The sequence below is a fragment of the Eumetopias jubatus genome, unplaced genomic scaffold, assembly GCF_037043125.1.
Source record: "Eumetopias jubatus isolate StellerSeaLion01/CBP00866 unplaced genomic scaffold, mEumJub1_p1.0 scaffold_9, whole genome shotgun sequence".
Lineage (NCBI taxonomy): Eukaryota > Metazoa > Chordata > Mammalia > Carnivora > Otariidae > Eumetopias > Eumetopias jubatus.
Genome location: NW_028274815.1, coordinates 124,280,494 through 124,345,271, shown reverse-complemented (window position 1 = coordinate 124,345,271; position 64,778 = coordinate 124,280,494). Strand labels below are relative to the sequence as shown.

Sequence of the window (64,778 nt, the reverse complement as noted above, 5' to 3'; positions counted from 1 at the left end):
ACCCCGGGATCCTGACCTGAGCCGAAGGCAGACACTTACCAACTGAGCCATCCAGGTGCCCCGGGAATTGCTTTCTTGCTTTCCTTTTTGGATTGTTTGTTGCAGGTGTTATAGAAACACAAGTGACTTGATTTTTGTGTGTTAATCTTATACTCTGCAACTTTACTTAAATTATTAGCTTTAGCAGATTGCTTGTGGATTTTTTTGTATATAAGATCATGTCATCCATGAATAGAAATAGTTTTACTTATTCTATTCGAACTTAGGTGCCCTTTACTTATTTCTCTTTTTTAAAAAAATTTAAAGATTATTTATTAATTTATTTGAGGCGGGGGGAAGGGGCAGAGGGAGAGAGAGAGGGGGAGAGCAGGGAGCCTGACCTGGTGCTTGATCCTAGGACCCGGAGACCTTGTCCTGAGCTGAAGGCAGACGCTTAACCCACTGAGCCACCCAGGTGCTCCTCACTGCCTTTATCTAATTGCTCTGGTGAGAACTTCCAGGACAATACTGAGAAGCAGTGGTGGAAGTGGGTTTCCATGTCTTGTTCTAATCTCAGAAAGAAAGTCTTTTACCATTGAGTATGATATTAGCTGTGGGTTTTTTGTAGATGCCTTTTATCATGTTGAGAAAGTTCCCCTCTATTCCCCAGTTTTCTGTTCTTACTGTGAAACGGTGTTGGATTTTCATAAATACCTTTTCTGCATCAATTGAGATGATCATTTTTTTCCCCTTTCATTCTAGTAATGTGGTGTATTATATAGACTGACTTTCTTATTTTGAACTACCTTGCATTTTTGGAATCTTCCTCTTTTTTGACTTATTCTCATTTTTTAAAAAAGATTTTATTTTTTCGAGAGAGAGAGTGTGAGCACGAACGGGGCGGCAGGAGGCGAGGGGGAGGAGCAGAGGGAGAAGCGGACTCCCTCCCCACGGAGCAGGGAGCCCTATGTGAGACTCGATCCCAGGACCTTAGCATCATGACCTGAGCTGAAGGCAGACGCTTAACCATTTAACTGACTGAGCCACCCAGGTGTCCCTTATTCTCTCACTTTGATGGAGCACATCATCCAATGGTTTTCTGAAGAAAGGTTCGTAGGAGATAAAAGTTTGAAACTTTGTATGTCTGAAAACGTTCTGCCTTCACATTTGACAGACAGCTTGGCTGGGTACAGAACTCTAGGGGGGAAATAATTTTACTTTGGAATTGTGAAGACATTGTGCCACTCTCTCGCTTCCAGCACTGCCATTGAGTTCAATGCTATTGATTCATGTTCCTTCCGATGAGACCTGTCTTATTCCCTTTGGAAGCTTTTTAAATCTTCTCTTTGTTCTCATGATTCTGATATTTCACAATAATGTAGCTTAGCGTCATTCCTTTTACATCCATTGTGTTGGGCATTGCATTCAGTGTAACCTTTTAGTTTTAGAGACTAGCTATCTTTCAACTCTGAAATTTACTTTTTTAAAAAAGTTTTAAAAAATTTATAATTTCTCTGTTCTCTCTTATTGGCATTTCTGTTAGTTGTGTATTGGACCTCTAACTAGTCCTCTAATTTTTTTATTCTTTCCCATTTTTCGTCTCCTTGTCTTTTTCTTCTACTTTCTGGGCAGTATCAACTTTATCTTTCAACCTGTGTGTTGAATTACCTCTGCAATCAATTTTAAATTTCCAAAAGTCCTGTCTTGCCTCTCAATGTTTCTTTTCCTTTTATAGCAGCCATGGCTGGTAGAGGAATGGCTTCCACAAGTGGAAGGACCAATTCTTCTACTGAGATGGGTAGGACAGAAGGAGGGGTGGGTATGGGTGGGAGGAGACTGACAGATGAGGTGGCAGGAAGGTGGGGGTATTCCTTCCGATGACTTCCGTTTTCTCTGTGATATAGATGATGAACACATATATTGAGATAACAGGGAAGGTTCACGGGGCAGGAGGTTTGAGGAGCATGAAAAGGGAAATCAGAGGTAACCCCTTCAAAACCCAGCTGCAGGGCGCCTGGGTGGCTCAGTCGGTTAAGCATCCACGTTTGGCTCAGGTCATGATCCCAGGATGGGGTTTTCTGCGGGGAAACTGCTTCTCCCTCTGTCTGCCCCTCCCCCTGCTTGTGTGCTCTCTCTCTCTCTGTCAAATAAATAAAATCTTTAAAAAAAACCAAGGAAAACAAAAACCCAGCTGCTTCCTGAGCAGCCCTGAGAGTCCATACTGAAGCCAGAGACCATCAGGCAACAATGGCACCAATCGGCTTAGTCAGATAACCTCCTGGTAAAGGTTGGAGAAGATGGGCTTGGACAGCCCTGTGGTTGGTACTCTAACTGAGTAGTCTGGAAGAGCAGTAGGGCAAAGAAATGAAGGATATTGGCAAGAAAGGGGTTGATGTCATTGGACAGGGCATTTCTGCCACTTTTCCGTTTGTTCACAGCCTCTGGGAAACTTAACGAAGTCTAACTGTTCAGCTTGACATTTCCTACCTGAAAGTTTGATGTTATTTTAAAAACTGGAGGAGGGGCGCCTGGGTGGCTCAGTCGTTAAGCGTCTGCCTTCAGCTCAGGTCATGATCCCAGGGTCCTGGGATGGAGCCCCCGCATCAGGCTCCCTGCTCAGCAGGGAGCCTGCTTCTCCCTCTCCCACTACCCCTTGCTTGTGTTCCTGCTCTCCCTATCTCTCTCTGTCAAATAAATAAAATCTTTAAAAAAAAAATAAAAAATAAAAACTGGAGGACTTCATTGAATTTTCTGCCCCTGTCCATTTATAAACTGTCAAGGATCAGGTCTTATTCATACTGTTTTCTGGGGGTTCCCATTGTTTATATTTCTCAGTGTAGACAAGTATACCCATTTATCTTTATCCTTCGTTTCTTATCTTTAAAACAGAATAAGGACCCCCTAACAACAAAGAGAATGCTTTATTCTCTTAAGGGGTGCCTGGGTCGCTCAGTTGTTAAGCGTCTGCCTTTGGCTCAGGTCATGAGCCCAGCGTCCTGGGATCGAGCCCCACATCTGGCTCCTTCCTCGGCGGGAAGCTTGCTTCTCCCTCTCCCACTCCCCCTGCTTGTGTTCCTGCTCTCGCTGTCTCTCTCTGTCAAATAAATAAATAAAATCTTAAAAAAAAATAGTGGCACTATTGATACTCATTTTGTGTTTTCTGGATGTTTTATCATGAAAATAGAAACAGACCCTGACTGCATATCATCCAGATGTTCAAAGTTTATTTATGTTGTTTCAATACACTGACAAAACACGACAGTTTGTAAATTTTTCTCCTTCAAGAGTCAAGAGTCACTTTATCTTAAACCAGAGAATTCTCTTAAAGCACGCGCACGCGCACGCGCGCACACACACGGAAAGTACAAAAACAATTCCACCAAAGTGCATGTGAATGAAAGTGCAAACGGGCTTCATTTTCAAACTCTGGACTCATTCTCTCTGCTTCAGAAATTAAACAGAAAGGTCCTCACTGACCTCAGCCAGGGCTGGGCGGGGGGCGGGGGGCTGGGCGCGGCTGCTGCTGAGAGCAGGGCCCTGGCCCCGACTCCCTCCCTTCACCTGCACCCTGGTCAGCGGTCCGCGTGTGAAGCTCTCCTCTGGGGACAGGATTGGGGGTAAGGGGCAGGAGGGCACACTGCTTTCCCCCTTTTTTCCGGTTTCTTTCCCAGGAGTTTGACGTGGGTGCAGAAAGTGCTGAGGCCTCCTTCTGGCGAGGCCCTGCGTGGATCCAGCCTGCCTTTCCCGCAGGCAGGCCTTCGTGGGTGGCCGGCAGGTCCGCCGCCCAGCCCTGCTCCTCGGGAGCGCGGAGGTCCCGCGGCACAGCCGGCACAGCCGCGCAGCCTCGCTGCCTTCTCCTCACACCACGAAGCCCGTTTCTCCTCAGTTTCAAAGAGGAGCAGACCCGGCCAAGGAGCTGGGGAGTTTCGCCACCACCCAAGGGAACCAAAGGACAGACGCCCAGACGGGCTCCTCCTGACTCTTGGCCAAGGGGACACCAAAGCGACCTCTGTAAAGCTGAGCCTCAGCCAGAGGCAGGGCCTGCCCGCTTTCTTCCCAGGAAGGGTGTGCTCAGAGCTGCCTTTAAGGGCCACAAGGGCAGGAACATCCGAAGTCCTGTGGGAGTTCAGCGGGGCGGCTGACTGGCTGCCCTGCAGAGCCGTGGGGGCCCATGTGACAGAGGGTCCCGTACCGGGCTGCGGCAGGACATCAACAGAGCTTTGGGTGTCCCACTTCTGTGGGAAAGCTAAAGCTTCATATTTTAACAGTAATAGCCCTTGACGTTTTCCCAGCGCTGAGCCTCACAGATGCACCTGTCCGGCACTTCTGAGGGTGCCCTATGGGCACACACATCACAGGACTGAGGGAATGGGCCTGGCTCTGCACCCTGCAGGCCCCTCGCAGCACCCGGGGCCACGGGAGGGAGCCTGGCGGTTGTCCCTAACCCCCCATGGCGGGGGGGGGGCAGCTGCTGCCGCGCCCTCTGCCTCTGCCCCACCCTGGCTGGTTTGGCAGTGGATCAGGGGAGGCTAGGCCCCCACCTGGACAGAAAGGTTGAAGTCCCAAAGGCCCGGCAGGCCACCTGGCTGGCAGTTGCAAAGGGAGAGTGGTAAGAAAGGCTCACAGCTCACGGACACAGAGGATTCAGACAGAAGAATTCACCTTCCCAACTTCCAGCTTCAAGGGGACTTTGTAAGACTCCTCAAGAGCAAGACATTTACGGGACAGGCCGAATGTGATGTTGTGAGGTATGTGTGCTAGACCACGGCAGCAGGCCTGGCAGGCAGGGGGTCCTCAGCCCGGGGGCAATACCTTGGCTGAGGTCCATGGCTGCAGGTGAGGATGCTGTGCCCAGCTTCGGGGACCATTGTGCCTGCTGGAGCTGCCCCTCTGGCCAAAGACCCGAGATTGTCTGACATACCCTTGGGCCGCCTCTTCCCCACACCTGACACAGGAAGGGCATATGGGGAACAGATGTGGAGCCTTAACCTGTTCTGCACAGGTAAAAAAGGCTCTAACCACCCACTCTGCTGGAAGCGGGCCTTGGCGTGGGCCACCAAGACGCCAGCTGTCCAGCACAGGGCATGCTCAGGAAGGCATCTTGGCTTGGAATCCCCCGCTTCCGGGCGAAAGGGGGAAAAGCAGCCAGAGACTCCCAGTGGATCCTTTGACAACCTATTTCCAAAGCTTACCCATCTAAGGGGGAAGGGCCAGTGGGGTCTGGGAGGGCCATGGCTGGGGGCCTGGCCCAGAAAACCCGACAGCGGAATGAGTACATATGTTTGTGGCTGGGTCACTTCTTGGTCGGAGCCAAGAAAAGAAAAGCATGGAGAGAGGCCCAAGAGAAATGAGCCTCTGACCGGAGGACTCCCGTTCAACCAGACTGTCCTTAACCGCTAAGAAGAAGACCCTTTGGTGATCACACAAGTCAGCTGGAGATGTGGGGTGGCTAGAGGCAGGGCCCCTCCAATCCACTCCCCCGATAATGTTCCCCCCAGCCCAGTCACACCCTCACTGGTGTGCCTGGTGGCAGATGAGCCCCAGGACTCAGGGGCTAGGGCTCCCAAGTACCTTGCAGGAAGCAGCCCCGGAGAGAAGGAGGGCCACCTCTGGTAAGACGTAGAGGGTGGTGGGGGTATGGGTGGGGTATGAGGAACTCAAGTCGGGAAGGAAGCATCAGCTGCAGAGGGAGGCCCGGCTTGGGCTGGAGGTGAGCCCAGCCCTGAGCCACTCACTTTAAGGTGTCATCGGCGTTTTTGAACATGAGAATGGCGTTATAGATCTTCAAGGCTGGACCCAGCTTGACGCTCATGATCTTCACAATGTCCGCCTGTGTCAGCAAAAGGAAGGCCTCGCCGTCAATCATCTGAGGGGTCGGGAGAGGGAGGCGGAAGGCAGAGAAGGTGGAGAGGGCCGTGGGAAGGAGTGACGGAGAGGTGGGGTATGCGTGGGGAGCGGGCGGGGGAGAAAGAGAATCGGAGTCAAGGATGCATGGGGGGCGGGGAGGACAGAGACGGGAAGAGGAAGGAAAAGGAGAAAGGAGGGAGGGAGAAAGGAAAAAAGGAAGTAGCAATGGGGACAGAGAAGGACAGAGATCTCCACTGGCTCCCCCATGTTCACACACACTCTTTTTTTCTGCTGCCTGGTCTGATGTCAGTGTGTATGTGCTTAACGTCTTCTGAGTCCCCACAGACAGCGGCCTCAAAACACCTGCTGTTGTGCTTCCCCCACAAAGCCCCGGGTCAGTGTCTGCGCTGCTGGCAGGTCAACAGGCAGACACCGGGGACACGCGCAGGGGATGCGGTGTGATGTACACAGTGTCACCTACGAGCTGTTCTTGCCGGGGGGGGGGTGCTGGGGGGAGAGAGGACGGGAGAGTGATTTAGTCCGAATCTGGGCACACTTTCCTGAGCACCATCAGGGCCAACTGCCAGACTGGACAGACTGACTACCCATGAGACCATCCATCTGCTTTGCCCTAATGTCTCACTCATGACACATCCCTCGAATGACTGTTCTGTGTCCCAGCTGGAGAGAATCTTGATGTGTGTGTCCGAATGTATCATTTCAGCCCGACAAAGGCCACTCCCTGGAGCATGGACCAGATCCTGGGAAGGGTCATCCTCAGCTCTCACGGAGGTCCTGCTCCCCACTGAGACTCCATTTGATGCTGGCAGTCCACCCTGTGCCCCTGCTGGCCACTGCTTTTGTACCCCAGACCATGCTGAACCCCAGACCATGGTGAACTGAGATACGCAGCAGGTGCCCTGGGGGGGAGAGAGCCCTTCTTCTGACAAGGGGAGGATGCTGGAGCACCTAACTCTCGCGTGGCTCTGTGGCTAGCTGACGACTGCACTCAGGGAGCACTGATTTATGACTGTTGTCACGGAGGGAAGACCTCTAACGGGTGCCACATGGCTCCATCTCGTGAAACAGGTGTGGTGAAGGTGTGCCTTAGTTATCAAATGGTAAGTTGTATGAGACTGGAAAGGCTTACTAATATCAGAGATGACAGAATCAAGATTTAAAACAATGAGACTATGAAACCAACAAAATAACATTTAATAGGGATAAAAGTAAAGTTTTACATTAGGTTAATTAAAAAAAAAAATCCAGTGGTACAAGTAACAAACTGGAAAATGTGGTTAGACTATAATGGATAATTGATATAAAAGGCACTTGGGGACTTTCGTGACCTCCAAACTGGTCTGATGTGGCTATAATGAAGCTAGTGCAAACTTAATTTTTGATTAAAAAAAAAGATATATATATATATAGGGTTTGTATCTAGGGGAAGAGAAAACAACTCAAATATTCATTAACAGGAGAACTGTGGGCTATTCATAAAATGGAGCACTACTCAGCAATACAAATGAACAAACTACTGGTATGCACAATAACATGGATGAACTTCAAAAACATTACAGAGTGAAAAGAGACAGACACCAAGAATAAAAGCTATACCCCCATTTATGTGAAGTTCAAGAACAGGTATAACTAACTTACGGTGCTAGAAATTTGAACAGTGGCTGCTGATGAGGGCGGGGACTGACAAAGGGGCCAAGAAAGAACCCTCCACTTTGATGGGAATGTTTTATATCTTGGTTGAAGTACTGGGTTCAGGGTACATACATCTCACAAAACTCGTGGAACTGTACTTTTAGGATGCGTGGATTTTGCTCCAGGTACATTTTTATCTCCATTAAGAAACATCTGGGTGTCGGTTCAACAATTCTAACAAGAGTGCCACTGTGCTGAGTGCAGCTGATAAGGGGGGGGAGGCCGTGTCTGTGTCAGGGTGGGGGGTTGAGGGGGATTCTCTGTACCTTCCTCTCAATTTTGCTGTCAATCTAAAACTGCTCTATAAAAATAAAGTCCTTTTAAAAACAAAGCCAAAAAGCAGGTACTGGAGAACCCCACCAGCATGTTCTGTGCTGGTCAGAAGGCATCTGAAACCGGTATACGGCTCTGAACACATACGTTACAGTACGATCACCAGCCTAGGAGGCAAGCACCCAGAGCGGGTGGAGTTATCCTCCACCACGCAAGGATACTATGAAGAACTGGCTGTGTTGGGTCTGGATAAAGAGATTCTTCTCAGGGGAGAGGAGCAGACTTCTTTATTATGGGCGCCTGACCTGTAGGGGGCCTCTACCGGGAGTTGAGGCTATGATTTCCTGGGTGATGGGGGACGGATGTGTGTATTCTTTGGAAGGAAGATCTAAACAAACTCCAAGGTCCCTTCCAGTTTCAAACTGTGTAAATTGGGAGAGTCACGACAAAGTTCTTTACTTAAGGATGACTATTAAGGGCCAGAACCACCACTGAGCCCCCACTGTACCAGGCGTTCTTATAGAGTGATAGGATTTGTGTATTATTCTATAGCAGGCTAGTGATATAATTATACTAGACATTCTGGTACAATGATCCATTCATCATTTCCAACGCTCACGACGGCCCTGCAAGGTTGTCATCAACTTAGCCCTCATTATCTCTTTTTATCTTTTCATAGATAAGAAGATGCCAACTCAGACACAGTAAAGAGCTCAAACTGCCAGAACTGGGATTCACACCCACACTGTCTGTGAAGCTAGGGTTCTTTTATGTACAACTCACTGCTTCTTATCCTCAGTAAGCTTTTGGGTCTTGGAATTAAGTATATGTTAGGATCCTTGCAGTAAAAGGCAGACGTACGCCATTCAAGACCCACTTTAACTCACTGTCCCTAGTGAGCTAGGTCTGGAAGACAGGCTGGGTGCAGAGCAGAGGAGTGAATGGAGCCCTGTCTCCAAGAGGCATTTTCCTTCCTGCCGTGATCTGAACACAGGGTTCAGGCAAGCTGGGCCACAGTCCATACCGGGTTTTTCCCAGAGACGTGGGTCACTGTGACCAGTCTCCCGCAGGCAGGACAACAGAGGGCCCTCCCTAGCAGGGGGCAGCGCTGGCGAGGGCATCCGCTCCCTGGTCGCCTCAGTGGCTGACCCTTCTGTCCCCACTCTGCACTTGCACCTCACCTCATCTTTGAAGAGTCGTGCCTGGTCCTCACAGCCGGTCAGGGTGTGAACGAAGCTGAAGACCTTGGAAACCAGAGAAGCACGTGTTGCCAAGGGGACGGGGGCTTGGGAGTGCAGGGGGAGGCGGGCCCACGTGCACTTGGTGCTCTCTGGGCTTGGACAGCATCGCTTTTTCTTATTAGCCTAAGAGGACCCGTGCGTCTCTGCCGCCGGGTGAGCAAGGTGGGGTCCAGGTGAAGCGTCTCTCCCGCCAGACTTGCATGGGAACTAGCAGCACGTCCCTCCCCCACCCACCAGGGGAGGCCTACAGACCCATCTCGCAGCCCCTGCCGGGCACCAAGAGGGACGGCGGACAGGCTGGAGGGGCAGCAGATGCTGTGAGGAGCAGCGTCCGCCTCTGCCTCACCAGGGCCCTTCCTGAGCCCTCCTGCCAGGCTGTGGTGAGAGGGCAAAGTGGGGGACAGGAACGGGGACGGGTCCTCGCTCTCACCTCGTCAATGGTCCACTTGGCAACCGTCGAGGCCGAGATGCCCGCCACTCCCGGCAGGAGCTTGCAGTGCTGCTCCCAGCACATGGACAGCGAGCGGTCTGGGTGGGCCGACAGGGCCGACATGAAGAGGGACTGGTGCATGGCGTCGGCGGCTAGCGCTAGAGGCAGAGGCCGAGGCTGCAGGCCGATGCTGAGGACTCAGCTGCTCCCCGAGGCCCGCTCGTACCCATGCCCCTCGGGAGGACAACGGCCCCCTTCTGAGTGAGAGTCTCGCAGAGCCAAGAGGGAGGGCGACGGGACCCCTCATGCACTGCTCGCTCCCCCTGGTTAAGTGAGTCTCTCGCTTTGCAGACTCTCGGGAGTCAGCCGTGAGGAAGGACCCGGCCCCATCTCTCTCAGGCTGTATCACCCTGGGCCCCACAAGATGCTGAGGCATTCCCAACAGTTCTCCAGATGCTCCACACCAGAATGGCCTCTAACAGCCAAGACTCTCAGCCTGGGCAGCAGAAGCCCGTTCGGTTTGCCCTCCTTTTCCTGAGGCCTTTGGGGCCCTGACCAACTGAAGCAGAGTCAGGGGGTCTCCGTGTGGGAACCCCCCGCCCCCGTAAGCTGCGGCCACTGTGTCCGGCTCCGCTCCTCTCCCCTACCCCACCCCAGCCTGCTCCGCTCCACCCCCTGCCTACGCTGCCCGCCGCTCTGCCTGGGGCCTGCCTCCCAGCCTCCAGCCTCGGCTGCTGCTAGGGGGTCTCAGGAGTGATGCTGCTCCGCGGGGCCTCCTCCTTGGCCAGGCCCGGCGCTCACCTGCCTGGACTTCAACTCCCTTTGGCCTCTCTGACGAGCCTGGCCCCTGCCTACCTTGCCAGCCTCAGCAGGCCCTGAGCCATGTGGCCTCTGCCCCACGGGGCCTGCCCTGCCTCTCTCTGCCCACAGCCCAAGAGAGCTGCCTCTTTGCTGTTCACTGGGCGTCAGTTCTGGACCCGAGGCTGCCCCTCGCCACCGCCCCCTTCTCGTCACAGACGGTCCCTGCCCTGATCCTTTGGGCCCCTTAGCTTTGGCCTTTTGCCCCGACCCTGCCCCTCGCAACCACCCGCCGAGCCTCCAGGATCCTATTAGGATCTCCCCCCACCTCCCCGCGCCGCCCTCTGTAGCTCCTCCTGCCTGCTGCCATCCCTGCTCATCGGACCCCAGGAGCCGGCCTCCAGCCCCACGAGGGAGCCGCTCCCGGGCGCCGCTCAGCCAGCTCTCGGTGCCCGCCGGCGGCACCAGGAGCCTCTCCCTGGGCAGCCTCTGCCCAGCGCTTCGTCTCCTGGCCATCTCCTGGCCAGAGGAGGTTTGGCCTCCTGCCTCTGAGGCTGTTTCTGGTTCTCCACGTACCAGCGGAGGGGTCTTGGGGGACAAGGCCAAGAGGCTGTAGGGAGCCCTGCTCCTTCTCTTTCTTCCCCAGAGCACGGGATGGGGGCTCTCGCGGGCAGCAGGTGTCTTATCGAACTGCGAGCCAACTAGGGACAAGTCAGAAGCTGCTGGGTTTTTGGTTTCTTTGGCCTTACAAACAACAGAAATGTATTCCTCACGGTCACGGAGGCTGGGAAATCCAAGATCAAGGCAGCAGCAGATTTGGTATATGGTGAAGGCCCACTTCCTGGCTAACAGCCAACTTCCCTTGCTGGGTCTCATATGGTGGAAGGAGCAAGGGAGCTCTTGGGGGTCTCTTTTATAAGGGCACTGATCCCATTTGTGAGGGCTCCACCCTTATGACCTAACCACCTCCCCAAAGCCCCACCTCCTAATACCATTCGGTTTCACATATGAATTTGTGGGGGGACACAAACATTCAACCTATAGCATTATTATTATTATTATTGGGTAAGCCCTTCCTCACCCTCTCCCGCCATAGCCTCAGTCTCTGGAAAGACAACTTCCCAAGTTCTCAGGATGCTTCTGGAATGAACACACAGGCATGCGCCTCCTGGTGGTCAGAACCTGGCCCTGGACGGGAAGCTGGCCAGGTGTCCCACAGTCAGGTAGAGAAGATGCCCACTATAGTCCCGTCCCCAGAAGTCCTCACTCTGAGGGCAGGGAGGCTGGCCAAGCCCCTCCTCACTCAAGCCTGAAGCCTCAGGAAGTGCCTTCTGCTTCCACCAAGAGAAGTATGGAACGGCAGCACGAGGAGGTCAGCCACACACACAGGGCTAATAATACCAGTAGGTACTGGTGCTAAGCCCTTTACTTGACCTTTTTATTTAAGCCCCCTACTACCTTCTGAGGTGGGCATATCATCAGCATTGCACAGATGAGCAAGCTGAGGCTCAGAGGGGGGTCACCTGCCCAAGGTCTCCCAGCCCGTAAAAGGCCGTCTGACTCCAGCACTGTGCTTTTAACGACCATGCCATATAGTCCAGGTTGCAGAGACTGTTCCTGAAGAACTGGAAGAGCTTAAGTCCTGTCCACAAACTGAGCACTGAACCAGGTGATCTCCCATGGTCTCTTCTAGCCTTAAGACCATGGGCATTCAACTCAACTAAGGCAAGAGCCCTAGCGCTCCTGCTATCTATCAGGCCCTGTGCCGGTGGCTGAAGACATGAGGTGAATCTGTCACCCAAAGGAAGGCTCAGTCACCTTGTCCCTCCCTTTGGAGCATGCTATGGGCTTCACTGTATTCCCCCCAAATTCATATGTTGAAGCCTTACCCCCAGTACCTCTGAATGGGACTATACATTTAATCCTTGACCAATGTGGGGGTGAGGGGCACCAACACCCCATGCAGTCAAAGTCCATGTATAACTTTGACTTCCCCAAAAACTTCACTGCTAATACCCCACTGTTGACTGGGAGCCTTACCAATATAAACAGTCAATTAACATAGATTTTGTATGTTATATGGGTTATATACTGTATTCCTACAATAAAGGAAGCTAGAAAAGAAAATGTTATTAAGAAAATCATAAAGAAAACACATTTATAGTACTGTGCTATAAAAAATCCGCACATAAGTGGAGACACGCAGTTCAAACCCCTGTTGTTCAAGGGTCAGCTGTATTGGGAGACGGGTCTTTCAACAGGTGATTAAGTTCAAATGAGGCCGTTAGGGTGGGCTCTCATCCAGTCTGGTGTCCTGACAAGAAAAGCAATTTTGGACATGCGCAGAGAGACACCGGGAGCACACAGGCACAGCGGGCAGACCACGGGAGGGCACGGCGAGGAAGCGGCCACCTGTGAGCCAGGTGTGAGGTCTCAGAAGAAACCAACCCTGCGGATACCTTGATCTTGGACTTTTAGCCTCTGTACGTGTGAGAAAATAAACTTCTCTGTGGGTTAGCCACGGAGTCTGTGGTACTTGGTTGTGGCACCCAAGCTAAGACAAAGGAGATGGAGGGGTGAGCTGACATTTGGACTAGGTGCGTTCAGCCTGTTATACCAGCACATAGAGCAGATGTCAGACCCGAGTCTGAATCCCAGCTCTGCCCCTTACAAGGCGAGTGACTTCACCTCTGAGCCTCCCATTCCTCTTCTCTCAGCAAAAGAGAATGGTGTCCACGTTCCAGGATGCCTGTGAGGGTCAGCGACCATGTCCATAAGGCACCTGTGACAGTGCTCGGCCCTCAGTAGGTGCTCAGTATGTTATTGCTAAGTACTATTCCTAAGTACTATTATTTCAGGTACTCGATGCCTGAAAGAAGTATTATTCGTGTCCTCAAATGAGACTGAGACTCGGAAATATTAAGTGACTTGCTTAAGGTCACACAGCTAGACAGTGAGAGCCAGGCCTCCCTCCCAGGAGGCCTAGAGGCTAGAGGAGCAGGGCTAGGGGGCATCCTCCTGCCACACAGTGGGGAACCCAAGGCCCAGAGAGAGGCTCTGTGTCTCCTGCAGACTCACAACAAGGTCTTGGGTGAAGTGGGACTGGAACCCGAGGGGACTCCTGTGCTCTCACCACTGCAAGGACGTAAAAGCAAGAGGCGGCCACCCCACCCGCTGCCCCCTCCGGGTCCCCCTCGTGACTTCTCCCCCCAGTTACCACGCACTCACTGTGAACATTTTGTGCAGGGCATGCGGTAGAGGAGTCAGGACTTACTCGAGAAATCTTCTTGCGGGATCTTCCGGTACTTTGGAGGACGGCCAATCCTGGAGAGAGAGGGACCGGGTCCGTGGCAGGGAATCAGTGCCTGGCCTGGCCCCAGAGGACACGAGTTCCTGCACCCTTGCCCTCCGCACCGGCCGTGATGGCGAGGCTTCTTCCTTAGGGAGAAGCCCGTGAGGTTCCTCTTACGGGCCGAGGCCTCTGTGTCGGAGAACTCCGCCTTCAGCCGACTCTGGTTCCTCTCAGCCAGGGGGCAGCCCGAGAGGCAGTGGTGAGCTGTAAACTTGCCTGTGACGTGGCCGGAACCATCACAACCAGGAGTGGGGCACTTCCTGGGCAAGAGGAAGAAGAAGAAGGCTTAAGTTGGGCTGAATCCCCACTTGTTCCCACTGAGCCCTTCCCAGTGCTGGCCCCATTCGGAGAGTGTTTTGGGGAGCCGTGATGGGCCGTGCACTGGAGGTGTAGGAGGGCCCCTCCCTGAACAATGCCTGAGGGTCTCTTAGCAGGAGCCCCTCACTCACCGGTGGTGGAAGCTGTACTTGGAGGTCCTAGTGTGTGGCAGGCTCCGACAGCTGAGAGGGGGACAGCCCCCAGGGGAGGCAGAGCTGGGCTCTCTGGGTCCTGGGGGAGCAGGAAGAAAAGTTAGCATAGGGTCCTGGGTTGGGGGTGGGATGGGGGGATGGAGGGCAGGGAGGGCAGGAACAGTTTCTATGGGGAAGCTCAGCACTAGGAGCTAGCTCCCCAGCTGCGGGGCCCTAACCTAGACCGTGACATCATTTCCTGCTACTGAGGATCTGCCCCTCTTTGGGGTATGGGGGCTTGGCTCTCATTTCATGCTGAAACCCCAGGCGCCCTGTCTCTGAGAGGAGAACCCTAGGGGAGAAGATCAACTCAGAGCTGGAGTGGGCGAGACAGCTGAGAAGCCACACCAGGCACAATTATGTTACCCTGTCTGCTTCCCTGTTTCATTCTCAAGGCTCTGGTAACTTGCTTTAGGCCCTACTCATGCTTGGAGAATAATCGAGAAGGATCAATACCCCATGTGTCTTGGAGCTGGGAGGTCTGATGACCTGACCTCCCACCCCACCTACAGGGACCAGGATTGTAGTTAAGGTAACCTGGTTTCCTTAGCAAACATAATGTCTGCTCTGTGAGGCTCTGCTGGATGCTGAGGGAACTCCCCGGGTGCATAACTCTCTCCGAGGCTCATGATCCCAAGTGAGCTTGCCCCTGGACAGCTCAGTACCCTAAACCCAATAGCTGGGGAAGCCAGAAGCGTGGCTCAGTGTAGCAGAGACCACTGAGGCAGGGAGGATGGGGGAATCCCACAGCTCACTGTGGGCACTAGAGCCCAGCTGTGCATGTCGGTCAGAATCCCTTGGGCAAGCTATAGGAGAGGGACTGTCAGAGCTCACGGGGTTGGGTTGGACATCAGTAGGAAAGGGTCAGAGTGTCCTAAGGGTACACACGGAGAGGAGGCTGCAGGGGATGCCCTGTCTTGGAGCACCAGCCCGCGGGGTGGATGTCCGGGTGGTCGGCGTCAATCCAGAAGTCATAGGCATGACTCCAGCCATCAAAGTGGAGCTGGGGAGGAAAGGCCGTTGGAGGTCAGGTGTTCCTCGTGGAACCCAGCTCAGCCAGGAGGTCCTCCAGGCTCCTGGCGGCTCTCCCTGTCCCCAGGGCCTGTCAGAAGCGACATCCCGGATGGAAGAACCAAGGGGCCAACCTCACAATAACCCACCTCCGCCACCACATTTTCCAAGGGCCTCACTCATTTAAGTTACTGGCATCTTCCATCAATCCAGGCACAGGACAAGGGTCATCAGGCCCACTTGATAGGCTCAGAGAGGGGAAATGACTGGTCCCAGCCCACAAAGGTAAGTCACAGATGAGGCTAGAGCTAGACCAAGTTCTTCAACCTCGAGTGTAGAGCTCTCTTCCTAGACCTGCAGCCTCCCTTATGTCTGGCTCATGCCATGCCCTTGACCTCTAGCCAGTGTACAGAATTCCTGCCCAAACAGCCTGTCCACTCCCTTAGCCCGAGGTGCCCGGGGCCACCTTTATCCGATGGTCCTCCACATCTTCCACGCTGGCTACGCGCACCAGGGCTGGGTTCCTGCGGTCCACGGCTTCCAGTTTCATGTTGACCAGGAAGCTGTGTGGGGGCCGCTGCAGGGGACAGCAGCTTTCAGGCCAAGGCCCAGCTCAGCGGAGCCGAGGTCCCAAGGAGGGGGAGCCCAAGTGCCGTGCCTTGGAAATTATGGCCTGCCAAAGTGGGGATCACTCCATTTGGCTGGCCGAGTGCTCCATGCCTTCCCAGAGGTCAACTCTGGGATCAGAGAGAGCTGACTCACCACCTTGAAGGCCCAGGTGGGCACAGCAGAGGCCCCGGTTTCTTCCAGATATTTCTCCCAACAGAAGCCATCAGGGTCTGGATAGTCTGGAGGAGAGGATGAGAACAACGTCTCGGGACCAGGAGCATGGAAGGGGTACAGCACCCCACCCCCCACCACCAGAGCCAGCTCCCGGCAGAGGCTCCTGAGGCAGAGGGGTGCTGGCCAGAACCAAGCACATCACCACCCCACAGTTCACAGGGCTGTCTGGGAAGCCTGGCTCCCATTCCCCCTCCTTGGCCCTGCTGCTCCAGCCCCAGCCCCAGCCCCATTGGAAACTTTCTTTGCTTTGGAACCCCACTCCTGTGCTGAGGGGGTCATTTAACTTTCTTCCTTAAACCTCAGCAGAGCCGGGGGCTAACGGGTCTCTCCTAACATCAAAGACTTCTCAACTCCCAAGCAAAGAAGATGAGGCTCCAGGACACTTCCATCCCCTCACTGAGATCCTAAAGACCCAGCTAAGGAGGCACTGCTAAGGGATCGGAGGAGAGGGCTGTGGGGCCAGGCCCAGGAAAGGGCATTTTCTCAGGCTGCAGGGTCACCTTGTGGAGGAGTGAGGGGCTTTCCTTGCTTCTGGCACCAGCCCACCGGGTGGATGTAGGGACTGCTGGGGTCACACCTGAAACCAAGAATACTTCACTGTCCCGAGTGACACTCTGAGGATGATGGCAGCACGGCTTTAGTGCCCTCCCTCACTCTGCTGCTTAGGGACAGCTACACCGATGGCTGATAAAAAAGTCTGAACACTGCAGCATTAACTACAAACGCTAGGACTCCCGTAATGTCGAAGGGAAAATCATGAAACACAGCAGCTTGCTCAACCTAACCTTGGTATTTTTAGATGAAACAACTAATATTACATTGTGTTTCTTAGGATGCAGATCAAAGCCAGTGATAGCCCAGAGCCAAAATCAATGTCAGGCCCAGGCAGGGGCCACGTGGCGCCTGAGGTCTGAAAGTACTGCCTCCGGCCCCGGCCACCCCGCCACCCCCAGGCCAAGTCTGGGCCCTCCCACTACCAGTAGTCGTAAGTATCGTCCCAGTTGTCAAAGTGCACGAGGAAGCGGCTGTCCACCACGTCGGTCACGCTGGCCACACAGACGAGGGACGGGTTCATGCGATCCACCGCCTCCAGCTTCATGCCCACCTGGAAGCCCAGGGGTGGGGGGCTCTGGGGGCAAGAAGAGGGGCTGCCATGGCCAGGCCCAGGCTGGCTAGCACGAACCCAGAACCCCCTGGCACAGGGAGGAGTAGGTTCTCTAGGAGTCATGCCTGGGGTGGGGCGGGGCGGGGTAGGGGAGAAATCAGCTGAGAAAGAGGGTCCCTCCAGGGCAGAATCTTAACCCCCAGCCCTGAGCCACTCGGGAGCTTCCAGTCTCCAAGGTATGCTCACAGGCAGCCTCACTGTGGTGGAAGCTGAGCGACAGGCAGGAAGCTACCCATTCACCCCAAGGAGTCGGCCAGGGTGAGCACAAGCCTCTCCTCCCCAGATGAGCCTGGCCTAGCCTGCACTGAGGCAGCTGGGGCAGCAGTGGGGTGTTGGGGAGAGGGGAGGAAGGGCATCTGTCAGGCATTAGCTTTAAAAGCTGTCATCTCCCCCTTGACCTTTACTACAACCCTATGGAGATGGGTACAATCATCCCCATTTTGTAAGTTAAATAACATGCCCAGGACCGCAGTGCCAGTCAATGGTGGGGCCAGGAATTAAACAGCTTGACTTACAAGACTGCATTCCCTGTCCTAATAGTGGGTAGAACGCCCCCAATCACCTGGGAACCTGGGGTCAGACTGCGGTGGGGGAGGAAGTGTCCCTGTCTGTGTGGCACGGGGACACTCTGACCCATGGGGATCCTGCACTTTTGATATGGTGACAACTTTAATGGGGGTTCCCTCAGTCTCTCAAACCTGTGGCTGGGGATCAGGAGCTACTTTAACTGCTGGATAAAGCTGTCAGCTGCCTTGAACAGAGAAGGGGACAAGGAATGAGTGTTGGGACTAAGTGGGAGAGCTGCAGTGTTGGTCAAAGGGAAGGAAAAAGCAGCTCCCAGAACAGAGGCTTGGACCTTCAATCAAGATCTGCAGAGCAAACCAGAGCAAGAAATGAGAATAGGGATATCCCAGTGCCCGGGCTGAGCTGGTGGGCCAGGGACTCGCAGCGGGTGCTCAGAGGAGAGGGTTTGTGCAGTAGGGCGGAGGGGGAAACTGGGCGGAACCTAGAACCAGCTCCCCCTCTGGCCCTCGGCCGGCCTTTCAGTGGGAGAGGCCAGAACAAAGCTGAGGGCACTGGTAGGTGCGCTCTCTCCTGATGAGTCAGGACAGCCTGGCTGGCCGCAGGGATTCTGTCCCAGAGGGTGGGGGTCCACTCTCGCTCAGGGACACTCACGTGGCTCTGGCTCGCAAACAGGTGCTTGGGGGCGGCCTGAGCTCGGGTGCTGCGCAGGTACTGGCTCCAGCTGAACTCCTCCTCCTTGTAACCTGGGCCCCTCAGGGGGGAAGAAGAGAGTGCCGTGCAGACAGGGGCTGGGCCGTAGCAAGGGCGCCCCACACTGAAGCCCCAGAATCGGGAAGGCCCAAGGACCTCCCAACCCTCAAGCGCCTGCCCAAGGAAACCCTGCTGAGGTGGGACATGACCTGGGTAGAAACCCAAAGCGAAAGGGCAAAGCAGAAGCCCTGGGGCCTAGTCACAGCAGGATTCGATGAAGAGAGGCTAGCGGTGGAACAGGGAATAAGGAAGGGGGACCCACGGGGAAGAAGGGAAGGTCGCTGTGAGTAATTCAGCTAGGCCTTACCTTTGGGGGGCTGCAGCTTGTGCCCAGTCTTCTCAAACCAGCCAGCGGGGTGAATGTCAGGGGAGTTGGCATTGATCCAGAAGTCATGGCACTCGGAATACCCATCAAAGTGCAGACGTAGGCGGTAGCCACACACCTAGCCCCATGACGGAGAATCACAGGGACTCGGGCGCCGGCAGGCACCCCCTCCCTCTCCCTCACCTCTCCTGGCCCAGCCTGGTGGTTTCGAGGGTCTCGAATGCTAGCAGGATCCCCAGCCCACCACTCTTCCCCCGTCCTGAACCTGGCCCCGTGCTCTCCCATCCCTCGTTGAGGACAGAGCGTGTACTCGCGAGCCCTGAGTTCTGGGTGAGACAGGTGGAATCTATGACATCTTCCTGCCCTTTTGAGCCCTCGACAGAACCCCAAGGGCACCTACCAAGGCTCAGGCTTGTTCAGGGCCCCTGATGGCCTTTCCTTCTGCCACCATCTCTCACTGCTTTCCACTCACACACTGCTCTGACTTCACCAAGCTGATGGCAGCTCTCAGAACTTGGCACCCTGTTCCATGCCCCAGTACTTTTGCTCGTTTTGCTTCTTCTGCCTGGAACACCCGACTTGTTCACAACTTATCCCTCAAGGCTCGGCAGGAGGACTTTCTGTGAAGCTCCTTCTGCCCCCTCGGTGCTGCCCTCCTCAACACCTGTTGGCCACCCCCTGCCCCCCTCCGTGGCATGTCGCTGATGTGTTCATCTCACTGATTCCCATGCTGTGAGCTCCTAGAGGACAAGACCTTGGTTGGACGCACACCAACATCCCTGCCCTCAGGATCTCTCCTCCTCGGGCTCCCCCAGCACTGAGGGATACACCATTCAGTAATGTCACCACACCCAGTACTTTGGTGTTTGTTCCATTTTTTAGCTTTCTGTGTGTTCCACCATAAGCCCCTACAGACTGTGTGCTTTCTGAGGGCAGGGCAGCGTCTCCCTCATCTAAACCAGGCCCTCCATGCCCCCAGCAGTCCCCGTCAGTCTACCGAAAGAGACATCGCCAGAATGTGGGTGCAAGCCTCAGCTCACCTCGGCCACGGTGAGGATGAAGTACATGGACGGGTGTTGAGGGTCGATGCCTTCCAACTTCATGCCCGGTCTGAAGCCATTCTTATTATGAGTGACTGCCTGGTACTGTCAACGCACAGATTGGGGAGGACCCAGCCTCCATCCAGTCTTATCCTTGCCTAGTGGGCTTGGGGTGAAGGAGCTGCCTTTAGGCCCCACCCGCCTCGTATTACCAAAAGGGTAACTTATTTGGGGATCTTCAGTGCAGGGATTCAGAGCAGGACAGACTAGTTCCCAGGTCCTCTGAAAAATGTGGGCTAAGTCAGGGCTGGACTTAAGGGCTCCCCCTTATCCAGGCCATGGGAAGATCAGCGTACAGAACCGAGTAGAAGGTACCGGGATTCAAAAGTCCACAGGTGCAGTGATGGGTGAGCCTGGGTCCCACCTCTCTACTTCCTCCTACCCTGAAAGCCTCTCAAGGTGAGCCCTTTCCTACTCTGGGACCCTAACCAGCCTCTCCCCCTTCCATTCTGCCAGTGTTTTGAGGGCTATCAGACACACAATACACCAGAAGGCCTGAGTTTGGTGGTGAGTTCCTGGACTGGGCATACAAGCTCTTCCCAGGTAGAAATTATCTGACTCACGTCCTGGAAGAGGCTGACAGGGGCAGTCACAGCCTTCTGCTCCTCGAGGTAGGACTCCCATGACCAGCCTTCCTTCTTCTCCCCTGATGCTGTGGACAGGAGACAGACAGACTGACCCCTGGGCTGCTCCCGACAGACTATTCTTCTCAGTTTCCCCCAACTCAACTCTACTTTACCTGCAAAACAAACCCTTGTCTATGATTGCGTGCCGCCCTCCGGGCCCTCCCAGCCATGATGGCACCAGACACAGGGGCTCAGACCTCAGGCGAGCCTCGTTCTCCGGCGGGGCTACGCCAAATTCCATCCGCCCTCATCCCCAGGCCAACCGGCAAAAGTACTCTGGACTGCAGAGTATGTAAGTGAGGTTACAAAGTCTCAGCCACAGAGGGACCCTGTTCTCTGACAAAGCTGAGTAACAAGCTCTGAGCCAGAGGACTTCATCACAGTGCCACCTAAGCTCACGGAAAAGAAAGGAAAGAGAAAATGTAGAAGGAGGAAGAAAGAAAGGAGCGAGATCACAAAGAAATAAGAAACTCTCGTTTTTCAATTCTTCCACTGAACACACAGAGGTACACACAGAGACACAAATACATATATGTGTGCTTGGTGTGCCCACAGAATAGAGACAGATTCTATGGCCCTCCCAGACATACACATGCCACGTGACACGCGCACACACGCGCGTGCACACACACACACGCACTGTGGTCAGGGCCTGCCTACAGCCCTCGGAGTCTCCAGGTCCTGGGGAGGGGGAGACAAATTCCCCTGCAGGAACTTCAGGTTAGCCTGCAATGGAGACCCGGCCTCCAGCACAGACGAGAAACATCATTTAAAGACCAGAATAGGTGGCAACGTATAAGGTAGGCTCACAAAGTCAGCCTGGGCTGCCTTCAACTGATGGCCACAGACAATGAAAGAGGCAACTACTTGCAAAAATCAATTCCTATCCCTTGGGTAAATAGCTCCAGCTTCTTCTAGTAACTTCTATGCCCCCATTTTTGTCATCTGCAATATGCAGACAACTTCATCTACCACAGGGAGTCGTTTGGAGGAGCAAATGAGATGCTATGAGTAAAAGATCCTCATGAAATGCAAAGTGGTGGTCTTGAGTAAGTCTGTCTTTTTTTAAAAATTTTTTATTGTTATGTTAATCACCATACAGTACATCATTAGTTTTTGATGTAGTGTTCCATGATTCATTGTTTGTGCATAACACCCAGTGCTCCACGCAGAAAGTGCCCTCTTTAATACCCATCACCAGGCTAACCCATCCCCCCACCCCCCCTCCCCTCTAGAACCCTCAGTTTGTTTTTCAGAGTTGAGTAAGTCTGTCTTATCTGGATTCTAGCTCTGCCATGCTCTGGTTCACTTGGCTACTGCCCTGGGTCATTCAGATGTGGAGTGCTTTGTCACTCATGAAGAAGCTTTTTTCTTTAGTTGGAACCTAAGTGGCTAGAAGCACCTCCCTAGGAGCTGCCTAAGTTCCCTGGTCACTGTACTGAGCCTGACCCAGCTGGGCCAAAGCAAGGATTTTCTTCATCAACTGATCCACCAAGCCATCAGACTCTCTCAGAGACCTACACGGACAAACCAGCCTAGAGCACATCCTCTGTCCTGAGTGAAATCTGGATTGTCCCTAGAACATATCACCTACAGTGTTCCCTCAAGAAACCCTCGGTTCTCCCATTCGGCCTTCCTCCAGACTTACTGAGCACGCCAGGGGAGAGAGTAGGCTTCGGGACGCCAGGCCTGGCATTGTCTCTCTGTCTGTTGCCACTGCAGTTGCACATCATCCTGTGTAATACCTCTTCACTTTTTCCAAATCACCACTACTATCACCAGCCCTTCAAAACACCCATCCCTTTCTCTCTAGATGACATTCTTCTCTCCTCACTCTTCCTGAACAATAACATGAGCCACTTGTCAGTTTCTCACTAAAGGCACCTCTGCCCCTCCTTGGTCCTAACTACCAAGTTCACCTCCCATCGGCCCTACCCCGAAGTGACCACGTCCTAAGACCCCCGTGCCACAGCAGAGACCTCTGACTTCATCTTCTGTCCCTTACCCTCCCAACCCCCAACGTTGCTACTTGCCTCCCTGAGCCTTTAATTATCTGGATTCTCTCACTAGCCATGATGCATAACAAGTATATAGACTTCACAGTTTGTCATCACACACCACTTCCATTTACCTTAACTGTTCCTTTACCATTGAGTGGTACTTTCTGTGTGCCAAGGCTGGTGCCAGAAACTGGGGGTACAGGGATGCCTCAGAGACTTCACATACATGGTCCCCTTTAATCCTCACATAATGTCTTGAGGAGACAGGCAGGATTCACAGTAATCCTTTTCACAGATGAGAAAAGAGGTTAAACGGAATCCACTGGAAAGGGGCTTAACTATGCAACCTTTCAGTCATGATTAGACCTTCCCTCCCTGACCAAGCCCCCAGCCTTCTCCAGTTTCCTGCATCCATTTTCCACGGTGAACAGTGGGCTGAACTGTTAGGTACATCCTCCAGACCAAATAAGTCCCAAAGCCCCTGGGGATGGTTTTACTATTTGTGTGCTGTACACAGATGCCCAGCCGAGAGGGTGAATGTGGGCTGAAATCCAGCCGGGGCTCCTTGCTGCGCCATGTGGCTGAGTCTATTCAGGTTGCCTTTTTCTAACTGGGTCTGCTCAGAAAGGGCGCCTTTTTTACAATGTGTCCCAAGGTATGGTAGAGACTCGCTATGGTACTGATCCTCTCTTGACTTCCAGAAATGCTCCTTTGCCTATTCCTGCTTCCTTAAACTTCACGCTCTTGGCTAGCACCTTCTTCAGCTAGCTCAGGTTGTCCGAAACCAAACTCGTAACTTCTCTGCCGAAGCTTGGGGCCTTCCCGGTGTAGTCTAGTTCAGTCCATGGTACCAGCACCCATTCAACCAGCCACATAAGCCAGGAACTTGGGAGGGATCCTTTCGGTCTCTTTTTCACCCCCAGGGTCCTTCAGGCCCTGAGTCCTGCCAACTCCAACTCCTAGCTGGCTCTTGAATCTATCCCCACCCCTCCATGCTCACTCTTCGTCTTGCTTTGAGCCTGGTCCAAGAGCCTCTGGATTGATCTCTCTGCCTCAGATTCAGTCTATCAGCAGAATACCTCCAAAATAAAACTGGTTTATTTCTTTGCTTTAAAGTCCACAATGGCTTCTGCTTTACAACCAAAAAGTCCAAAACTCCAAACACCTTTCTGCAGCACACAAAGCTCTCCGTGAATTAGCCTGATTGTGCCTTTCCACGCCCGTGTGCTTCTGCGCCTGTGCACATCCTAATCCCTCTGCCTCATCGGTCCTGCCCCACCCTGTTCCATCCTCCTATCTTCTCATCCTTCAAGATCCAGCCATAGCTCTGGCACCTAGCACAGGGTTTTACACAGAAAGATGATCACCAAATGTTTACTAAATGAATGATGAGAAGGATGGATATATGCATACATGGATGTATGGATGATTGAATATATGGATGCGTGGATATATGGGTATATAGATGTATGGATGCATGGATGCTTGGATGCATGGATGTATGAATGCATAAATGTATGAATGTATGGATGCATGGATGCTTGGATGCATGGATGTATGAATGCATAAATGTATGAATGTATGGATGCATGGATGCATGGATGTATGGATGATTGAATATATGGATGCATGGATATATGGATACATAGATGTATGGATGCATGGATGCTTGGATGCATGGATGTATGAATGCATGAACGTATGGATGCATGAATGTATGGATGCATGGATGCTTGGATGCATGGATGTATGAATGCATGAACGTATGGATGCATGGATGCTTGGATGCATGGACGTATGAATGCATGAACGTATGGATGCATGGATATATGGATGCATGGATGTATGGATGCTTGGATGCATGGATGTATGGATGCATGGATACTTGGATGCATGGATGTATGGATGCTTGGATGCATGGATATATGGATGCATGGATGCTTGGATGCATGAATATATGATGCATGAATACATGGATACTTGGATGCATAGATGTGTGGATGCATAGATGCTTGGATGCAGGAATGTATGGATGCGTGGATGCTTGGATGTATGGATGTATGGAAGCATGGATGCTTGGATGCATGGATGTATGGATGCATTGATGGAACGTCACCCCATCTACCCCATGAAGTTTTCCTTGACTACATGAGGCAGTTTGTTCTGTGACGGTCCTTCCTACCTACATACCTCAAACACAACACTTACTCTACCATTGCATTATAACTACTTGTTCATAAATCTTTCCCTAACATTGGACTATAAGCTCTCTAAGGGCTAATATTGTGTTTTCCTTAGTCCGAACTCTTATATCTCAATAAGGCTGGGAAAAAAAGAAACAGAGAAGGCATACGTAGTAATAAGAGAAATAAAAAAGGGGATATCACCCCATATTCTGCAGACTTTAAAAGATAAGGGGGTATTATGAACAACTTTACATGCTTCTGACACATTTCCTTCTGAATCACCCAGTCTCAAGCCTATCTCTGTGCACTAGTGAAGTTGTTCTTGAGTCACCAGGGCCACAGTCCAATGACCTTTCCCATTCCTCAACTCTCTTGATCTCCACGTGCTACCAACCCTTCTTCCATCTGAGCATTTCCTTCTTGCTGTGCTCTCTTAGATGTATCTTCCTCCTCTTCTCTTGCCATCAGAGGTTCTTCTTTCTCCCACCCCAACCCTGCTCCTCAATGGTGGACCCCTAGAAATACAGTAATTCCCTTCCATTTTCTCTCTTTCTGTTCACTCTCTTAGGAAGCTTCTTCAGCACTGCTTCAGTCGTTTAAGTAGAGAGAATTTGTTGGGGCGCCTGAGTGGCTCAGTTGGTTGAGCGACTGCCTTCGGCTCAGGTCATGATCCTGGAGTCCTGGGATCGAGTCCTACATCGGGCTCCCGGCTCAGTGGGCAGTCTGCTTCTCCCTCTGACCCTACCCCCTCTCATGCTCTCTCTCTCTCTCTCAAATAAATAAATAAAATCTTAAAAAAAAAAAGTAGAGAGAATTTGGAAATTAATGGTTCTAGCCAGACTTTTCACTGGGAACACAAAACTGAAGAGGCTGGGCTCCATAACGCTATGGTCTACTCTTTACCTGGCTTTTGGTTTCTAGTAAGTATAAATGGACCTTTTTGAAAACCTAATGAAAACCATGGACCATCTCCCCAGAAAAATAAATAATTCACAGAATTTTGCATGTAAATTTAGACTAGGGACCTCAGTTAAGAAGGCATTGCTAAGACTGTTGAATCACAGATCTGTACTTCTGAAACAAATAACGCAACATATTTTAAGAAAAAAGAAAAAGAAGAAGATAGCAGGAGAGGAAGAATGAAGGGGAGTAAGTCAGAGGGGGAGACGAACCAGGAGAGATGATGGACTCTGAAAAACAAACTGAGGTTTCTGGAGGGAAGGAGGGTGGGGGGATGGGGTTAGCCTGGTGATGGGTATTGAGGAGGGCACATTCTGCATGGAGCACTGGGTGTTATGAACAAACAATGAATCATGGAACACTACACCAAAACAAATTATGTAATATATGGTGATTAACATAACAATAAAAAATTAATAAATTAAAAAAAACTAATGATGTAATGTATGGTGATTAACATAACAATAAAAAATTAAAATAAAAAGAAGGCATTGCTAGAAGAGTCATACTGATTAATGACTTGTACTGAATCACATGCTCATTCTCAATTTGTTCCCCAACTCCACATAGCATTCCTTGTATGTTGATGTAAAATATGTTTCTTATATGTCATTAAGAAATGACACGGCTCTGAATAAATATTTCTCCAAAGAAAATATAAAAATGGCCAATAAGCACATGAAAAGATGCTCACCATCATTAGCCATCAGGGAAATGCAAATCAAAACTACAATGTGCTACCACTTCACACCCACTAGGATGGCTATAATAAAAAAAGACAACAGCAAGCATTGATGAGGATGTGAATAAACTGGAACCCTCATATGCTGCTGGGGGAAGAGAAAATGGTACAGTCCCTTTGGAAAACAGCCTAGCAGTTCCTTAAAAGGCTAAACATAGAGTTACCATATGACCCAGCAATTCACTCCTGGGTACACACCCAAGAAAAATGAAAACATATCCACACAAAAACTTGTATACAGATATTCATATCAGCATTACTCATGATAGCCCTGAAATGGAAGCAACCCATATACCCATCGATTGATAAAGTGTGATACATTCACACAATGGGCTCATTCAGCAGTAAAAAGGAATGAGATACTGATGCATGCTACAAAGTGGATAAACCTTTAAAACACTGTGCTAAGTGAAAGAAGCCAGTCACACAGGGCCATGTATTATATGATCCCATTTATGTGAAATAACCAGAATAGGCAAATCCATATCCAGAGAAAATAAACTTGGGGTTGCCTAGGACTACAGGAGGTGGGTGGTTTGGGGGGAATGACAGCTCATGGGTACAGGGCTTCTTTTTGGAATGATGAAAATGCTTTAAAATTGATTGTGGTGATGGTTGCACAAATCCGTGAATACACTAAAAACCACTGAATTGTACAAGTCAATGGGTGAATAACATGGTATGTGAATTCCATCTCAATAAAGCTGTTAAACACTACTTCGTAAAAATATGTATGAGGCACTAACTGCAAAAAATGGATAAAGTGGACACCATCAAAATGAAAACATTCTACTACTCAAAAAACATCACTTAGAAAGGAAAAAGCAAGCCACAGACTGGGAGAAAATATTTGTAACATATACATCTGACAAAGGACTTATATTCAGAATATATAAAAAATTAATAGTAAGAAGATAAACAACCTAATTAAGAATGGGTAAAAATGTGGGGCGCCTGGGTGGCTCAGTCAGGTAAGCAACCAACTCTTGATTTCAGCTCAGGTCATGACCTCAGGGTGGTGAGATCGAGCCCAGCATTGGGCTCTGTGCTCAGCAGGGAGTCTGCCTGAGATTCTCTCTTGCCCTCTCCCTCTGTCCCTCCCACTCTCTAAAATAAATCAATAAATCTTAAAAAAAAAAAAAAGGGCAAAAACGTCTGTCTATGGTAACTATAGGGAGACAGAACAGCATGCTTGGAGGACTGCTGCTCTGAATCTGAAAAGGCTGTCACAAGCTGACCCTGAGGAACGCCACCAGAGATACCTAGTCTGGGTGTGGGCAGACGGACAGGTGACATGAGAATATCAGAATAGCTACTAACGATTACACATATTGTGAAGACTTTTACCACGGTGTTTTAAAAAAGATTCCTCACACGAAGCGGCTGTGGAAAAGGTAAAGTGGATACATGAAAGAGAGAGAGTGCCTGAGTACATACACGAGTTACACGGCTCTAACTCATAAACTACTGGAACATTCTGTCAGGACCAGACACGTCAGGCCTGTACAACATGAACCCAATAGCTGGCCATCCAACTGCCAGAGTGTAAACATAATACGGATTCTCCATACCACAGGACACTCAAAAAACCCTGCCAAGCCCACCCCTCATGCCAGATTCTTCTGCCAAAAGACCCCAAAAACAAGTGGAAAAAAACTTAGCCATAAATGCAAACTTCTGCCAACCGAGACAGTATCTTCCCTTGAAAAAAGGAGAAAAAGCACAAGGAGGAAAATATCCAGAAATCAATGCCACACCAATGTTTACCGTTGAGAGGGCAAGAGGTATAAATCAAAAGATAATTCTGTACTGCTCAACAGGACCCAGCTAGAAGAATGCTGATCCATGAATCTATTTCCCTAAGTAAGACAGAGCAGTTGAGCCACTGTCTTGGGTGGTTGGACACTGTCTCCTTCCTCTATGCAAGATTTAAGAGGCCATAAATCAATGAGAGCTATGCTTTTGGCTTCTGATGTGAGAGACAGCAGTGAAAATCTGGTTTGGTTGCAATGGGCAGAATTTCGAACGGGCACTACAGAGTTTGGAGCCCAGGACACAGACTGGGTTCCTCTGGCCGGCACCGGATCCATCAAGGCAGAATGTCCTAAGAACTCACTTCACCCTCTGGCTCTCTCTGAGACAGAGAAGACAATAACTCAGGCAACTGAGCCATGGTCTGAGAGGACTCACCAACACACAACTCATGCATTCACGTACAGAGCAAACATTGATTGAGAGTCTACTCAATACCAGTCGCTGAGATGAGCACCAGCAATACAATGATTAATAAAATAAATTCAGTTCTGAGGGAGGAAGATAGAATTCAACAAGCTGTTATGCAGGACCTAGGTGATTACAAGTGTGATAAATGTTACTCAGCTCCTGCTGACTGTTGTCACATGGGAGTGGAGATGGCCCGAGGGCCAGAGCTGACTCTGAATGGCCTTTGTTCCCTTTTTTTTTAAGAACCAAAAGGCCAGAATGGGAGCTCCAATAGCAAGGTCAGACCAATGGCCCCTACAAACTTGCACACACCACCAAAGGGAAGCAATGCCACGTGATGCCATTAAAAGCTGTTTAAGTCTTTGGATTCCGAGCCTGGCAGTGAGGCCTATTCACGCTGGATAATAGAGGATAAAACAAACACACGATATAATCCCTCTCCAAACACACGTACACTAATGCATGAGCCAGAAACGTTGTCTCTCTCGCACTTTCTCTCTCCCTCACACATGCACTACTTTATACTCATCTATGTACGTACCACACACCATCACATGCGTGACACATACTCCCAGCCTCACACCTCCAGAGGTGTGTACACACATCACATCAACACACCCACAGACACACACACACAGAGGCCCCCATACCAGGCTGGCTGTTCCACTCCTCACTTTCTGGGGTGCGAGCAGTGGGTTGGCCCTCTGGATCCTTTCCTTCTTCTTGCTTCTCCTGTGGAAGGCAAGCCTGATTCCTGTCCTCATGGGTTGGGGTGAAGCCCCAGCCTCTATTCCAGGCCCCTGCCTGGCTCTCTGGTCACACGGTATTCTGCCCCAAACAAGGGGAATTTCTTCTAGGCTACCGGCAGGCACAAAGCTCCAGCGGGGCAACCCCCGATCACGTGGACACAAACTCCCGTGAGCATACAGCCCCTAGTTTCACAGTCTGACTACAATCCTCCTCATTCCTCAGATCTGCTGTGTGTTGATTTTACTTGCCCACTGGAGCTTTCATGCTGTCTCTTCCAGCTTCTCTGCCTTCGGCCTCCTGACGGGGCTCCGGTGATGGAGCTTTTCATCTGCTACTCATCTACTTGGGTGCTGGTGTATGTGAATGTGACTTAGCCCTGACACTAGACTGAGATGGAAGCCCCAGAAAAGCAGGAGGGTGACTTAATCATTTTCTTCTAACTCAGTACAGGACCTGAGTCAAAATGGGACCCCAAAATACGATGAGTGAGTTATCATGTGTCTTCTCTGGCCCAGCCCCACAGCCTGGATTAATGGAGAGGATAGTGGTTATTGACAGGTAGCCTCTAGCCTCCCCTTCCCCTCCCCACTGCCCTCTTCCTACCAAGGCCTCAGGCTCTGACTCCTCCTCCGACGGGCTGTGGTATTCCCTGCGCTTCCTCTTCTTCATGGGTTTGAGAAGCTCAGAAGTGCTGGTGCAGGAGTTCTGGCCTGAGGAGTTCTCCACTATGACTGACCTGAGGGACAGATGGCCTGAGAGAAAGAACCACCCACCCTACACCACCCAGTCCCTCTCCTAAGCCCTGAGCAGGAATGGAGAATGGGGGCCCCCAAGGCAGAGCAAGTGGGGCTACAATCCCCTCCCCCTTACCGCTCTTGGAACAGTGGCGGGCAGTCATCATTGGAGGAACCAGCAGCATCTGGACCCGCGCTTTGCTGAGGTCCACACTCCTGGCACTGACAAGTGCCATCATCTTCTGGGGGATCCTGGGGGGGATCTTCTGGAGGATCCTGGGGGAGGTCCGCTGTGGGGGCCAGAGGGGCCTCAGGCCTCCCATCCATCACAGCGACACTCAGGCTCCGCCCGCCTCAGAGCCCACGCCCCCTCTGGCTCCCCGGGACAGGCCCCCAACAGTCTTCTCTATCTCAGGACCAACCCCCGGGCGCACCCGCAGAACCCAGGCCACCCACTCCATCCTCCTCCACCCCCCACAATGGAGATTCCTCAGGGAGCTCGGGCCTCGACCCGCCCGGGCAGAGCCCCAGCCTGGGGACTGGGGGGTCCTACCCGGCTGCTGGGTGCCCGCATCGCCACCTCCCGCCGGGGCCTCGCCATCTTCATATTCGGCCACACCTTCGGGCCGTAGCTCGGGGCTCGGGGGCTGCTCCGCTCCTACCATGTTCAGCGGTGCGTACTCGCTTATCCGGAACTGGAGCGTGGGAGGGTCTGAGGACTGGACTCCTGTACCCCCTCGACCCGCCTCTGATCGGCAAGGTCCCCTCCCGCCGCCTTACTCCGCAAGGCTCCGCTCTGGGTGCCTCCCTCCAAGCCACGCCCCTAGCAGCCCGCCAGACCCCGAGCGCCTCCACCCAAGCCATGCCCCTGGAGTCCCTCACTCAAAGCCGCACGCCAGAACCCTCCATCCCGAGCCCCTTCCCCCTCCTTCGCCTCGGGCCCCTCCTCCGGCCCGCTGGCCCCGCCCCACAGGTGGGGCTCGTAGGGCCCCCGCCAATGCCCACAGACACTGACCCGCAGGCCGCTCCCAGGAGGCGGGGCCGCAGCCTCGGTCCACTCCAGGAGCCCCACGGTGGTGGCGCTGGAGCTGGCCGCAGGCCCCGCGCTTAACTGCGGCAGAACGGTGGCCGTGACGGGGACGCTGCCAGCCACTCGCTCCGGAGCGCCCACATGGATCGTCTCCCGCGGAAAACAGGAAACATCCAGGGCACTGCTGGGCAGGCCAAGGGTGGCCGAGCCGGCTGCGAACAAATACACAGACATGACACAGGTGAGCCTGGTGGCCCTGCCCCATGCATGTGTAGGCAGGTGAAAGTATGTCCTTTCCGGGATCCACAACTCCCCCCAGGCCCCTGGCTTGGCCCACCTGGGATGATGAAGGCAGTAGCGGGCAGGTGAGAGCTGGAACCTGGACTGTCTCTGGCCACCAGGTGCACGTTGACCTCTCCCGTGGAGGGCCCCTTCAGTGTCCTCAGCATCTCCATTTCGGCATTCCCCTCCATCCTGGTAGGCCTGCAAGCTGAACACGACCCCCAGGAAGATTAGGGAGGGAGCAGGCTTCTTTGAGGAGGAGCTCCTCACCCTCAGGCTGGCAACCTGCAGAGAAAAGCCTCAGTCCTGAGGAGAGCAGGGTGTCTTAGGAGACCAACATTAAGTCTGGCTCCTGGCTCTAACCAGGTCACCCAGGTGAGGGCTCTGGCCAGGCCCTGCATCTCCCCCAGACTCTGGAAGATGGGCATGCGTGAGGGTGCTTTGTAAACTGTGATGTATAGGTACACAACTGACTCTGGGGAGTAGGTCTCAGGTCAAGGTTCTGTCTGGCCAGCTGTCAGTGACAGAGCCCAGGCTATGTCCAAACTCCCCTCTTCTCAACCCCCACCTCCAGCCCCAGTAGAATCAATCTCTTCTTCCTGGGGGGATTTAGAGCCCTCAAGTACCCGGTTCGATCTCACTCATAAGGTCCATTTTCCTAGGAGGTGATCTTTCCCAATCACATTCTTATATTCTTATATGCCCCCTGCCCACAACCCTTCCAACCCCAAGCACAGACTAAGCACTATAACATCCGTTGAACAAATGCATACATGTGAAAAGCAAAGAGGTGTTGTTTGAGAACCCAGGCAGTGAATGACTTTTCTATATAATAAAGCAAGGGCAAAAAAGGTATTTAACAAAGAGGTGGTTGAACAAGTAAATATATGCGGGATGAAAAAGACCTAACGACATAACTATACTTAGGATCTATCATTTACTTAACTCCTAAAACGTACTGGCCACTGTTCTAGCGCCGGTCTTACCATCACTGTCCAGAATTTTCTGTGATGATGTAAATGTCTTATGCCTACATTGTCCAACACACTAGTAGCCACTAGCCACACGTGGTTACTGAACAACTGAAATGTGCCTAGTGTGAATGAAGAACTGAATTTTTAAATTTTATTATTATTATTATTATTTAGAATTATTCACTTTGCAGTTTGTTCAGGTTTTTTTTTCTTCAAGATTTTATTTATTTATTTGACCGAGAGAGACACAGCGAGAGAAGGAACACAAGCAGGGGGAGTGGGAGAGGGAGAAGCAGGCCTCCCGCGGAGCAGGGAGCCCGACGACAAAGGGCTTGATCTCAGGACTCTGGGATCATAACCTGAGGTGAAGGCAGACGCTTAACGACTGAGCCACCCGAGCACCCTAGAACTAAATTTTTTTAATCTTAAATTAAATTTAAATAGTCACAGTGGCCATAGTTACTGTGTTGGACAGCAAAACTTTACACATATTATAATTGGCCTGTCGGCTCTACTTGCAAAACACATCTCACAGTCTGACTTCTCTCCATCTCCTTGCTTCCCCGCGAGTCCCAACTGCCATCAGCTCTCCTTGGACTTCAGCAGCTGCCTCCTACCTCATCCCCCTTCCTCCTCTCTTGCCCCCTACAGTCTATTCTCCGGTAAGAGAAAGCTTTAAAAATGTAAGCCAAATCACATAATTTCCCTACCTAAAATCCTTCCCTTAGAATAAAATCAAAGTGCTTCCCCCTATAGAATGTGACCCGTCTTCCTCTCTGACATCCCCCACCACTCTTCGCCTGTTCCCCACCCCTACAAATACTGGTTTCCTTCTACCCACTGACAAACGTTCCCACCTTGGAGCCCTTGATCCTTGTTCTCCTCTCTGCTGAGAATGCACCTCCCTAAGCTCTCTGCTTGGCTGCCTGCTTCCCAGCCTCCAGGCCTCGGCTCAGTGGTCACCTCCTCAGAAGACGTCTTTCATGGCCACTCGGTTTAAGCAGCAAACCCCTCACCCACACCACGAGCGCTCATCCCATTACTGTGTTTATTTCCTTTGCATCGTTCGTTATAATCAATAATGATCTTCATTTACTTATTTGTGTGTGATCAGTCATCCCCATAGAAATATAAGTTCCACGAAGGCAAAGACTTGTGTCTGTCTTGTTCACTGCTATATAGCCAGCCCCTGGGGTAGTGCCTGCACACAGTAGCTGCTAAATAAATATGTGTTGAATTTCAGTAATTTCAACTTGTTAATAAAAAGCCCTGGATGTGTGATTGATACCTGGTTGCTCTAAGGAGTTGGCAGTCCTTGACAATGGCTTCTGGCATACAAGTTAAAGGAAAACATGGCCTCGGCTCAAGATAGACTTAAGACAGTGTGAATCTCAGCTCCAGCACTTAAAACCCGTGACTCTGAGTAAGTAACTTACCTGACTTGAGCCTCAGTTTCCTCGTGTGTAAAATAAATGCAGTAATGATATCTACCTCAAAAGGGTGCTGGTGAAGATCACATGCGAAAAACGTGTGAAGTCTCAGTAGCAGCAGGCCTTCAACAAACACCAATCCACTCCCTTTTAACAGAAATTCCAGGGAGCTTGGTAGCTTCTGGCCAGGAACATGGAAGGTGCTTGCTAGCAAAGTCAGCTTGGAGGGGTTGCTGTCTCTCCCACCCTCCTCCTACCTGCTGTTCTTGTGCGCTCATTTATTTTCCAACTTTTCCTCCCTAAAACAGAGAGTCCATCCTCTCTATTATATAATCAGGGGTAGGTGAAGGCTAGATATATAATCTGATTAATGAAGGCAACGTTCAAACCAAGGTGTGTTTCCCTTTGTTAAAATTATAAAATAGAATTTCCTGAATTTCAACTCTCATTATTTTGCTTTGCACAGCTGATGTACTTGTACCACTTTAAGTTCTTTTAGATACAGTCAATCTTTTAATTCAAAACCTTGGCAGTCACTAAGAGTGAGTGGTTACTCCTGGAAGAACCCGTTCCTGTTTCGAAACCTCTCACAAGTTTCGGTGTCCAGGAAGGGTGGCCAAGGGGACTGCCCTTCTGCTCAGGTTTGTTGCCCTTGTTTGCAAACACTGGAGGGCCAACTAGGTGTCAGCTCTGTTCTGTGCTCTGGGAATACAGTCTCCAAAAAGACAAAGTGCTCTCAGGAAGCATATATTGTAGAAATAAGGGCTAAGGTTGGGTTGGAAATGTAAACTGGAAAGCTGTCGTGTGTAGGGGCATTGAAAACCACAGAACTGAGTATAAGAAAAAGGTAGGAGCTTTGGAGCTCACCAAGATCTACAGGCTGAGAAAAGGATGATCTGGTAAAAGAGCCTGCCTTCAGGTCAGAGGGAATCCAGAAGAGTCTGAGCTTCTGGAGGACACAGGAGGAATGTTTTGAGTACAGTGGGACTGCTCAGTGGTGTGAAATGCCACTGATGGATCAAGTCAGGGGAGAGCTGAGAGTGACCACTGGGGCAATAAGGAGGTCTTTAGAAACCTCGACAAGAGCCACTTCTGAGGAGCTGTGGACACAAAAACCAGACTGGAGTGGATTCTAGAGAGAGATCATGGATTAGTTCAATATTTACTGAGCACCTACTATGCGCCAGGTACTGTACTAGGCAATGCAGATTTGTCAGTGGACAAAACAGACAAAAACCTCTGCCACAGACTCTACATTCTAGTGGGGGAAGCCGACACTAAGGTTTGCTCCTCAGGAGAACGGGAGAAAGGGAAGCGAGAACAATGGGACTGACAGCTCTCTCAAGGAGCTGTGATGTGAAGGAGAGCGCATGGAATTCGGGGATGGTGTTTGAAGAGTGATGTGGTCTCAAGGAAGGGGCGTGGGGGATTTGATTTGTTGGTTTGTTTTTAAATAGGAGATGTTAGAGCATGTTTGTACCTGATGAAAATGAACCTATGGAGAGGAAAAAATGGGCAGTGCAGGGGAAAAAGAATCATTCTAGAAGACAAGTCTTTGAATATGCAGGAGGAAAGAGGATCCAGTGCACCTGTGATGTTGGGACCCATCACATGTACTTGTGGGCTCCTGGCTCGCAGCACCTACTGCTTCTGTGTCCTTCCTCCCCAGCTAGACCATGAGTTTTTCTGAGGCCTGTAACTGCTTTCTCTGTGATTTGAATTCACTCTTCCTCTCCTGCTGCCACCCCTTATGTTTGCAGCTCACGCAGCATTTTCATAAACACTGTCTCGCTTGGTACACACAGCAGCACAACCAGTCTGAAATGGCTCCCAGGCCCAAGCCATGTGCCAGGAACCCATCCACTCCTACCCTTATGGCCTGATCACACCCTCAGAACCCCGCTCCTGTGTCCTCTGCACATATTGTTCCTTCTGCTTGGTACCTTTCCACATCCCATAGGTCTGGAGAAATCTTAATCATCCTCTAAGATCCAGCTTGAGTGACACCTCTTCTTTGAAGCCTTCCCAGAATCCACCCCCAAACAAAGTTAATCATCCCCTGGGCTGTGTTCCACTCCACCACAGTCTAACTATGCATTAACTTGTCTGTCTCCCCCAGAGATGGAACAAAGCAGCTGACGTGCAAAAAAGCCTGACAGAGAGGCCGCACTCAAATTGTCACTGAATGAATGAATCAGAGAGCTGGGAGTAAAAAGTGGTCAACATTATAAGAAGCAGTGGTACTGAAATCCATAAAAGGTTTAGCCATTCTTGCCCTCGGGGCTAGAATTAGATTTCCCCGGGCTGTGCTGCTCAGGGGCTAGGGTTAAGGTGGGAGGTCCCAGCTGCCCTGAAGGTTGTCATGGGCAGCCCTCAGCTGTCAGCTTCTCTGGGAACTGCCCTCAGCCAGGGGAGCTGCCTCGCCCAAGTGCCCTCTCCTGGAAGCAGCCATCCTGTTAGACCAGCTGATAAGGGGAGGAAAGGCCTCGCCCCCCTGCCTCAATTTGGGATATCTCAGCAGGGCCCTGTCTGCTCCAGAGCTTCCCCTGGGACAGGCTGAGGCCTCTGTTCAGACTACCTTGGCTGTTCAACTTCTGCCCAGCACCTTGCTGTCTTCCCTGTCCTACAGGTGATATTTGCAAGGGCACTCCAGCACACCTGCACTCACATCTCCCTCCCAGAGTCTGGTTCCAGGGAACCTGACCTAAAATAGCCATTTGGGTCCCTGGGCCAGAGCGGTGTCTGGCACATAACATATGCTCAATAAATATTTATTGAATGAGTATGTCCCTGTTTATTTTCTCGTCGTCTCTCTGCTAAGGTTCCTCCCAACTGCTTGCCCTTCAGGGCCTCGTATACAACCGACGCTCAATAAAAGCCCTGGCTCTAGGTGTGGGGGTGGGGAGCAACACACACTCAGAGCCCCCGCGAGACTGAGAGCCACAAACTTGGGGCCAGCCCCCCGCAGCTGCGGCCGGGACGGGGGGCGGGGGGGGGGGCAAGCCAGCTCCCGGGTCGGGACCGCAGCCTGCGGGCCCTCGGAGGACCAGCACAGGGCGGCGGGCGGGGCGGCCACTGACCCGTCGACTCCGTGCAACGGTTACTTTTTAAGACGCCAAAATGGCGGAATTCTTTTTATTCTTTCTCTTTATGGCAAAATAATAACCCCATTTCCCGTTATAAAAAATCGGAAATCAATGGTAGGAAAAAGAAAGTTTGCCAAATGACCCATTTCCTCAGAAACCCCAAAGCCCGCCCTCTACACCTTCCGTGGTATTAATGAAAACTCTTAATTGACTGCATTTCGCTAAAATCGGAGCCGCCGCCTCCCCGGCTCGCGGTCGCGGCCCCCAGCCCCGCAACCGCCAGCCCCCGCCCCGCAGCGCTCCACCCGGACCCCTTCCGCTCCGCTCCCCCGCTCTCCTCCCCAGCCCGCGCCCCCCGCCGGCGGCGTTCGCTACGGGCCGCGCGCCGGGGCCGCGCGCCGGGCACTGGCGGCAGGGCGGGCGGCAGGGCGGGCGGCGCCCCGCACCCCGGGGCCGAGCCCCCGCCGCGGGCTCCCTACCTGCGAGGCCCGCCCGTGGCCGCCCGGCGCCGAGCTGCCGTCCAAGCCCCGCGCCGCGCGCGCCTGCGCGCACAGGGGGCGGGCCCGCCTCCCTGCAGGACGCGGGGTGCGGAGCGCGAGCCGAGCGGGATCAGGGGGCGCGGGCCCGGCCGCGTGGGCCTGGTGGCCTCTACCCCCCGCCCGCGACCCGACGGCTGCGCGGGCGAGGCGGGTCGAGATTCATTCTGCCCCCCGCCCCTTCCGCGTCACGGCCAGCAGCGCGCAGCGGGGCGCGGGCCCCAGCTCAGTGGTCAGTGACAAAAGACGGGGTTGTGCTCCCGCACGAACCCCGGCTGGGTCGCTGCGGTGTCCAACGCCTTCCCACCGTGCCTGCCTCTCCCCCCCGCCCTGGAGGAGGGGAGCCAAGGAGCTTCCGAAAACGGCCTCCGAAGGGGTGAAGGGCCGCGCGACCGGAGGAGAGGAGCCCCAGGGCGGCGTGGGTTCTGATTCCGACCCTGCCAGGCATAAAGGGCGTTATGGGCCGCGCCTGCGTTTAGATGACCCTATTGCCATGGCTGCTGGTGTGACCTGGAAGACATCACCTTATCCTCCTGGTACTCCATTTCTCCATTTGTAAAGACTCGCTACATGGCATATGGTTCCCGTTGTGGTGTTACCTTGAGCAAGTCACTGCTTCTCTGTGCTTCAGTATCCTTGATCTAACTAGTCACATCTCTGTTGTTGGTTCTTATAGCACAAAATACCTCTATTTACACATATCACAGCTGTAGTTTCACATAGATTTGTGTAACTGGAGAGGTTAAGAGACTGCAAGCTTCAAGAGAGACAGTTTTTGTATCCTTAGTTCTCAGCTGGACACTGAGTGTGGGTGCTCAATAAATATTTGCTAATATACTGCATGCGGATGAAAACAGGGAAACTCTTGATACAGTCTAGAGCCGGGGGCCTCTCTCCCACACGAAAAGATTTAACCTAATCCCTTATTTTACAGAAAAGGACACTGAGGTCCATTTGGCCTAAGGTCATGGCCACAGGTCAGACCTCCAGGCTCCTGACTTCCAGTCGAGAGAAGGATTCCTAATTAATTGTAGGCAAATTCCCCAAAACTGTGACCATTGGGTTTAAATTTATGCAGACTTTATTCTGGTTGCCACGCCGACACATTACATGTGTTCTTCTTTGCTGCGATGTCAATTTTTAATCACATCTCATATTATTGGGAACAGAACTGCATCAGTTGAGGACGCTGGTTGCCATAACAATGGAGGTCTCTTTATGCACACCGATACACACACAACCATCCGCTTTTTCTCATCTCTACCCAGACTGCTTGTTCTAGATTTTCCAAAAGGTTTATTTTAGGTATTCAGATTACAAGAAAGTGATGAAACTACACAAACACATGACTTCTCAATTACAAATGCGTCTTGCAGACAGTGATTCAGACAGACGAGTGAATCTGAGCTAGCAGGATGTAGGAACCAACATGAGTTGCTGAGACATTATTGTTCTGCCCATTAACAGTCTTAACAGGTGGTCCTGATACTTTCGGTGGTCTTGCTTGCCTGAGCACCTTCAGGGATGGAGAGCTCCTCAAGGTGATGTAATTTGGGGAAGGTTGTTTCTCACACAGCCAGTGTTTCTTCTGCTGCTCCAGAAGGCCCTCAGGAGCAAGGGAGCAAGTCTAGTCCTTCCCTCAAGTGACAGACCCCTCTTCTACAAGTCAATAGCCCCCAGTGTCTTCTCCAAGTTAACCTTCTACCCAAGAGTGGACCCAAATTTGTTTGAAATGTTAATAAAAACACTGGGAAAACTGCTGTAAGCAGCCCACACCTGTTTCTACAGAATGTAATTCACCATAGAGGCAGCCTATGTATTTTAGGAAAATCATCAAAATGTGCCCTTTATAGTTCAGTGTGAAAATACTTGTGGTTCCAACATGACAGACTTTACTAATAGGGAGGGAGCCCTTTCTAGCATAAACACCCCAGAATCCTGGGTAAAGTATTACAAGAAAAAAGCAAGCAAAGGAGGAAGAAGAGTAAATTCATGGCTGAAAGGGTAGACAGCAGGAGTCAGAAACAAAAGAGGGAAACAGAGCAACGGGGATGGGGGGGTAAGGGTGGCCTGGTGTCTCTCTTGTCCTCGAGGTGGTTATTGATGAGTGACAGGGACCAGCTGCTAGGGATTTGGGTTTCATCACACACTTAATGGCAGGGGATGGGATCTTAAGTCCAGGTGATACTGGGAGTCTGAACTTAAACCAGTGTAAAGACTGGACACCCAGACTATGTATTTGTGGGTCCATAGTGGGAAAGGCAAGGGAGACCCAAGTTTCCAAATATGATGAACTTCAGGTCCTGCTCTCCCCCAGGCCATGGGTTTATGTTACCCAGAACATCAGACACTGATGACATTTTATTTGGCTTTGGGAATGGAAGCTTATGTTTGTAACCGCTAGAACTTGTTTCAATGAGGGCCAGAGCCTCAGCTATTTCCCTTACCCCCACCCTGCTAAATATCTGAACCTTGTTCTTAACATACTGATAGAATTCTTGTCTTAGGACACTGAGGTACCCAACAAAAAAGAATCAATCAAGGCATATTCATTTTCTGTTGTGGAACACATTAGTTAGTGGCTTAAAAAAAGCATAAATTTATTACCTTGTCGTTCGGGAGGTCAGAAGTCCAAACTGGGTCTCGAGGCGTTCTATTTCCCAGTACCTAGGACTTTTTTCCCAAAGAACTAGCTTGTCAGCGGGGACAAACACCACTTAGGAGAGGTGGTTCAAGAACCTGAAGTCTCTGGATAAGACATTGTGTTGCTTTGCTCTGGCTGTATGTGCTCCAGAGCATCTTCTGATTTCATTTTTCAGATACCTTCCGTCCTAGTGCTCTTGGGCTGCTAGGACACAACATCGTCAACTGGACTAGGTGGCTTACGACCACAGAAACTTCCTTCTCACAGTTCTGGAGGCTGGAAAATCCACGATCGAGGTGCTGCAGATTTCATGTCTAGTGAAGTCTTCCTGGCTTCACAAATAGCCGCCTCCTTGCTGTGTCCTCACATGGCACAAGGAGCAAGCAACTTTCTGGGGTCTTTTTATAAGGGTGCTAATTCCATTCATGCAGGCTCCACCTTCATGACCTAATTACCTCCCAGAATCCCCACCTCCAAATACCATCACATCAGGGATTAGGCTTCAGCATGAATTTTGGGGACATACAAACATTCAGTCCATAGCACTTCATAACCCGTAATCGGCTATTTGGAATGAGGTTGCTAGGGATTTAGCTTCCAATCTCCTTTCTTCCACTCAAGGAACACATTGGCTTTCCAGTACAAGCCAGGTACTTGGACAAGGTTAGCCAGATATGGGGGTGCCAGAGTGGGTGGGTATCTCCCTCAGAAAAGCTTATCTACTGAGAGGCAAGAATAAAGTTCCTTGGTGTACTTGTTAACTCAAGAAACTCTTCCTGGCTTCGGATAGCAAATGAAAAAAGCCAACTTCACCAAGTAAGTGTAATGTTTTATACTTTATTGAAATAGGAAATATCTACTTGTTATCTGTTAGGGTCATGACAGGAAACATGGCACACACTCCAACTGAGTAAATTTGAAGAGAATTTAATAAAGGGTCTGTTTTTAAAGGTGTGGGCAGGTTGTTGGCAAATCACAATTGTTAGCTAAAGATCACTGGGACTAGGAAAAGGGGACGGCGGTTACCAGGGCTTGAACGAGACGGCTGTGCATAGAAGACACTATGTCCTTCCGATGAGGGCCACCTCCAGCCTGAACTCTACAGGGAGGGAGCTGTTGGAAGTACTCCAATCTTAATCTTTCCCATATCCTATTGCTGCTTCCTAATGGCTGAGCCTGATCAGAAATCAGAGGGCAAAGGTGTATGTGGATGCAGCCAATGGAGGTTAGCTTCCTGGGGCTCAGAATAGGCAGAGGATTGAGGGGTGATCGTGTGGGAGGGCCAAATGTCAAGTATCTGTTTAGGCAAAATGGAATAACTGCCTAAGTTTTTCCTTTTCATACATCTGCAGGTTGGTGGATTTAGGCTGGGCTGTTTCAAGCTGTAAGTGGTGGAGGCTAACAGACAGCGTGGCCCCACCTGTCTCATCTCCTACCAGCAGGCCGACAAAGGGATATTATTCTCATGGTGATGACTGAGATGCCAAAGACCAAGCCCATTTGTGCAAGTGCTTCTTAAGCCTTTAGCCATGCTGTATGTTTCCTATAGCTGCAGTAACTAATTACCACAAATTTGGTGGCTTAAAATAAAAATGTATTACCCCACAGTTGTAGAGATCAGAAGTCCAAATAAGTGAGGGGATGTTCAGCCTGGAGAGGACCTTCACAAGGTCAAGCTGTGGGAAGGGCTCTGCTCCATCCAGAGGTTGTAGAGAATTTAGTTTTCTTGCCTAGTGGTCCCTTCCATTTTCAAGGCTGGTAGTGTAGCATCTTCCAGTCTCTAATTTTGCTTGTTTTCACATCAACTTTTCCTTATCTTTTTACCTTCCAACCTCCCTGTTGTAATTAAACTGAGCCCACTTGGATAATCCAGGATAATCTTCCCATTCCCAGACCTTAATTTAGTCACATTTACAAAGTTCCTTTTACCACGTAAGTAACATACTGACAGGTTAGAGGGTTAGAAGATAGGCATCTTTGGGGAAGGGGAGGGTAATATCTAGTCTACTTAAACATGCTGTGCCTGCCAGAATTCCACTGGCCCGTATCAAGGGACAGGGGGTACTCTGCTCATGAAGGGGGGATATAAAGAAATATATGTTGATCTATAAGCAAATCCTTTTTTTTTTTTGGCAAGGCCTTTAGTACATGTTTATTGAATGTTTCGGACCATTATGACTCCTCAGGGTATCACACTGATCACCTTCTTACAATCAGCCACAGCTATCCATGCTGGAGTTCCTATTGGGTCTGCAGGGGAATGTCATCTACAGCAAAGGTGGACAAACGCTGTAACTTAAGATCTTATTTGCTCATTCCAATTATAATGCTGTGTACTATTGTGTAGTCATTTTACAGTCACACTGAAATTTACGCTCTGAATTTCCTTCTCCCTCTATTCCTGTTACCCAGAGCAAGAGGACACATTATTTGCTTTAAACCTGCTGAAGGAACGGGAGAGATTCTGTAGGGGTATTAGTTTCCTCACTCCTTTGCCAGAACTGACCCAGAATTCAGCTGAACATCTATTAGGGCAGGTTGTCCACATACTACTTGCTTTGCTCTAAGCAGTCTTTTATTTAAAATGATTTTTTAAAAAGATTGTATTTAGGGGCGCCTGGGTGGTTCAGTCGTTAAGCGTCTGCCTTCGGCTCAGGTCATGATCCTGGAGTCCTGGGATCGAGCCCCGCATCGGGCTCCCTGCTCTGCGGGAAGCCTGCTTCTCCCTCTCCCACTCCCCCTTCTTGTGTTCCCTCTCTCGCTGTGTCTCTGTCAAATAAATAAATAAAATCTTTAAAAAAAAAGATTGTATTCATTTACTTGAGAGAGTGCATGTGCTTGCACAAGCCAGGGGGAAGCGGCAGAGGCAGAAGCAGACTCCCTGCTTGGCAAGGAGCCCAAAGTCTGGCTTGATCCCAGGACCCCGGGATCATGACCCAAGCCAAAAGCAGACACTTAACTGACTGAGCCACCCAGGCGCCCCTGCCCCGAGCAGGTTAAAGAAAATCTGGAGTGCTGTCTCTTACTAGCGGGTCGTACTCTGTTAAGAGGGACCCTGACCACCCAGAATACAGGGAGACAAAAGAGATGGTTGGGGCTTTAAAACTGCTGTGCTGAGACAGCTGAGGGGATATTTAGCCTGCAGGAGAGGACCTTCACAAGAGCAGAAAGTAGTCTGATCTCAGGGGCCTGAGAAAGATCCAACTAGAAGTGATGAACACCCAAGGGCCCAGGTTGTGCTTGCTAAATACCATTTCCAAATAAAGATAACCCGGGCTCATTGGAGAAATGGCTGCTTCCAGATCTGGGACTACAAAGTTGAGCCTGGAAATCTTACCATACTAGAAAGCAAGGAAACTGCTAGGATTATTAGGGGGGCTTCAATGAACTCAGGAGGCAAGCTGAGTTGACTTCCACTGACTAAAGATAGAAAAAGGCAACACCAGTAAGAAGTGCCACAGATTAAAAAGTGTTTAAAATCATGGGTTCATGGTTTAATGGACTTAGGCAAAGATCATCAATGCCTGCCAATGACAAAAAGATACCCAAGTAGTTTTGGAAAGGAAACCCAACCCTTCCCCTGAATCTGATAAAGCCTCTAGAAAAACGGGTCTTAAACTTGAGCGCACACCAGAATCACTTGGAAGGCTCATTATAACAACACCTATGGCTGGGCTCCACTTTGTTTCTGATTCAGTGATCTAGGGTGGGGCTTGAAGAAACTGCATTTTAAATCCCCAGAGGATGCTGCCGATGTTACTGGTCCACACACACTTTGAGAACCATTGTTCTTAGGTCTAGAACATGCTAGATACCATGCGAATGCAATCAGCAAAATCAAGACTGAAAAACTACTCAACAGTGACCAACAAATATACTGCAAAGAACAAGAAACTGAGAAGACTTAAGATGTCTTTTAGAGGTATATAGCGAACTACCTTCAGCTGGAGTGTCTGGGATTTCCTTCAAAATTATCTGGAGAGGAAGCAGACAGACCTATATTGTTAAAGCTGAGTAAGTATCCAGGAGATTTATCACACTATTCTCTAGCTGGTGTCTGCAACCTTCTAAAATCAAAGGAACACCAATATATTTAAATAGCACACTAAAGGCTGTTACGAATAGCTAAAAGTAGTAGTGGTCACTTACTCTAATACTTGGGCACCATATTCAGCAACTCTGCTTTGCCTATCTTTTCTTCAATTGGCTAGACAAGTTTGAGGGTTTGACTACTTATAGAATGTTTTAATAGGAGCAGCTGATCTTTAAGGAGTGACTCTGCCAAGTGCTTTGATAACAGCATTTACCCCCACAACAATACTAGAGGGCACTGTTTTCTGTGTGAGGACGTGGCTCATTTCTATTTCATCTTTTCATCTCTCATCTATTTCAAGTGCCCCCTGCTCCCTCTTTGGCCCTGGGCTAGAACCACTCTCTTGCTTTCAGTATAATGGAGTACTAGTTGATGCCAACAAAGCTCGCCCTTCAGTAGCTTTTTTTTTGAAGATTTTATTTGAGAGAATTTGACAGCACATGAGAGGGGTGAGGGGCAGAGGGAGAAGCAGACTCCCTGCTGAGCGGACTCCAGGATCATGACCTGAGCCGCAGGCAGTTGCTTACCAACTGAGCCACCCAGGCGCCCCCTTCAGCAGCTCTTAAATTTGAAAATGATCGGCTCCCTCCCTAAAAACAAAAACTCCTTCTTTGAACCTTATTTCTAAGACTGTCTAGTCACAGAAGTACTGACTTACAGGTAATTATACAATGACTAGATATGATGCGTTGAGGACAGTCTCATTCTTGTGATATTCCTGCTAAAAATTCAGTCATGAGGAGCAATCAGACAAACCCAAATTGAGGGAAATTCTACAAAGTTAACTGTCCTCTACTCTTCAAAAATGACAAGGTCAAGAGGACCTGGTCCAGATTAGAAGAGACCAAAGAGCCAGGACAACAAAATGTGGCAAATCTGGCTAATGTAAAGGATATTAGCAGACAATTAATGAAACATAACTATGGACCATGGAGTAGAAACTACTTCACTGATGCTATTTTTCGCAGGCACTGCAGTTACATAAGGAGTGTCCCATTACTAGAAAATAGTTTTTCGGGAGAAAACAGCAAGATGTCTCTACTTTCCTATGATTCAGGGGAAAAAAATAGGTAAATGAAACAAAGTATAATTAGTGAATGTGAAAAGGGTATATAGTTTTTTGTACAGGTTTTTCCTATTTATCAAAATAGTTACTTGAAAGTACATGCATTCTGTACTTTCTGGGCCTTCCTTAACCTAATTTCTTGAGTGCCTTTCACTCGTAATTATCTGACATACACACTGCTTTTTTTAATGCTTTAGGGCTGTTAGGAACTGAACTAGGATTTAAATTCTGCCTATGCTTATAAATCTTCGTAATTCTAGGACTTCCTTAGAAATATTGAAAATAGGTATAGGGGCACCTGGGCGGCTCAGTTGTTAAGTGTCTGCGCCTTCAGCTCAGGTCGTGATCCCGGGGTCCTGGGATCGAGCCCCGCACTGGGCTCCCTGCTCCGCGGGAAGCCTGCTTCTCTCTCTCCCACTCCCCCTGCTTGTGTTCCCTGTCAAACAAAATCTTTAAAAAGAAAAAAACAAACTTTTAAAGAAAACAGGCATAAATAGATGGATGTTAATAGTAAATAAAAATTTAATTACGAAGTTTTCTAGTGTTTGAGCTGCAATACTGTTACTTGCCTTTGTAAAATTGAAATTAAGTATGATGAAACTACCTAGGGAATATCAATTTTTCTAGATTTGCATCTCCAGAAGGATGAGCAAAAAACTAGCAATCTTGGCTTCCTCCACAGGGTTCAAAGGTGGAATTTGCTATATTAACCCTTTTGTATTTATCTTCCAACTTTTGAACTAACCACAATTCCTTCCTCCTGTTCAAGTATAAAAAGTTAATTACTGGGGCGCCTGGATGGCTCAGTCAAGTGGCTGACTCGATTTCAGCTCAGGTCACAAAATCTCAGGCTCCCGGAATAGAGCCCCAAGGGATAGAGCCCCAAGTCAGGCTCTGCGCTCAGTGGGGAGTCTGTTTGGGGATTTTCTCTCTCCCACTTGTGCGCCCTCTCAATAAATAAATAAATCTTAAAAAAAAAAGTTAATGCTGTAACATAGCCAAAAAAATCTAAACAAGCTATTGAGGACCTAGAAGATTACACAATCCCATCAACTCATCCTTTTAGCAAATAGAGCAAACATACGTAGATCCACCTTATTCAAGAAGTGGTATTGCTCAAAACAAACTTTAATGTGTAAATTGATAAGCAGGTACTAAACTATGTAAAAACTCTCTATATTCTCATTGTTTGATTTTGAATATTACAAGTAGTATTTTTCATTCCTGTCACACAAGCCAAGGGATTAATTACTTCAATAAAACAATGTTGGTACTGAAAAAGTATACTTATACATATCCATTCAGGAGCATACTGGTCAGCCGTTTAAAAATAGCAGATCTCTAGGCTTTAAGTAAAAACAAGCTGCAGACCACCACTCATGGTAAGAACAACCTGTTGTAAGGAATAGATATTAGGACCAAAGACTAGGCAGAGACAGATAATATAAACAGCAGCTACCTTACAGGGGGCTCAAAAGAAAGATACTTTATGTTCCCAAGTACATTATTACTCCTGCAATTAAGTCAAAACTTAAGAACAAAACATTCAACTGCCATAGGACTGAAATTGGATAAAGTCAGAAAACGCTTTCTGAAAACAAGGTAAATAATAAAAATGTGAAGTTTCCTAAATGTAAACTGCCAAAGTTTGGGAGTGCTCCAAGTCTTAAATTAAGGAAATTAGGTTAAGGACTTTGGAAAAGGTGATTAAGGCTTTAGTTTTCCTGAGAAATAATTATGGAAAATGTTCAAATTATGGAAAATGTTCAAAGCTACAAGGTTAATAGGTAACAAAATTTAATGTGAAAATAAAGCAGGACAACACAAAGGTTTAGTATGCATAATTCTTCACAGTAGCAAATAGTATTTATTATGGCACTATTCTAAGTACCCTCCACTTATTAACCTTTATTATTACTATTATTATTTTTTAAAGATTTTATTTGAGAGAGAGAGAATGAGAGATAGCATGAAGAGGGAAGAGGGTCAGAGGGAGAAGCGGGCTCCCTGGGACTCGATCCGAGGACTCCAGGATCACGACCTGAGCCGAAGGCAGTCGCTTAACCAACTGAGTCACCCAGGCGCCCATTACTATTATTTTTTTTTTTTAAAGATTTTATTTAATTGACAGAGAGAGAGAGACAGACAGAGAGAGAGGGAACAGAAGCAGGGGGAGTGGGAGAGGGAGAAGCAGGCTTCCTGCCGAGCAGGGAGCCCGATGTGGGGCTCGATCCCGGGACTCCAGGATCATGACCTGAGCCGAAGGCAGTCGCTTAACCAACTGAGCCACCCAGGCGCCCCCCCATTACTATTATTTTTAAATATTTATTTATTTGACAGAGAGAGAGAGACCACACAAGCAGGGAGAGTAGCAGGCAGAGGGAGAAGCAGACTCCCTGCTGAAGAGAGAACCTGATGTGGGGCTCGATCCTAGGACTCTGGGATCACAACCTGAGCCGAAGGCAGCTGCTTAACCGAGTCACCCAAGCACCCCTAACCCTTACTTTTGTTATGTTAGTCACCATACATCATTAATTTTTGATGTAGTGTTCCCTGATTTCATTGTTTTGTGTATAACACCCAGTGTCTAACCCTTATTTTAAAAAAAATTTTTAGGTAATCTCTATACCCGATCTCTAGGGGCTCAAACCTACAACCTTGGGAACAAGAGTCACATGCTCCAAGCCAGCCAGACACCCTAGATATTAACCTATCTGCACAACGCATGGCTTATGCTTACCATTTCATGGATAACATTCAAGCACAACTGTTGAAGACTTGCTCAAGATAAACCATCCACTGTGTTGATCCTAAATGCAGGTCTCTGAGGAACTGAAAACAAGACCTTTTTCTCCTACTTAAGTCAGGAATGGCTTGCCAGTGGCAACTCTAGTTCAAAAAAACCATTTGCCAAATTTTTGGCACTAAGTGGGAATACAAATAAATTCAAAACGAGCCTTTCCCTCGGTAAGCATTTTATTGAGGAGATAAAGCATAAAGGGGGTTAACAAAGTGGAGAAAAAAAAAAGATACCAAGATGAAGGTAATTAACACAGGACTGGAACATAAATCACAGGAACTGGTAGGACTCAAACTGGCCTTAAAGGCACTATGGCATGTCAATCAACATTATCAGGTAAAAGAAAGGGGAATCATGATGTTGCTCATTTGTTTTTGCCCTTTCAGTTTAATATTCTATTTGGCCACAGATGTACACATGGCATGGTGTAGATGCTCAGATCCTACTTGTAAGTTAGCAAGGAACTAAACATTTCAGTCAACTCTGTTCTCAAGTGGGCCATCGTTCTAGGGCTTTAGCATATTCAATGATGTAGAGGTCCACAGGTATGGACTAGGACTAGATTTTCACTAAGCTGGACTTTGCCATTACCAGAAAAGTTATGGGTGTAGGCATTTATCTTACAATTACCCACTTTGGGGGCAGCTAATAACGTAGACAAAACCTGCCTATGACTATGTGATGTTATACTAACACAAGAAAGCCCCGTTGAAGGATGACTTTACAAAGTCAAATTTCACTGTGATATTCCCCCCTCCTTCCTTTTTAAAAGGCTGTGGTTTTAAAAGCTTTTGTTTTTTCCCTGAAAACGAGAACTTTGGTCAAAGCCAATTCTTAAACCAAATTGTGAAAGCCAGCTGGAGACGTGCCTCTTCACGTAAGAGTTGTAATTTGTTTTTTCAAGTAGGCAAAATAATGAACTATGACACCAGTGTCTTCTCTCAAATTCTGAAGTTTATACAGGAAAAAAACCCATTTCTTATTACCTAAATTTTAAAAACTATGAAAGTAAAGAAAATAAGGTCATGGAAGAAGCATCAACCTTTTAGGGCACAATATTCCTAAGAGTAGGCTCTAAGATTTTATAACAGGAAGCCCAGAAATTTCTCAAAAACAAGTCTTTCTACTCATTATCAAGTACTCCCAGCTACTCTGTGATTTTGACACCTAAAATCTTTGACTCAGTTTTTTTCAAGCAGCCTCATTTTATCAGGTATGCCTTCTGGATTATTTGAACCTACAAACCAACTCTAGTAGATTATCATGCTTTCTAGTCACACCTGTGGCATGATGACACTGTTATCACCATGCCCTACTATATAGTACAACCCAGCCTGATACCTTACAGTGACAGCTCCTAGAAGAAAAGAAAGCGGAGTCAACCTACATCTTAGTTTCAAACCAAGGTTAATGAGTGCTTTTAAATGAGTTATGGTACTTGAACAAAAAGATATAAGGTAATTCATTTCTCAAACTGCAATTTCAACTAATTAGGTCTACACATATATGGACTAACTGGTTACCCAGTATCTCCTACAAATTTGCAGTATAATTTGGCTTCCACAGCATATTATTACACTTCATAATAAAGTACAGAAAGCTTCGGGTTTACCCATGTAAATTCTTCTCAAGCCAACCATACGTTGTAAAGTTACAAAGATGATCTAACCAATTATTACACAACCTCATCAACTACAAGGACTGATTGTTGGGTAGAATTTTACTCCAATCAGCAACTCATCTTACCAAGCAACCTGTTAAGTGCCTGTTAAATGTAATGATCTTCCAGCAGAAAATGCAGTATTTGCTTTTCCGCTTTGAACAATACGCTCAATTTCCAATCAAAGAAAGGCTACTTCCATTTTTATATAACATTAAAAACCATAGAACCATACTCTAACAAAACACCAATTACACTGACCACTCCCAGAAAGTGGAATTACTAGGCTAAACGGGATCCCAAGTGTGAAGAACTTCAAGAGTTTGATCAAATTTGTTTGAAAAGTTTCATTATTTAAAATCTACTAACTTAGGCAAAAATCATGTAATTGACTACAAAACACCTTTTATTTTTAACTTAACTCAAAGGGGCAGATAGACTTTGGCAAATTTGATTAACAGAACAAAATGTTATCCAAATGGAATAATTTATTGCTGGTCTGAGGCTTGCCTTCTTTTACACATGTAGAATTTACATTGTTTCCACAAAGAGCAAATTATCAATATTTAAAGGAATTTAATAGTGACCTATTCAGTAAGGCAATCATCTTGGTAGCAAATTTTTATTGAAATCTTACATAACTCAAGCTTTATAAAAAGCCAACATAATTGAAAATTGGGATCTCCCTCTAAAGCCTTAGGTATTCAAAGCTTGAAACGGTTAATTTAAAAGCAAACAAAACAACAAAAATCCCTGCAGCAGATCCTGCTGAAATACTTAAAAAAAATCTAAATGAGCTTAATCTTTACAAAAGTTATTTTAGCTCAAAAGCTATAAAATCAAAGTTATCTTAATTCTACAAAGAAGGGAGAGGGTCTTTGACTTCATGCCATTCTTTAGAACCTCATTTTTTCATCAAATTTGGCCACAAATCAAATTTCTGTGTGCCCCCATTTTCAGGAGATTCCTCTTGCAGAAGAGGCCAAGTACAAACATGGAAGAGTAACTGCCTAAGCAAGTAGGAAAGTGTTCCATAATAGTGTGCAAAGAATATAGAGTTCTAGGTTAATCTCTGGAACTCGATCTGGACCGTGATCTGGACTTTGAACGAGATCTAGAGCGGGATCTTGAAGCTCTTTTTGGTGGAGGGGACACAGAACGTGCCTTTGAGGGTGGAGCAGGTAGGGGTGAATTTGAACGAGACTGGCTTCTTGATCTAGATTTTGACTTTATATCACCTTTCCCATTTTCTTTGGGGGAACGAGATCGAGAACGAGACCTGCTTCGAGATTTCTCATACTCCTTAGATCTGCTTCGAGAGCGCGAACGGGAGCCCCGATCAGACTTTGGCTTAGATTTGCTTTTTGATCTAGATTTCCTGCCTTTTGATCGAGAACGTGATCGACCTTTGCTCCGAGACCTGGATCTGGACAAGAAGAGTTGGATTTCTTTTTCAGTACCTCGCCAGAACATACAAGTAGAGAAACAGAAAAAATCAGAAAAAAGACCTAACAGCTTAATATTTACCGGGAGCGACTTTTTGAGATGCTTCGAGATCTACTGCGGCTGCTCCTGCGACTCCTACTTCGTGACCTTCTTCTAGACCGTGACCTATAACCAGAAACATAATAAAAATCTTAATCTCAATACATCTGAACACGAATTTTTTTCAAAAATACAAAAAATACGCAAGAAAAATATAACTGTTTACTACCAATTAAGTCCACCTGAAAGCATCCTGGAAAAGCACCCAATGATGCACAATAAAAAAGAAACCAAGTACTGAACTAATTTCAATTAAGTCTCAATTCAAGTACTGCCATTTGAGTTTTCTTTGCTCTTGGCAAATATTGTTTCCTCTCCTCTCCCTATCTTTCAACAAATTACCTTGATCTGCTTCCAGAATAAGATCGCCTATGGCTCGTTCGTGGTTTATCCTCAATGAGCCTAATATTTCTGCCATTTATTTCTGTACCATCCAGTTTATCCAAAGCACGCTTCATGTCAGAATAGGAACGGAACTCAATCACGCCTTCATTTGTGCGTTCTTTGTGAGCATCCGCATAGGTTACTTCACCTGCTTGTCTCATGAAATCCTAAAAGAGCAACAAGACTAGTCAAACCTAGAAAAGTAAAGAAAAAGATCTACATACTGTACTTGATTCTCAGAAATAAAGTGAAACAAAGGCCTACCCTTTAAACATTAGCCATATCATTTTTATCTCAAATTATACCACATACCTTTAAATCTTGCCAACTGCAACGACTAGAAAGGTTTTCTACAATAAGCCTGAATTCTGTACGAACAGGTGGTCCATATTTGTCTCTGCCAGAGGTTCTCCGACTGCTGTATCCACCTCCACCACCTTTATCACACGAAGAGCATAATTAGGTGCTTTGTAATGATAGGGATGCATGTTTTTTTGAAAGTTAGTACAAACATATCAACTTTTATTTACTGGAGTAGGACTTTGCTATTATATTGCTAAACCTTCGATACAGTTGTGATTTGCCATAAATTAAATTAAGGGCAAGTCAAATAGACTAAATCCAACTAAACTCCTCCTACAATCTGTTAGAGAGTGACTGCTCCTTTATTCAATTTACCTCGCTAAGTTTTATTTTACAGAACATTGTAAAATATAAAACTTAACTGATTACATGCATTTCTACATTTTACAAAAATGTTTACTAGTTACACTAAGTACTTACATCACAGTGTGAGGTTTTTGGTGGTGGTTTGGCCACAAAACACGCAAGGTAACAGTCACCTAGTTCAGATTAACCAGTTTTGTCTAACCCTTGGAATCCTCACCATCACCCTGCGTCTAATGGCAAAAGGCTGCTGTCGTCATGGCTTCCGGTAAGGTCAGCCAAAGGGTCATAGGGCAAGGGTCACAGAATGTATGGAAAAGCCAAGGCCAATCAGGAAAGGCAGTCATCTTAGCCTCAGTGGACACAGCCTCAGCCCCATTGGTCACTTTCAAATTGAAACATCAAGGACTTGTTAAAAAGTTTGAATTCAACATGCAACAATTTCAACATCAAACATTTAACATAACCAAACCCCTCCCACCTCCTCCCAATAACATGCCCCAAACTAATTCGAATACAGCATAAAGCTTATTTAAGTCTACTTTGTGGTACCATACCACATTACTTCAAAATAGTATTTTCTTTGGCCCCCGCCAATTTTAGTAACTCTAAGACCTAAACTTAAAACCCCTCCCCTGACCCCATCCCCACTCCCCCCCACCCCAGCCTGCCCTCGCACTTCTACGCTAACACATTCACATTTCTAGCTAAAGCACTGTCAGGTAAGCAAGGGGGATACAACAAATACAGCCATCCCTCACTTCCTCCGTGGGCAGAGCCCAAGACAGTGCTGACAGGGGCCCAAACCACCCCCCTCCCAACTTAGCAAAAACCAATAAATAATAATAATAAAAAACCCCAAACACCCCAACCCTGCTAGGCAAAACCCACAACCCAATCCCCGCGCTCCGGCGTCCCGCGGCTGTCCCGGGCAGGCGTGAAGGCAGCAAAGCCCGGGGACACTGGAATAAATGGACCCCTGCCACCGCGCCTGCCCGGGCTGGGAGGCCCCACCCCGCCCACCCTAAGCCTGCGCCCTCCCCCCAGGGTCCCAAGGACGCGGAGCGCGCGGGGGTGGGACTCACTGCGGCTTCCGTAGCTGTAGCCGTCGCGATCGCGGCGCGGGCCCCGTGCGTGCTCCACGATCACGCGCTCGCCGCAGAGCTCTTTGCCGTTCAGCTCGTAAACGGCGTCGTCGGCGTCGCGGGAGTCCTCGAACTCCACGAAGCCGTACCTGGGGGGCGGCGCGAAGGCGGGGGACCGGGAGGCGTCGTTAGGCCGGTGACGCGCACGGGCACGCTCCCGCGGCCCCGCGCGCGCCCCCGCGCCCCCGCGCCGCCGCCATCTTGGAGGGCCTGCCACGCGGCGCCGCGGCCTTGGCCCTCTTCCGTCCGGCGGGCCCCGCCGCCCAGACCCGGGGCGTTGCAGGCGGACGCGGGCGACCAGGCCCGACTCACCCATTTTTGAGGTCTATTTCGAGGAGGCGGCCATAGCCACTGAAAAAGCGCTGGATGTCCTTCTCCCGGACGTTGTAACTAAGGCGTCCTATGTAGACGCGCGGCATGTCCGTGGCGGGCAGGGGCCCCGAAGGCTGGCTATCGAACGGCGGACCGCAAGGCAAAAGCCGCGGTGCGGGTGCGGGGACGGCGAGAGCCCGAACACGCGCCTCACACCGCAACGGCGGCCGAGTCCAGCCACACAATGGTGCGCGCGCGCCCGGGCTACGCTATAAGGGCTGGCGAGCTGGGGGCGGGGCCGGCGCGTGACGTCAGCGCGCAGCACGTACCCTGATCCCTGGCTCGGGGTGACTTGCAGGTCCACCGTCCGCGAGGTTTCGGGGAGGTGAGGTTCTGCTCGCTCATACTGTTTTCAGCACCCATCTTTGTAAACGCAGTGTCCCGCCGTCGAGCCACACTCTTGTGGCTCTTCTAATTTGTACTTTCTTTAAAAACTCCCTCTCGGTGATCTCTCCCGGTACAGGCGCTCGGGAGGCAGGCCAAGAGGATTCCCGCTTTTCATTGGTTCTCAGGGTTGTCATAATAGACCTGCGTGGTCTCTGATTGGCTCCTGAAAGCGAGGCTGCTCGTTTCCTCCACTGATGGGTTTACGCTCAGCTTGGCGGGGAACTGGCGCTCCGACACAGATGATTAGCTCATTTCACCGCATCCCGGGCTTGAGCTCGGGGTCGCGCTGACCCGGCCGGGATCGCGTTGCGAGCGCACACTCCTACTGTTCTCTATTCCTTGTGGTCTCACTCACAGCCATTATCAGCTTTGACCGCCTCGCGGCACGTCCCCCTCTCCCTCCGTGGGTCTTTCTGGAAGCACTGGCAGCCAGAGTCGCCTGTAGATCGCTGTGTACGTGGTAGTTACACGCTCGCTGTGGGTGCTCACAAAGGGAGCCTCTGGCCCAAGAAAGTCGAGCAAGACCGGACAGCCCACCTGCAGAGGTGCGCTCTCTCCGGTGTCCCAGCGCCATCTCTTCCCCCAACAGGTTGGAAGGCACCTTTTCTATGAGGCAGAAATACACATTTTTTTTTAGTGTATCACTAGAGATACCTTTTAAAGTTGGAGAACTACATGAAAACCCCGAAGAAGTAAGTTTAAGTGGAGAGCAGAAGGCCCTGGTGTACTCTGAAACTTGACTACAGGAAAGGAGATTGGGAATGAGGGAGCAGAGAGGTGGGGAAAGACCGCGAGAGCACTGGGTCACAGAAGCCAAGAGAGGAAACAGTATCAGTGAGATATCCCTGGCTGTTCAGGTATTTCCGAATATTCCAGTTCTTTTTCAGTGGTCCAACCTCAGTATTCTTCAGCTGGTTCAAAGAGGGCGATTTTGCCCTCCAGCGGACTTTTGGCAAAGTCTAGAGACAAGCTGGTTGTCAGGATAGGGGGAGAAGTGTTAATACTGGCATCTAGTGGTAAAGGCTGTACGGTCTGTGCCTAAAGTTAGATAAATACAATACAAGGTAGATCTTTAAAAATTCTTGGCATATACGAATTAGGGAAAAGAATTCAACGGTGAGACATTTTTACACATCAAATTGTCAATATTTAAAAAATTGTTAAAATTCATTATGGGCAAGAGGTGAATCAAGAAATGCACTGGTACAGTGTTGGTTGGACTGAACATTCCTTTTGGGAAGGTAATGGGGTAGTACTTATTAAAGAATGTGTAAGGGGAATGGGGTGTTGCCTCCTCTCTTTGCAGTTCATGTGCCCAAAGAGAAAGATGCGGCTGACGCCATCCTCTGCTTCCTCTCACCTCTTTCCCCAGAGCCCAGTGGTTACCCCCCTCTATTTTTTTTTTAAAGTAATCTCTATATCCAGTGTGGGGCTCAAACTCACCACCCTGAGGTCAAGGGTCACACACTCCACTAACTGAGCCAGCCAGGTGCCCCACAATGGCTACTCTTAACAAAAAACCCCTAAGGCACTAGCTACAGAAGAGGACGCGGTCTCAAATATGACTAAAGGGACATCAGCATTCTGTGGAGTCTTGATGATCTAACTCACCTCTGTTGATATTTTGGAAGAACAACTCAACGGAGAAATCATAGATGTACAGCACAGGAGTTCATTTCTTCAGATACCTACAATTGAGGCAAATAAAGATCACTCTATTGCTGATTCTAAAATTGTGGAGAAAACTGCAGAAATCTGTCCTTGAGAGAGAATTAATAAGTTTGAATCCAGACTGGACAGTTTAGAGCACACATTGTGGTTTTCAATCCCAAATACCATGTGATTTGAAGTGGGTGTAAACTGGATTCTGGTAGGTTTTGCTGTATAATGTCTGAAAATGTTAGCATTTCAGAAGCTGTCATCCTGAGTGGATTTGGGGTGAACATGGCAACTCAAGTATGTTTACCTGGAGTGGAGCAAATGTAGCAGGGGTCACTGCAGAAATGGAATTCAGAAATAGAAATTGTCAGGGACATAGTTGGAAAGAGATGGGAAGCAGATGATTGAAAGAACCTCAGAAGGGATGAGATTAAAGGTACTTTCCAACTGCAGTATTGGGTTAAATGTTGCCAAGTGAATCCAAACCCTTTTTGAAAAAACATCTGTACAGGATTCATCTAGACAGGGTTTCTCAACCTAAGCACTACCGACATTTGGAGCCAGGTAATTCTCTGTTGTGAGGGGCTGTCCTGTGCACCGTAGGATGTTCAGCAGCATCCCTGGCTGGCATCTACCTGCTAGATGCCAGTAGCTCTTTGCCTTCTCCTGTTGTGATGACCAAAAATTTCTTGAGTGAGAGGGATTAGAAGTACAAACTTTTAGTCATGAAATAAGTCATGGAGATGAAAAGTATAGCACAGGGAACGGAGTCAGTAGTATTGTAATAATGTGACATGGTGACAGATGACCACACATAAGGTGGTGAGCACTGAGTAATGTACAGAGTTGTCAAATCATTATGTTGCACTCCTGAAACTAATATAACATTGTATGCCAGCTATACTTCAATAAAAAAAACGGGGTAAACACAAGTGTCTTGACATGTTGACAAATGTCTGCTGAGACACAGAATTGCCCCCTAAGGTATTGCTTGTGGCAGTGAGGAATGTGTGGCACTGAGAATGGGCTTCCTTGCGTTCTAAGTGTTCAAGGATTAACCAGAATTTTCAACAGAAGTGGCAGGATAACAAGGTTTTACCACTCAAGGCAATGGGATATACTGAACTGTTTATTTATTTATTAAAGATTTTATTTATTTATTTGACAGACGCAGTGAGAGAGGGAACACAAGCAGGGGGAGTGGGGGAGAGAGAGAAGCAGGCCTCCCGCGGAGCAGAGATCCCGATGCGGGGCTTGATCCCAGGACCCCGGGATCATGACCTGAGCCGAAGGCAGACGCTTAACGACTGAGCCACCCAGGCGCCCCTATACTGAACTATTTAAATATCTGGTATTATCTGAGCAATATGACAAGGAAATGTAATGATCCAAGTATGATTAACTGTGAATGTGCAATTTTTTTTTCTTTCTGAGTACATGAATTTGGGCCCACAGCATCCAAGCACATGCCCGGTAAAATGCATTAAGAACCTATAAACAAAATCTATTATTGTCAAATGGAAAAAAAATGTACACAGTGGGCCAGAGATATAAACCTGTGAGTTAGTCACAAATTGGATGGAAACCCCAAAAGAGTACATTTAAATGGAGAGCAGAAGAAAATTCAGAGCTACGCTCTGGGGAACTGTACTAATTCCTACATATAATTCGTATGGTTGCTGTAACAAATTACCACCAACTCAGTGGTTTAAAGCAACACAAATTTATTAGCTTACAGTTCAGGAGGTCAGGAGTCCAGAATGGTTCACTGGGTTAAAACTGTTGTCAGCAGGGCTGCATTCCTTCTGGAGGCTCCAGGAGGGGGGAATCTGTTCCCTTGCATTTTCCAGCTTCTAGAGCCATCTGCGTTCTTTGGCTTGTGGCCCATTCTTCCATCTCTGAAGCCATGAGTTTTGGTTGAGACCTTCTTGCATCCAGTTACTCTGACCCTGACCCCTGCTTCCATGGTCAAATCTCCTGATGCTGAATTTCCTGCCTTCCTCTTATGAGACCCCACCCCCCTGCCCCCCATGATTACATTGGGCCCACCTGGATAATCCAGGATACACTCTCCATCTCAACATCCTTGACCTAATTACTTTTTTTTTTTTAAGATTTTATTTATCCATTTGTCAGAGCAGGGAGAGAGAGAGTGAGCGCACACAAGCAGGGGGAGCAGCAGGCAGAGGGAGAATCAGGCTCCCCGCTGAGCAAGGAGCCTGAGGGACCCAATCCCAGGACCCTGGGATCGCGACCTGAGCCGAAGGCAGACACTTAACCAACGGAGCCACTCACTTCTGCGGAGTCCCTTTTGCCGTGTAAGGTAACATTTTATAATCCGGGGAGGAGGACGTGGACATCTTTGGTGGGGGGCCTTATTTTGCCTCTCAGGGCAACTCTGAAACTTCAGTACAGGACGAGAGACTTGGAAGAAAGGTAGGGAAAGAAACCAGAGTACAGTGTCACAGAAGCCAAGAGAGCAAAGGGATTCAAGGAGGCAGTGGCTTGAAAGTTCACGAGGCTTTGACCCAGCCACCTTACTCCTAGAAATCTTCTTGATGAGAGGATTAATTTGTAAAACCTTAGGCCCTAAGATTATATTCTAGCAGTGGAATATTCTGTAACCACTAAAAAAAAAAAAGAAAGTTAGATTTATTCTTTTTTTTTTTTTAACATTTTTTAATTTATTTGACAGAAAGCCAGAGAGGGAACACAAGCAGGGGGAGTGGGAGAGGGAGAAGCAGGCTTCCCGCCGAGCAGGGAGCCCGACGTGGGGCTCGATCCCAGGACCCTGGGATCATGACCTGAGCCAAAGGCAAATGCTTAACGACTGAGCTACCCAGGCGCCCCTAGATTTATTCATTTAACAAATATTTTTTTTCAAAGATTTTATTTATTTATTTGACAGAGGGATAGAGAGAGAGCACAAATAGGCAGAGTGGCAGGGAGAGGGAGAAGCAGGCTCTCCGCCGAGCAGGGAGCTGGACATGGGGCTTGATCCCAGGACCCCAGGATCAGGGTTCATGACCTGAGCCAAAGGCAAATGCTTAACGACTGAGCCACCCAGGCGCCCCCATTTAACAAATATTTATTGTGTGCCTACTATGTACCAGCCACTGCTCTTGGCATTGGGAGTATAACAGGAAAGCTATGTGCCAGGGTTTGGAAACCACCACCTGAGGCCCAATCTGGCCTGCCGTGCATTTTGTAAGTCAAGTTCTGTTGGAACACAGCCATTCTCACTCCCTCACGCATAGTCTGTGTCCGCTCCAGAGCGGACAAGAGCAGTACCAGGCAGCAGCCACAGACACTGTCTGCCCACAGAGTCTCAGATATTTATGAGCTGGGTCTTCACAGAAAAAGTCTGCCCGCCCCAATCCATGCTACGGACTTAAAAAGATGCCTTTGGTATGTTGTTAAGTGAGAGAGGCCAGTGTTAATATAGGCAGGATTGCATTTTTATAAACAGCACTAGCTGCCCCAAACCCTCAAGCCCCAACACTTCATATGAGTAGATATGTGTATGTTGGGTTGGGTTTGTGGTTATCTTTGAGTATCCGCGAGGGCAGGTCCTACATAATCATGGCTCTACTAACTTTTTCCCAGCAGTCCTTACTCCTCCTCCTACTTGCTTCTCACTGTGCCTTGAATGTGCCAAGCACACACCCACGACAGGGCCTTTGCACTGAATGACTCCCTGTCTCTGGAGCTCTCTTTTCTTATGGTTTGTTTTCTCATCTCTGGTTTCTCTTCAAAGTCACCTAATCATTCCTCTAACCAGTTATTTTATTTTATTCTTTTATATTTTTTACCCAGATTTATTGAGGTATTATTAACATACAATATGTGTGAGTTCAAGGTAGCATACGTGATGATTCAACACATAATTCAACAGTTGCAAGATGGTCACTATAATAAGGTTAGTTAACACCTCCAGCCCCTCATGTTATTACCATAGTTGTGTGTGGGGTGATCACACTTAAGATCTACTCTCAACATTTTTCCAGTTGTTGATATAGTTGTTAATTGTTAATCTTAGTCACCATGCTGTACATTAGATTCCCGGAACTTATTCATCTCATAGCTGGGCGTTTGTACCCCTTGACCAACATCTCCCCATTTTCCCACCTCCCAGCCCCTGGCAACCATTGTTCTACTCTTTCTACAAGTTCAGCTTTTTCAGATTCCGTATATAAGGGAGAACATGTGGGATTTGTCTTTCTGTGCCTGACTTATTTCACCTAGCACACAGTGCCCTCAAGATCCATCCATGTTGTCACAAAAGGCAGGATTTTCTCATTTTTTTATGCATGAATAATATTCCATATATATATGTATATACACACACGTATGCCGTGTTTTCTTTATTCATTCTTCTGTCAATGGACACTTCAGTTATTTCCATATTTTGGCTATTGTGAATAATGCTGAAATGACCATGGGCGTGCTGATATCTTTTTGAAATAGTACTTTCATTTCCTTTGAGTATACACCCAGAAGTGGGATTGCTGGATTATATGGTAGTTCTATTTTTAATTTTTTCAGGAACCTCCACACTGTTTTCCACAGCGGCTGCACCAACTTGCATTCCCAGCAACAGTGCACAGGGTCACATTTTGTCCACGGCCTTGCCAACGCTTGTTGTCTCTTGTCTCTTTGATAGCAGCCATCCTGACAGGTGTGAGGAGACATCTCACTGTAGCCCACATTTTAAAATAGCACCCCTCTCTGCACTCTACATCTTCTTACCCTGTTTCATTTTTCTTTACAGAACTTTCACCACTTGACATACATTCATTTACTGTCCATGCCCACCCCCACTAGAACGTAAGCTTCATTAGCACAGGGATGATGTCTACTTCCTCTCTGTTCCACCCCCAGCACAGAGGAAAGTGCCAGGCACGCAGTGGGTGCTTGGTGAGAGCGCCGCTCTGGCAATATTGTTCAGAGCTCACGAAGCGAGCCTCTCCGTTCAGCAGATACCATTGCTGAAGGGCTCATCAGAGCGTGCTGGTGGGATGGACTCTTCCTTCTGGTTCAAACCCACTCGCTCATGCTTCCGGGACCCTGAGACCCTCTGCAGGGATGCTCACTCCAGATCCCACATTTCTTTCACCAAAACTTATCCAGACAGAGGATTCTGGTGTGGCCAGACAGCCACAGATATTCTCATACATTGTCAATGGGAATGTCACTTGGTGCAGTCACTTTGGAAATTGGGTGGTAATGTCTACTGAACTGTCTACTAAGGCTGAAAGCGCTAGCTAGCATCTACCCCTGTGACCTAGCAATTCCATAAAATAAATGTGTATACACGCTCTCCATAAGGAATATACTAGAAATTCATAGCAGTGTAATATGTAGGAGCCCTCAGCATAGTAGCCCTTTACTAGTAGCCTGCGTGTGAGCCCTCAGATGCACATAACAAGAGAATGGACAAATCAGTTGTGGTTCATTCACACCACACACTACTACATGGCAACGAGATTGAAAGATGACACACAGCAAAATCCGCGGATCTCATGCCATACATAACCATCTAAGCAAGGCACAAAGGAATCCATACCATCTGATTCCCTGTCCGTAGAAAAACAAGTGAAACTAATCTATGGAGTTAGAGGTCAGGGTGGGGAGTGGTGACTAGGTGGGGGGGGGGGGGAGGCTTCTGGATTTCTGGTCATATTTTATTTCTTGTTACACAGGTGTGCACTGTTTGCGAGAACTCATTGAGCTATATAGTTACGATTTGTGTACCTTGCTATATGTATGTTGTACTTCAGTGGAAAATTTTTTTCAAAAAAGGATTATCACTCTCAAAAACTTTTAAAATTTACTTGACCTAGAGCCCTGTGGATTGTTGCTGGGGACTAGAGCTCCTGAGGATTTGATTCATAATCTTTGCTCATGAATGTCATTTTGTCTGAATCAGTTAACTATTTATTTTGGTTTTTGTAAACGAAGTACTCCTTGACTGGGAGGATGGGGCTCTGTTGCCATCTGGTGGCCACTGGTATGATTACAGGGGTAGACAAATTCCACCCGATGCATCATCCAGGTCTCAATGAAGCTCAGAGAGAGGGAGGTCTTTGAAGGTCCCTGAATCTAAATCTTCTGATTGTCAAGACCTTATTCACTCAGAGGTTTTCTGGCCCTTACTTGAACATCTCCTGTGATGGAGCATTCATTGCCTAACCAGACAGCCGAGTCCCTTATAAGACATCTCTCATTTTGAGTAAATTCTTTATACAGAAAATAAAAAATTGCTGTCTTGAATTGTCTGGCCACTGGTCCTGGTTGTGTCCCTGAGGCTGTTCAAATAATCACATCTGTTTCCCACACCTACATCTTCTAGATGTTTGGGGGCAGCCCTCAGACCCTCCGTTCACGTCTTCCCTTTTGGCTGAATACCAAGTCCCCCAGTCTCTCGTGGGGCCTGCTTTCAAGTCTGTTTGTCACCCTGGCTACCGACCAGTCTGTACTCAGACTTCTCTGTGGCCCTCTCCAGGTGTGGCCCTCAGAGCCGACCTTGGCCCCCTATATGTCTTTCCACCTAACCCTGTGGGAGGAGCGCCCTTGACCACTGTTGGTTTAACGCTGCCAGACTCAAATAGGGTTTTACTCTTACAATTTTTAATATGCCTTCCTTCATTTTTAAAACTTTTTAAAAATAATGTAAGTATAATTAACATACAATGTTGTATTAGTTTCTGCATTCATTCATCTTTTAACAAGGATTAAAAGCGTATCTCTGGAGCCAGATTGCTTGGGTTCTGTTTCCAGTGCCATCATCTGCTAACTGTGTGACCTTGGACACATTTCTTAACCTCTTTGTGCCTCGGTTTCCTTGTTTGTAAAATGAAAAAAGTGATAGTACCTGTCTCAGAGAGTGAGCATTTTATTTATTTTTGTTTAAAGATTTTATTTATTTGAGAGAGAGCGTGCCCGTGCATGAGCAGGGGGAGAGGCAGAGGGAGAGGGAGAAGCAGACTCCCCGCTGAGCAGGGAGCCCAGTGTGACCCGGGGCTCGATCCCAGGACCCTGAGATCATGACCTGAGCTGAAGGCAGACGCTTAACTGACTGAGCCACCCAGGTGCCCCAAGAGTGAGCATTTAAAAAAGTTATTTTATCGTAAAGCTTTTAGAATAGTGCCCAGCACATACTAGGTGTAGAGGGTGCTGTTAGGCGACAGGCTTGAGCAACGGAATGTAGAGCAAGACAAAAGGGCCCACTGTGCCCCCCAGAGCTGAATCCAGACAGGCCTATCTATTGACCCACCTCAAAACATCCACAGGCCCTAACTGACCAATGGGCTACTTACAACCAGGCATGGTTACCAAAAAAGGGAAGATTCCATACATTCCCATACCTCCTCACCTTCCCGCACCCACGGCCTCCGAGCAGCCAGTCTCACCTCTGATGTCCTGCCTCCCTCCCCCCCACCCCCCACGCAGTGTGTTCAATAAACATCCATCTCCTTTTTTCTGCCATGGGTGACTTTCACTGCCCACACCCCACATTTGGGGCCCCCCATCTGATCGGGAGAGACACCCCAGTAGGCACTAAATAAGTGTTGGCCATTACTGTTTAATAAATGCAGAGTTCATCCATGCCATTTTTTCCCTCAGTGTACCCATGGAGATCATTTTTATGGAATTGTTACAAGCTAAGAACTCTTAGTTCTCCCTCTTTTATGACAGGTTGATTCTGGAAGTAACCTCTGACCCCATTCCAGCTGTCTTCACTGATGGAGGATTCTGGGAGAATGGTCATGGGGGAGAGGTGAGCGGAGCTGGAGCAGAATGAGCTGTAAAGTTGGGGCTCAGCCTGGGTCTGGGACAGTTTCACTCTGTGGTCAAGAAGACAGGCTCAAATCCCCTCCCACCAGGAACCTTTGCTGAGCCTCTGGCTCTTGCTAATCCCTGGCCAGTTGGGGTTCTGACTGCCTAAACTCTATGAGCACCTCAGTCTCCATCTCTAAAAAATGGGGATGATCCTGGCTCCCAGGGCTGAGGTAGAGATCAGGTGAGATGGCATGATGGGCTCTTGAGGCTTACCTGGGTTTGGATTCCTCTGCAAGCAGATCCTACGACAAGATGAAATTATTTGGGAGGTGATCCCAGGAAATCTCCCTGTCCCCTGGGAGAGGAAGACATAGCTGGGAAGGGAAGAAAGCCAGGAAAGGGCGCATTATTGGGCTGATGGCAGTGGTGGTACCTGTAGCTTAATTGCCCTGGGGACTCTGGGAGCCGGTGGAACACACCTCAGACCAAGGGGTGAGGACGCTGCATTATCTGTATATTAGCTGTGTTGGTGGAGGGCTGCTCTCAAGAGTGTTCGCTCTGTGGCCAAGGTCTCCCACAGCTAGAAATCAAGCCCTGGGCAGAGAGATGCAGGTGTCCCCAGCGAGATGTTCAACTTTGGCTTGGGGAGGTGAGTGTTGAGATAACAGAGCAGCTAGCTCAGCTCAGCCCACCTCCCCTTGCAACTCTGTATCCAGAGCATCTTCCCCGATCAGGGCATGTGGATGTGTGGCTTCTAGTGAACTGACCCGGGCCACTTTTGTCATGGGGCACACTCCCGCTGGCCCCCCAGTCATCTTACCATGTGGTTGTCACTCTGCCCTTCCCACAAAGGCTCAATAATAAAACCAACAGAAATAACTACCCCGCCTCAGACTGTAGATTAGCCCATGAATGCCTGTTTACCGCAGGAAAGACCTCCTGATCCAGCGGGAGGGAAACGCCCAATAGGAGACCAGCCTGGCAGAGGCCAGTGGCCCAGTAGCTCACTCCTGGCAGGGGTGTGGGCTGTGTCAAGTGTCAACGTCAGTGTTTCAAAACTTTGGCCACCAGGGTTTTGGACGGGATTTGGAGCAGTGAAGGGACATCTAGAAGGGGAGGGTGGCGGGGTTTGGGATTATTCAACTTTATACTTTT

The 64,778-nt window shown here is 49.0% G+C and overlaps 2 protein-coding genes across 4 annotated transcripts; both read right to left on the bottom strand.

The window, feature by feature from the left end:
- Positions 1–5,604: 5,604 nt before the first annotated feature.
- Positions 5,605–31,585, bottom strand: L3MBTL1 (L3MBTL histone methyl-lysine binding protein 1). Of its 3 annotated transcripts, none has more exons than XM_088026273.1 (20): positions 31,450–31,585; positions 31,098–31,324; positions 30,636–30,777; positions 30,219–30,372; positions 29,952–30,084; positions 29,249–29,330; positions 20,425–20,513; positions 19,802–19,906; positions 18,744–18,879; positions 18,338–18,429; positions 16,974–17,125; positions 16,497–16,573; positions 15,916–16,001; positions 15,620–15,730; positions 15,031–15,145; positions 14,083–14,182; positions 13,556–13,893; positions 9,484–9,641; positions 8,994–9,056; positions 5,605–5,845 (listed from the first exon to the last, which is right to left on the bottom strand). In XM_088026273.1, exons 1-20 carry the CDS (start codon positions 31,583–31,585, stop codon positions 5,711–5,713), a joined length of 2,631 nt encoding a protein of 876 aa, XP_087882399.1. In that variant the 3' UTR covers positions 5,605–5,710. The 3 variants fall into 3 exon arrangements, with proteins under 3 accessions (XP_087882399.1, XP_087882400.1, XP_087882401.1); XM_088026274.1 differs by lacking the exon at positions 8,994–9,056 and having other exon boundaries at positions 13,556–13,605; positions 13,696–13,893; XM_088026275.1 differs by lacking the exons at positions 31,098–31,324; positions 31,450–31,585 and having other exon boundaries at positions 13,556–13,605; positions 13,696–13,893; positions 30,636–30,762.
- Positions 31,586–48,181: 16,596 nt separating this feature from the next.
- On the bottom strand, positions 48,182–54,000 carry SRSF6 (serine and arginine rich splicing factor 6). The gene is made up of 6 exons (XM_028121953.2): positions 53,736–54,000; positions 53,364–53,512; positions 51,925–52,049; positions 51,571–51,779; positions 51,211–51,294; positions 48,182–51,109 (listed from the first exon to the last, which is right to left on the bottom strand). The coding sequence occupies exons 1-6, from the start codon at positions 53,840–53,842 to the stop codon at positions 50,749–50,751; spliced, it is 1,035 nt and encodes a 344-aa protein (XP_027977754.1). The 5' UTR covers positions 53,843–54,000; the 3' UTR covers positions 48,182–50,748.
- Positions 54,001–64,778: the final 10,778 nt, after the last annotated feature.

Bases quoted from the DNA above. Each gene is read 5' to 3' on its own strand.
- L3MBTL1 (XM_088026273.1), bottom strand. From the start codon at position 31,585: ATGGAGGGGAATGCCGAAATGGAGATGCTGAGGACACTGAAGGGGCCC. The intron at 19,907-20,424 runs GTGAGTCAGATA...GTGCGTTGACAG, and splicing joins CTGTCAGCCTCTTCCAGGAC to TACCAGGCAGTCACTCATAA. The intron at 9,057-9,483 runs GTGAGAGCGAGG...CTGGTTTCCAAG, and splicing joins CCAAGTGGACCATTGACGAG to GTCTTCAGCTTCGTTCACAC.
- SRSF6 (XM_028121953.2), bottom strand. From the start codon at position 53,842: ATGCCGCGCGTCTACATAGGACGCCTTAGTTACAACGTCCGGGAGAAG. The intron at 51,780-51,924 runs GTATGTGGTATA...TTGCTCTTTTAG, and splicing joins GCAGTTGGCAAGATTTAAAG to GATTTCATGAGACAAGCAGG. The intron at 51,110-51,210 runs GTAAATATTAAG...CTTCTTGTCCAG, and splicing joins ATCTCAAAAAGTCGCTCCCG to ATCCAGGTCTCGGAGCAAAG.